Source organism: Oncorhynchus clarkii, chromosome 11 (assembly GCF_045791955.1).
Source record: "Oncorhynchus clarkii lewisi isolate Uvic-CL-2024 chromosome 11, UVic_Ocla_1.0, whole genome shotgun sequence".
In the NCBI taxonomy this organism is placed as follows: Eukaryota; Metazoa; Chordata; class Actinopteri; order Salmoniformes; family Salmonidae; genus Oncorhynchus; species Oncorhynchus clarkii.
The window spans coordinates 12,664,497-12,725,444 of NC_092157.1; the positions used below are offsets into that span (position 1 = coordinate 12,664,497).

Sequence of the window (60,948 nt, forward strand, 5' to 3'; positions counted from 1 at the left end):
CTTAGCCAAACGTGATGAACAAAACGGAGCTATTTCGTCTACACAAATAATCTTTTTGGAAAAAATTAACATTTGCTATCTAACTAAGAGTCTCGTCATTGAAAACATCCGAAGTTCTTCAAAGGTAAATGATTTTTGCCTGCTGAATGCTAGGCTTAATGCTATGCTAGGCTATCAATACTCTTACACAAATGCTTGAGTAGCTTTGGTTGAAAAGCATATTTTGAAAATCTGAGATGACAGTGTTGTTAATAACAAAAGGCTAAGCTTGTGTTTGAATATATTTATTTCATTTAATTTGCGATTTTCATGAATAGGAAATGTTGCGTTATGGTAATGAGCTTGAGGCTATGATTACGCTCCCGGATACGGGATTGCTCGACGCTAGAGGTTAAGGGAGTCTGTTGTCCTCTAGCCACCAAGCTCATCATCTCTGTTAGGTTATGACAACCACATAATTATGCATACTACTGAAATTATGTACAGACTGGTTTAATGTTATATATGCCTACTATATACTGGCTGGTTTAATGTTATATATGCCTACTTTATATACAGACTGGTTTAATGTTATATATGCCTACTATATACAGGCTGGTTTAATGTTATATATGCCTACTATATACAGGCTGGTTTAATGTTATATATGCCTACTATATACAGACTGGTTTAATGTTATATATGCCTACTATATACAGACTGGTTTAATGTTATATATGCCTACTATATACAGACTGGTTTAATGTTATATATGCCTACTATTGTCATGGATTCCCCAGGTACTGCTGATCATTCCGTTCACCAGCTCCGGTGGTCTACGTCACCGGCCTTCTGTCGTCACTGAACTGGATCATTACCACCAACCCTGGACTGTCTTGTCTCATTATGCACATCTGGTTCTCATTTCCCCCTGATTAGTATCGTCTTGTGTATTTATTAGAGGTTTACACCTCACCCTTTGTTTGGGTTACAGCCAGGTTACAGCCCTGTGTTTGTTTTGGCTTCGTCCCTGTCATGTTCATGACGTACTCTATTTTTGGTAGAGAAATTTAAAAAACTATTCCGCATTCCTGCGCCTGTCTCCTGTCATTATACAACGTGACAGAATAATCAACCCATCTAATGGAGACAGCGGGAAAGGCCGAGCTGGCGACCATCGTAGGGACAGTCCAGCATCACGAGGACTGTCTCTCCAGACTCGGCAACACCATGGACAGCGTACTGGCAACCATCCTGCGTTTGGAGGGGAATGTGCAGTCCCTCCAGTCTCCAGCACCTGTTCCGGTTCCAGCTCCCACACCACCACTACCTTCCTCCGTCCCTTCTCAGCCAGGCCGCGGGATACCCTGTCCCTCCCGGAGCGCTTTGACGGCATGCCAGCGAGGTGCAAGGGATTCCTTCTGCAATGCGACCTGTACCTCGCTCACTACGTTGAGGCTGTATCCGGGAGACAGAGTTGCCACCGTCATTTTGGCACTGACCGGACGGGCCCTGGACTGGGGTGCCTCGGTTTGGGAGGCCTGAGTTTGAGTCCTACGAGAGCTTCACCCTCCTCTGCCGCTCGGTGTTTGATCATCCTGTGGAGGGCCAAGAGGGGGGTGAGGGCCTACTCCGACTACGCCAGGGGTCTAGGACCGCCTCAGAGTTCTGGACCATCGTGGCCTCCACCAGATGGAACGAGGCGGCTCTGGTTACATGTTTCACAGCGGACTGCAGGAGGAGGTACAGATGGAGTTAACCTGCCGTGATGACATCCTGTCACTCGACCAGCTCATCAGCATGGCAATCTGGTTGGACAACCTCCTATGGTCCCGATCAATACCTGCGCGGAATCCTGAGCCCATAGCAACACCTGCTCCGTGGCCAGAGTCGATGGAGGTGGGCTCTGCACGTTTGCCCGAGGCAGCGTGTTGGAGAAGGAGGAATCTGGGCCTCTGCTCCTATTGTAGAGAAAATAGTCATTTCTCCCAGACCTGCCCTCTATTCATTAATAGGCGGAGAGGGGACAAGCCAGGGACATCCCCTGCTCCAACCCAGGGAGGATTCAAGATCTCCTCTCCTTTTCTGTCAACTCAACCAGTGTGTTTTCCCATTAAATTCCCTGAATACATTACCATTCCTTTGGTTCCCCTACAGTCACCCATTCTGGTTCGAGTCCAGGATAATCGTCCAATAGGGACAGGGATTGTACATCACATCACTGTTCCCGTTTCTCTGCTGACTCCTGACACTAATTTAAAACAGATCACCGTTTTGATTATAGACACCCGCACGCACCCCATTGTTTTAGGTCTCCATGGTTGAGTTGCCATAACCCTGTTATTTCCTGGTCTGAGGGGAGACTGCTGGGTTGGTCGCAGGAGTGTCAGGGGAGGTGTCTCCCACTACAGTGGAAAGTCCGGGCCACATCCCTCAAGTGGATTTACACCGGGTTTTCTCTAAGACCCAAGCTACATGCCTGCCTCCTCTTCGCCCCTGGGACTGGGCCATTGACCTGTTGTCTGATGCAGCCCTCCCGAGAGGACACGTCTACCCCCTCTCCTATGCGGAGACAGAGGCCATGGAGACCTACGTACAGGAGAGCCTCCAGCAGGGTTTTATTCACCCTTCTACATCACCAGCCTCCTCAAGCTTCTTTTTTGTTAAGAAGAAATATGGGGGACTGCGCCCCTGCATTGATTATCAAACACTGAATAAAGCCGCTGTTATGTTCAGCTATCCTTTATCTCTCATCCCAACCATCATCAATCAAATACACCGGGCGCAGTACTTCACAAAACTGGACTTGAGGAGCGCCTACAATCTGGTGCGCATTAGTGCTGTCGACAAATGGAATACAGCCTGTTCCACGACCACGGGGCATTATGAGTATCTCGTAATGCCCTTTGGCCTGTCTAATGCTCCTTCCGTCTTCCAGGCCTTTATTAAGAAAGTGTTTCGGGGCATGCTGGGACAGGGCGTTGTGGTTTATATAGACTACATTTTGGTCTATTTGGCTGACCGCGCCCAGCATGTCTCGTTGGTCAGGTCTGTTCTGGGAAGGCTGTTGGGGCATCATCATATGTTAAACAAGAAAAAAATGCATTTCCAGTGGTCCGTGTCCTTTTTGGGCTACCTCATATCCACAGAGAGAGTGGAGAGAACAACGCGTCAGAGCAGTCAGGTCATGGCTCATCCCCAACCCCGTGAAAGCTATCCAGCAATTCCTGGGGTTCACCAACCATTTCCGGAGGTTCATCTGGGGCTTCATCATGGTGGTTGCGCCTCTTACCTCCCTGCTGAGAGGAGGTCCCCAGCGGCTTCGTTGGACGGCAGAGGTGGAGAGGACGTTTGAGATGCTGAAGGTACTCTTCACCACTGCTCCTGTGCTGGCATATCCCGACCCCTCACTCCCCTTCATCGTCGAGGTGGATGCTTCCTGAAGTAGGAGTCGGGGAAGTGCTGTCCCTGCGCCTTCTAATCCAAGGAACCGGGAACTCTTGGCGGTCAAGAAGGCTCTGAAGGCGTAGAGACACTGGTTTGAGGGGTCCAAACATCCTTTCCTGGTGTGGACGAACCACCGCAACCTGGAGTACATTAGGGCAGTGAAGAGGCTTAAACCCAAGACAAGCCAGACGCGCTCTATTCTTCCCCAGGTTCCAATTCATATTTCCTATTGGCCAGGCTCGAAAAACGTGAATGTGGATGCCCTGTCTCACCTCTATGACGCAATGGAGAAGCAGGGAGGGGAGACCCCCATCATCCCTCCGTTCCGTATCATTGTGCCAGTGGTATGGGACGTGAACACGTATGGAACCGTACGGAACCCTGCACAATGCCCGGAGAACCGCGCCTACATACCCACGGGTGTGCGGACCGCCTCCGTACCTGGGCGCACTTCCCTTATGGAAAGCTCCTTCCGTTGCCGGTTCCACAATGAACCTGGTACGCACAGAATTCCCTTCGCCATTCCTCAGCTAACCTCATTCCTTTCTAGTGGGTGTTGGGGTATCAGCCGGCCCTGGCACCTTGGCATCCGAGCCAGACCGAGGCCCCTGCGGTGGATGAGTGGTTTCAGCACGCTGAAGAGATCTGGAACGCTGTGCACACTTGTCTGCAGCGGCCCGGCAGCCACCGCAGTAGGGTGTCTGTATTCTCTCCAGGTGACCAGGTCTGACTCTACATCCGGGACCTGCTCCTCCGCCTGCCCTGCCGGAAGCTGAGCCCGTGGTTTGTGGGGCCATTTAAAGTCCTGAGGAGGGTTAATGAGGTAACATAACATTTGCAACTCCCTGCTGATTACATCATTAACCCAACTTTTCATGCGTCTCTCCTCACGCTGAGTCTGGACCCCACCTCCTCCGGACATCGAGGGAGGTCCGGCATACTTTTATTTATTTTTTATTTTACCTTTATTTAACCAGGCAAGTCAGTTAAGAACAAATTCTTATTTTCAATGACGGCCTAGGAACAGTGAGTTAACTGCCTGTTCAGGGGCAGAACGACAGATTTGTACCTTGTCAGCTCGGGGATTTGAACTTGCAACCTTCTGGCTACCAGCCCAATGCTCTAACCACTAGGCTACCCTGCCGCCCCACCCATACTTGGTCAGTGAAGTCCTTGATTCGAGGCATCGGGTGGGGTGTCTCCAGTACCTCATCGACTGGGAGGGGTACGGCCCAGAGGAGCGGTTCTGGGTTCCTGCAATGGCAATCCTGGTCGCTTCGCTGACCAGAGATTTTCAACGTCGGCTCATGGACCGACCCGCACCTCGTCCCGGTGTCGTCCCACTGCTGGTACAGTGCGTTGGGGGTACTGTCATGGATTCCCCAGGAACTGCTGCTCATTCAGCTTACCAGCTCCTGAGGTCTATGTCACCTGCCTTCAAGGCGTCACTGCCTTCTAGGCTGGTTTAATGTTATATATGCCTACTATATACAGACTGGTTTAATGTTATATATGCCTACTATATACAGACTGGTTTAATGTTATATATGCCTACTATATACAGACTGGTTTAATGTTATATATGCCTACTATATACAGACTGGTTTAATGTTATATATGCCTACTATATACAGGCCAACACTGGAATGTCAATCAACCCTGCTGCCAGTGAACCAAGTCAGGCAAATGCCTGTGAATCTTAAGTGTGGCACAGACAGCTCCAGTGAACATGATGAATGGCCCTGTGCTGAGCTGCGTTCCACTGCTGTCACAGTTTGCCAGTTGGATGGCTGACCTGATGGATTAATAGGAACAGACAAAGTCTGGATTGTGGCTGTTAGCTACACTACAGCACAGCACAAATGTTGGTTAGGAGTTATAAAATATTCTACTCACATGTTCATCTCTTCAGGGGTACTGAATGGAGGGTAAACACAGAATTGATTACACCATGCACTACTTACTACCTACTGTCAATGCTGGTGAGCATCAATGCATTTTTTTTAAGGGTATCAATCAGGTATTAAGAAGATCTTTCTATGTTTTCAAGGAGGAAGATAAAAAAAGATGGACACTGTCCTTATGCGACCACCAGTAGACAACTTTCTACGATGAGATTGTTTGCTCTGCTGTGCTTCTCTCGTGATCAGCTGCTGTGTTCACATACAGTAGTGCGTCTCTTCAGAAATATGTACAACCCTTCCCTTCACATAAAGTCTACACATAATGGCTTGTTCCCATCTTTTGGCCACTGTGCTTCTAAGTTTGTTCAAAGCTCTGAAAAGACATCTGTGAAATTCAACACTGCTCCAGCCTTTACACTTTCTTACCAGCTGTACTACCCTCATGAAAAAGTAATACTGAATTACTACACGAAGCCTATTGGTGCAGTAGTGACTATGTAGAGAGTTGTAGGGACTGTGTAGTGAATATGTAGTTTATGCCCTACTCAAGACACACAAGTAGAGTTGTGTAGTGCTCAGCAGGAAAACAGTAGTGTTTCCATTAGTAATCAGGTAGAGATTTTTACTACTTGATGTTGATAGTAAATAAGTAGGCACAACACTACAGTCAGACAACACTACAGTCAGACAACACTACAGCCACTCAACACTACAGCCACTCAACACTACAGCCACTCAACACTACAGCCAGATAACACCAGAAGAAGTTGGTCGTTGTTAGCTAGCTACTGTTTTTGACCATCAGGAATGTAATCATGGTGATCTTCCATCCATCATCAGGTGTTTCATAGCCCTTATGATGGCACCATCTATACGTTTAACTTTCCTTAATGTTTCATGAATATAAGTACTTTCATATTGTTCAGCCATGTAACCTCGGCAAAAAAAGAAACGTCCCTTTTTCAGGACTGTCTTTCAAAGATCATTTGTAAAAATCCAAACAACTTCACAGATCTTCATTGTAAAGGGTGTAAACACTGTTTCCCATGCTTGTTCCATGAACCATAAACAATTAATGACCATGCACCTGTGGAACGGTCGTTAAGACACTAACATCTTACAGACTGTAGGCAATTAAGGTCACAGTTATGAAAACTTAGGACACTAAAGAGGCCGTTCTACTGCCTCTGAAAAACACCAAAAGAAAGAAGCCCGGGGTCCCTGCTCATCCGCGTGAACGTACCTTAGGCATGCTGCAAGGAGGCATGAGGAATGCAGATGTGGCCTAGGCAATTCATTGCTATGTCCGTACTGTGAGACGCCTAAGACAGCGCTACAGGGAGACAGAACGGACAGCTGATCGTCCTCGCAGTGGCAGACCACGTGTAACAACACCTGCACAGGATCGGTACATCCAAACATCACACCTGCGGGACAGGTACAGGATGGCAACAACAACTGCCCGAGTTACACCAGGAACGCACAATCCCTCCATCAGTGCTCAGACTGTCCGCAATAGGCTGAGAGAGGCTGGACTGAAGGCTTGTAGGCCTGTTGTAAGGCAGGTCCTCACCAGACATCACCGGCAACAACATTGCCTATTGGCACAAACCCACCGTCGCTGGACCAGACAGGACAGGCAATAAGTGCTCTTCACTGACGAGTCGCGATTTTGTCTCACCAGGGGTGATGGTCGGTTTCGCGTTTATTTTCGAAGGAATGAGCGTTACACCAAGGCCTGTACTCTGGAGTGGGATCGATTTGGAGTTGGAGGGTCCATCATGGTCTGGGGCAGTGTGTCACAGCATCATCGGACTGACCTTGTTGTCATTGCAGGCAATCTCAACGCTGTGCGTTACAGGGAAGACATCCTCCTCCCTCATGTGGTACCCTTCCTACAGGCTCATCCTAACATGACCCTCCAGCATGACAATGCCACCAGCCATACTACTCATTCTGTGCGTAATTTCCTGCAAGACAGGAATGTCAGTGTTCTGCCATGGCCAGCGAAGAACCTCGATCTCAATCCCATTGAGAACGTCTGGGACCTGTTGGATCGGAGGATGAGGGCTAGGGCCATTCCCCCCAGAAATGTCTATGAACTTGCCTTTGGTGGAAGAGTGGGCTAACATCTTACAGCAAGAACTGGCAAATCTGGTGCAGTCCATGAGGAGGAGATGCACTGCGGTATGCATAATTATGTGGTTGTCATAACCTAACAGAGATGATGAGCTTGGTGGCTAGAGGACAACAGACTCCCTTAACCTCTAGCGTCGAGCAATCCCGTATCCGGGAGCGTAATCATAGCCTCCTCAAGCTTCTTTTTTGTTAAGAAGAAATATGGGGGACTGCGCCCCTGCATTGATTATCAAACACTGAATAAAGCCGCTGTTATGTTCAGCTATCCTTTATCTCTCATCCCAACCATCATCAATCAAATACACCGGGCGCAGTACTTCACAAAACTGGACTTGAGGAGCGCCTACAATCTGGTGCGCATTAGTGCTGTCGACAAATGGAATACAGCCTGTTCCACGACCACGGGGCATTATGAGTATCTCGTAATGCCCTTTGGCCTGTCTAATGCTCCTTCCGTCTTCCAGGCCTTTATTAAGAAAGTGTTTCGGGGCATGCTGGGACAGGGCGTTGTGGTTTATATAGACTACATTTTGGTCTATTTGGCTGACCGCGCCCAGCATGTCTCGTTGGTCAGGTCTGTTCTGGGAAGGCTGTTGGGGCATCATCATATGTTAAACAAGAAAAAAATGTATTTCCAGTGGTCCGTGTCCTTTTTGGGCTACCTCATATCCACAGAGAGAGTGGAGAGAACAACGCGTCAGAGCAGTCAGGTCATGGCTCATCCCCAACCCCGTGAAAGCTATCCAGCAATTCCTGGGGTTCACCAACCATTTCCGGAGGTTCATCTGGGGCTTCATCATGGTGGTTGCACCTCTTACCTCCCTGCTGAGAGGAGGTCCCCAGCGGCTTCGTTGGACGGCAGAGGTGGAGAGGACGTTTGAGATGCTGAAGGTACTCTTCACCACTGCTCCTGTGCTGGCATATCCCGACCCCTCACTCCCCTTCATCGTCGAGGTGGATGCTTCCTGAAGTAGGAGTCGGGGAAGTGCTGTCCCTGCGCCTTCTAATCCAAGGAACCGGGAACTCTTGGCGGTCAAGAAGGCTCTGAAGGCGTAGAGACACTGGTTTGAGGGGTCCAAACATCCTTTCCTGGTGTGGACGAACCACCGCAACCTGGAGTACATTAGGGCAGTGAAGAGGCTTAAACCCAAGACAAGCCAGACGCGCTCTATTCTTCCCCAGGTTCCAATTCATATTTCCTATTGGCCAGGCTCGAAAAACGTGAATGTGGATGCCCTGTCTCACCTCTATGACGCAATGGAGAAGCAGGGAGGGGAGACCCCCATCATCCCTCCGTTCCGTATCATTGTGCCAGTGGTATGGGACGTGAACACGTATGGAACCGTACGGAACCCTGCACAATGCCCGGAGAACCGCGCCTACATACCCACGGGTGTGCGGACCGCCTCCGTACCTGGGCGCACATGGCGCCAGTGTTGGGTAATCCTGGGATAGGCCATACTATCATCTGCCTGATTGATAAGTACTGGTGGCCCACGTCAGGTGTCTCTTCCTGCTCCATCGGTGCCTAGTCTAAGACACCCAGACACTTCCCTTATGGAAAGCTCCTTCCGTTGCCGGTTCCACAATGAACCTGGTACGCACAGAATTCCCTTCGCCATTCCTCAGCTAACCTCATTCCTTTCTAGTGGGTGTTGGGGTATCAGCCGGCCCTGGCACCTTGGCATCCGAGCCAGACCGAGGCCCCTGCGGTGGATGAGTGGTTTCAGCACGCTGAAGAGATCTGGAACGCTGTGCACACTTGTCTGCAGCGGCCCGGCAGCCACCGCAGTAGGGTGTCTGTATTCTCTCCAGGTGACCAGGTCTGACTCTACATCCGGGACCTGCTCCTCCGCCTGCCCTGCCGGAAGCTGAGCCCGTGGTTTGTGGGGCCATTTAAAGTCCTGAGGAGGGTTAATGAGGTAACATAACATTTGCAACTCCCTGCTGATTACATCATTAACCCAACTTTTCATGCGTCTCTCCTCACGCTGAGTCTGGACCCCACCTCCTCCTCTGGACATCGAGGGAGGTCCGGCATACTTTTATTTATTTTTTACCTTTATTTAACCAGGCAAGTCAGTTAAGAACAAATTCTTATTTTCAATGACGGCCTAGGAACAGTGAGTTAACTGCCTGTTCAGGGGCAGAACGACAGATTTGTACCTTGTCAGCTCGGGGATTTGAACTTGCAACCTTCTGGCTACCAGCCCAATGCTCTAACCACTAGGCTACCCTGCCGCCCCACCCATACTTGGTCAGTGAAGTCCTTGATTCGAGGCATCGGGTGGGGTGTCTCCAGTACCTCATCGACTGGGAGGGGTACGGCCCAGAGGAGCGGTTCTGGGTTCCTGCAATGGCAATCCTGGTCGCTTCGCTGACCAGAGATTTTCAACGTCGGCTCATGGACCGACCCGCACCTCGTCCCGGTGTCGTCCCACTGCTGGTACAGTGCGTTGGGGGTACTGTCATGGATTCCCCAGGAACTGCTGCTCATTCAGCTTACCAGCTCCTGAGGTCTATGTCACCTGCCTTCTAGGTGTCACTGCCTTCTAGGCTGGTTTAATGTTATATATGCCTACTATATACAGACTGGTTTAATGTAATATATGCCTACTATATACAGACTGGTTTAATGTTATATATGCCTACTATATACAGACTGGTTTAATGTTATATATGCCTACTATATACAGGCCAACACTGGAATGTCAATCAACCCTGCTGCCAGTGAACCAAGTCAGGCAAATGCCTGTGAATCTTAAGTGTGGCACAGACAGCTCCAGTGAACATGATGAATGGCCCTGTGCTGAGCTGCGTTCCACTGCTGTCACAGTTTGCCAGTTGGATGGCTGACCTGATGAACTAATAGGAACAGACAAAGTCTGGATTGTGGCTGTTAGCTACACTACAGCACAGCACAAATGTTGGTTAGGAGTTATAAAATATTCTACTCACATGTTCATCTCTTCAGGGGTACTGAATGGAGGGTAAACACAGAATTGATTACACCATGCACTACTTACTACCTACTGTCAACGCTGGTGAGCATCAATGCATTTTTTTTAAGGGTATCAATCAGGTATTAAGAGGATCTTTCTATGTTTTCAAGGAGGAAGATAAAAAAAGATGGACACTGTCCTTATGCGACCACCAGTAGACAACTTTCTACGATGAGATTGTTTGCTCTGCTGTGCTTCTCTCGTGATCAGCTGCTGTGTTCACATACAGTAGTGCGTCTCTTCAGAAATATGTACAACCCTTCCCTTCACATAAAGTCTACACATAATGGCTTGTTCCCATCTTTTGGCCACTGTGCTTCTAAGTTTGTTCAAAGCTCTGAAAAGACATCTGTGAAATTCAACACTGCTCCAGCCTTTACACTTTCTTACCAGCTGTACTACCCTCATGAAAAAGTAATACTGAATTACTACACGAAGCCTATTGGTGCAGTAGTGACTATGTAGAGAGTTGTAGGGACTGTGTAGTGAATATGTAGTTTATGCCCTACTCAAGACACACAAGTAGAGTTGTGTAGTGCTCAGCAGGAAAACAGTAGTGTTTCCATTAGTAATCAGGTAGAGATTTTTACTACTTGATGTTGATAGTAAATAAGCAGGCACAACACTACAGTCAGACAACACTACAGTCAGACAACACTACAGCCACTCAACACTACAGCCAGACAACACTACAGCCACTCAACACTACAGCCAGATAACACCAGAAGAAGTTGGTCGTTGTTAGCTAGCTACTGTTTTTGACCATCAGGAATGTAATCATGGTGATCTTCCATCCATCATCAGGTGTTTCATAGCCCTTATGATGGCACCATCTATACGTTTAACTTTCCTTAATGTTTCATGAATATAAGTACTTTCAGATTGTTCAGCCATGTAACCTCGGCAAAAAAAGAAACGTGTCCCTTTTTCAGGACTGTCTTTCAAAGATCATTTGTAAAAATCCAAACAACTTCACAGATCTTCATTGTAAAGGGTCTAAACACTGTTTCCCATGCTTGTTCCATGAACCATAAACAATTAATGACCATGCACCTGTGGAACGGTTGTTAAGACACTAACATCTTACAGACTGTAGGCAATTAAGGTCACAGTTATGAAAACTTAGGACACTAAAGAGGCCGTTCTACTGCCTCTGAAAAACACCAAAAGAAAGAAGCCCGGGGTCCCTGCTCATCCGCGTGAACGTACCTTAGGCATGCTGCAAGGAGGCATGAGGAATGCAGATGTGGCCTAGGCAATTCATTGCTATGTCCGTACTGTGAGACGCCTAAGACAGCGCTACAGGGAGACAGAACGGACAGCTGATCGTCCTCGCAGTGGCAGACCATGTGTAACAACACCTGCACAGGATCGGTACATCCAAACATCACACCTGCGGGACAGGTACAGGATGGCAACAACAACTGCCCGAGTTACACCAGGAACGCACAATCCCTCCATCAGTGCTCAGACTGTCCGCAATAGGCTGAGAGAGGCTGGACTGAAGGCTTGTAGGCCTGTTGTAAGGCAGGTCCTCACCAGACATCACCGGCAACAACATTGCCTATTGGCACAAACCCACCGTCGCTGGACCAGACAGGACAGGCAATAAGTGCTCTTCACTGACGAGTCGCGATTTTGTCTCACCAGGGGTGATGGTCGGATTCGCGTTTATTTTCGAAGGAATGAGCGTTACACCAAGGCCTGTACTCTGGAGTGGGATCGATTTGGAGTTGGAGGGTCCATCATGGTCTGGGGCAGTGTGTCACAGCATCATCGGACTGACCTTGTTGTCATTGCAGGCAATCTCAACGCTGTGCGTTACAGGGAAGACATCCTCCTCCCTCATGTGGTACCCTTCCTACAGGCTCATCCTAACATGACCCTCCAGCATGACAATGCCACCAGCCATACTACTCATTCTGTGCGTAATTTCCTGCAAGACAGGAATGTCAGTGTTCTGCCATGGCCAGCGAAGAACCTCGATCTCAATCCCATTGAGAACGTCTGGGACCTGTTGGATCGGAGGATGAGGGCTAGGGCCATTCCCCCCAGAAATGTCTATGAACTTGCCTTTGGTGGAAGAGTGGGCTAACATCTTACAGCAAGAACTGGCAAATCTGGTGCAGTCCATGAGGAGGAGATGCACTGCGGTACTTAATGCAACTAGTGGCCACACCAGATACTGACTGTTACTTTTGATTTTGACCCCCCCTTTGTTCAGGGACACATTATTCAATTTCTGTTAGTCACATGTGGGTGGCAGGGTAGCCTAGTGGTTAGAGGGTTGGACTAGTAACCGGAAGGTTGCAAGTTCAAACCCCTGAGCTGACAAATCTGTCGTTCTGCCCCTGCACAGGCAGTTAACCCACTGTTCCTTGAAAATAAGAATTTGTTCTTAACTGACTTGCCTAGTTAAATAAAGGTAAAATAAATAAAAATACCTGTGTAACTTGTTCAGTTTATGTCTCAGTTGTTGAATCTTGTTATGTTCATACAAATATTTAAACGTTAAGTTTGCTGAAAATAAACGCAGTAGATAGTGAGAGGAAGTTTATTTTTTTGCTGAGTATATAAGACAAAACAGTCTTGGGTTAACAGCCTAGCTGTTTTCTAACCTCATTGAAATGTAGCTATGTAGCCTTTGTTTTCCTCATGCTAGCTAATACTGTAAGTATCTGTGTTTGTATGCAAATATACAGTACAGTAGGTTCATATTGGTATACTTACCCATTCTACTTAGCTCTTTTGACCTGTAGTCAAGGAGGCCCTCGACGTATGAAGATTGGAGGATTAACGTTGTTAATCAAATATTTTTCAGCACCCAAAGAATATTCTGCAGTTACACACAACAGCTGAAATAGAGGGAAAAGGCAGTTAAGTGCATTTCACACTGCAGCAAAACGTAATCCCCTATGGAGAGGAGTGCATCACTGAGGAACTGCTGATTCATGGCCATTGGTTTGTAAGAGAACAACCTGAATGTTTGCAGACATATCTGCACCTCATCAGATATGTTGTTATGTGCCCAAGTCAATAGGCTTTTCATAACTTTCCCACGCTATATTTGTTCGTTATAATGTTGTCAACATGTTGTGTTGGTAACAATCATAATACAAACATAATTACCTGTGTGTTCTACAGTATATACAAACCTCCCTCCCTCCACTCTCTACCCTCTATCTTCTAAACTAAAGAGCGACTGAACGCATCGATTCCTCATCTGTTTCTCTGTTGCTCATTAAAGATGCACTTTGCAGAAATCGCTCCGCCATTTTCTGGTTGCTATAATTCTAATAGTTTGCCTAATTTCATGTTATGTGACAAAACAAGCAAGTATAGAGTAGATAATCATTGTACCATATAAACCTATGTGAAACATATTTTCCATAACCAAAAATATTGTATTTTCAGCTGTTCGAAGCTGGTGTACAAAACTGAAAATAAAAGACGGGGAAGCATAGAAATAGCGCATATGCTGTAGAATAGATCTAATGGTTCTTAGACTTGCTTTCAATGAGAATAACAGATCTATATCTTACATTCCTATGTGACTTTGGTCAGGTTGCTGAAAAAGTTGCAAATTGCAGATTTAAGAAAAACGAGATTTCAGTCTTGGGGGTGTGATTCAAATTGGGAGTTATTGATGTTTGTCCCCCATGAGACGGCATAGTTAAAAGATAGTATTAATTCCTCAAAATTGTCAGAATGAATCTAAGATAAAGTCATTTTGATGTTTTTGCAGAGGTTTTAGTTGTGCAATTTTACATATTGTTAAGGTATTTGGTGCAGTATTTCTCAAGTAAAAAAATATGTTGGACCGAATCAAATCAAATTCGAACAGTGAAATGTTTACAGTTGAAGTCAAAAGTTTACATACACTTAGGTTGGAGTCATTAAAACTCATTAAACCACTCCACAAATAACTTGTTAACAAACTATAGTTTTGGCAAGTCGGTTAGGACATCTACTTTGTGCATGACACAAGGCATTTTTCCAACAATTGTTTACAGACAGATTATTTCACTTACAATTCCAGTGGGTCAAAAGTTTACATACACTAAGTTGACTGTGCCTTTAAACAGCTTATAAAATTCCAGAAGATGATGTCATGGCTTTAGAAGCTTCTGATAGGCTTACTGACATAATTTGAGTCAATTGGAAGTGTAACTGTGGATGTATTTCAAGGCCTACTTCCAAACTCAGTGCCTCTTTGCTTGACATCATGGGAAAATCAAAATAAATCAGCCAAGACCTCAGAAAGAAAATTGTAGACCTCCACAAGTCTGGTTCATCCTTGGGAGCAATTTCCAAATGCCTAAAGGTACCATGTTCATCTGTACAAACAATATTACGCAAGTATAAACACCATGGGACCACACAGCCATCATACCGCTCAGGAAGGAGACGCGTTCTGTCTCCTAGAGATGAACGTACTTTGGTGCGAAAAGTGCAAATCAATCCCAGAACAACAGCAAAGGACCTTGTGAAGATCCTGGAGGAAACTGGTAAAAATAACTATATCCACAGTTAAACGGGTCCTATATCGACATAACCTGAAAGGCCACTCAGCAAGGAAGAAGCCACTGCTCCAAAACCGCCATAAAAAAAAGCCAGACTACGATTTGAAACTGCACATGGGGACAAAGATCATCCTTTTTTTATCCTCTGGTCTGATGAAACAAAAATAGAACTGTTTGGCCATAATGACCATCATTATGTTTGGAGGAAAAAGGGGGAGGCTTGCAAGCCGAAGAACACCATCCCAACCGTGAAGCACGGGGGTGGCAGCATCATGTTGTGGGTGTGCTTTGCTGCAGGAGGGACTGATGCACTTCACAAAATAGATGACGTCATGAGATAGGAAAATTATGTGGATATATTGAAGCAACATCTCAAGACTTCAGTCAGGAAGTCGCACATGGGTACTCCAAATGAACAATGACCCCAAGCATACTTCCAAAGTTGAGGCAAAATGGCTTAAGGACAAGAAAGTCAAGGTATTGGAGTGGCCATCACAAAGCCCTGACCTCAATCCTATAGAACGTTTGTGGGCAGAACTGAAAAAGTGTGTGCGAGCAAGGTCTACAAATCTGATTCAGTTACACCAACTCTGTCAGGAGGAATGGGCCAAAATTCACCCAACTTATTGAGGGAAGCTTGTGGAAGGCTACCCGAGACATTTGGCACAAGTTAAACAATTTAAAGGCAATGCTACCAAATACTAATTGAGTGTACATAAACTTCTTACCCACTGGAAATGTGATGAAAGAAATAAAAGCTGAAATAAATAATTCTCTCTACTATTATTCTGACATTTCACATTCTTAAAATAAAGTGGTGATCCTAACTGAATAATGATGAGTGAGAAGGTCACAGAGGAACAAATATCATGCACCCCAAAAAAATGCACATTAATTTAGAAGTGTTCAGAAACAAGTGACTCCAAAATGGAATGATACATTATTGTCCATTTAGTTCCTATTGGGCAAAACATAATCTGAAACACAACCAAAACAAACTGCAAATGCATCCAACAAGTTTGTAGAGTTACTAGCTTGATGTAGTCATTGCGTGCTAGGAATATGTGACCAAATACTAAACTTTTGACTACTCTAATAGACAATAAGTAAATTTGTCCAAATACTTAAGAAAGAAAAACGTATTCAAATGCATGGACTACATACATAAAGTGCTTTAATTTCTTGATCTCAAATCCAAAATGCTGGAGTATAGAGCCAAATTCATACACTTTAGCTTCAGAGGGGAGCACATCTGGTCACTGATATAACTAATTACTAAAACTAATGACCTAAACCTCTTTCAACCACTGACCCCTTTGACTTTTTGTAATGTTTATGTCATGATCAGTATTGAACAGTGATATTTGATTTCCTGTGTCTGCATAGTGACAAAAGTCCACTTTGTTACACCTGAGCCCCATTATCCGCCGTCATTTGGGAGGACTCAGTCTGGACTGTCATTTGGAGGACTGGCATCACGTAGGAATGACATCACCTGTCAGGAGACAAGGCCAGAACCCAAGACCAGAGAGGAGTTCTTAGAATGTGAGTAAAGGACACACTGTGCATATGCATACACATAGACGCACGCACGCACGCACGCACGCACGCACGCACGCACGCACGCACGCACACACACACACACACACACACACACCTAGATGCACAAATACATTTCACTAGTTGTTTATTTATCCTCAGATTCCTGCCAGCTCACATTGGATCCCAACACAGCATAGAAAGAGCTGTGTCTGTCTGAGGGGAACAGAAAGGTGACATGGAGTAATAAGTTCCAGTCCTATCCTGACCATCCAGACAGATTTACCAACTGCCACCAGGTGTTGTGTAGAGAGGGTCTGTCTGGAGTCTGCTACTGGGAGGTAGAGTGGAGTGGGAAATGGGTTAATATAGCTGTCTCATATAAAGGCATCCGTAGGAGGGGACCTGATGAGTGGTTTAGAAAAAGTCCTCAGGCCTGGTGTTTGAGGTGTGGTATCTCTAGATCCTTCTTCTATCACAATCGTAAACAGACTGTCATAACTGTCCCCTGCTCCAGCAGACTAGGAGTGTACCTGGACCACAGGACAGGAACTCTGTCTTTCTACAGTGTCTCTGACACAATGACCCTCCTCCACAGAGTCCAGACCACATTCAATCAGCCCCTCTATCCTGTTTTTATATCTTTCATGGATTTGTGAAAATACTGACACCGACACAGTGATTCACTTTGATAAGAATACAGACAGGCTGTACATGACATGTTCAAGTAAGATTTTAAAATCACTGATCCATATTTAACATGATCCCTTCACAGAACAGCGCAAACTGGCTCTAACCAGAGTTGAAAGAGGAGTGGGAGGCCCCAGTGCACAACTGAACAAAAGGACAAGTATATTAGTTTGAGAAACAGACAGCTGAGAAACAGGCAGCTTCATTATATAGTACCCACAAAACACAAGTCTCAACGGCAACAGTAAAGAGGCGACTCCAGGATGCTGGCCTTCTAGGCAGATGGGTGGGAGGCTTCAGGGGGTGTAGCCGTGGGGCTAGCGGAGAGGTCCAGGGCAATTTCAAAGCCCCCAGGAAGACTTCCGGGGCAGGAAAAGCTGACTACAGGCAATGAGTGTGGCAGAATGGTTTCGAGCCCACAATGGCACCAGTAGACCAGTCAATCGAGGGATTGTGTCGCTGGAGCCAAGATAATCCCAATACCACGGGAACCTGCGGAGACTCAATAAAAATTGTCCTTAAGACCCACCAGAGTACTCATTCCTACAAATGAGCTAGGTCTCCTGAAGGGACAGGTAGACACATAACGACTGGCAGCACCGCAAAACAGACAACTCTGGGTGTTAAGTCTGCGTACGCATTTGGCTGTAGACCGCCTAGCCCTACCGAGCTGCATCGGCTCGGGAAGAGGTAAATCAACAGTCTTCGGAGGCTCTTGGAGGAACTTGGGTAAGCTCAAATTTTCTCGGGGACTTCCGGAGTTCATCAGATGCAGGGTGGGATCATTGAGTGAGCGATTGGGACATCTTCTCCCTCCTACATTCCCGTAGACGTCCATTGATCCGGATGGTTAAGGCAATGAGTGATTCGAGATCCGTCGGTAGTTCCTGGGCTGCAAGCGCGTTCTTTACTTCCTCCGATAATCATCGCAAGAGCGTGTTGAACAGCGCTTCCAGGTTCCAGGCACCCTACGCTGCTAGTGTGCGGAACTCCACCGCATAGTCTGCCACACTGAGGGAATCCTGCCGAAGCTGGATTAACTTCCGGGCAGCCTCTCTCCCGGACACCGGAGCCTCAAACTTCATTCACCTCCACCACGAAACCCTCCAGACTGAGGCATACGGCTGATTATTGTTCTCAAACAGCCACAGCCCAGGCGAGGGCCCTCCCGGACATCAGCGTGATGAAGTACGCTATCTTAGAGCGGTCCGAGGGGAAGGAGGAGGGCTGCAGCTCCATGACGAGGGAACACTGAGCGAGAAACGCCCGACTCAAAGCGCTCCAGGGGAGGTAAGTGGGGTTCCCAGGAAACCGGGGTGACGACTCTGCTACCAGCCTGGTTACTGAGGGGCTGGGAGGTTACCGTCGTGGTAGGCTGCCTAGTACACAGCCCACAGATTTGCTCCCGCAATGTTTCCAATGCTAGTTTGTGACGTTAGGCCACGTCCTGGAACCCTTCCATCAGACCACGAAGCAACTCCTCGTGCTTACCAATGGTGGCTCCTTGGGAGGAGATGGCATTGCGGAGCTGGTCCAATTCTGCTGGGTCAAGCATGGCGAGTTAATGTATGACCCAGGTGCAGACAGTGTTAAAGAAATACAAGTTTATACTTTAAACGGGGGCAGGCAAAAGACGGGTCAAGGCTGGCAGAGGTCAATAATTCAGAGATGGTATTATTATTTAGGCACCAGAACAGCAGGCGGGCTCAGGGTCAGGTCAGACAGAGGTGTGTAAATCAGATTAGAGGCAAAGGTACAGGACGGCAGGAGGGCTCAGGGTCAGGGCAGGCAGGAAAGGTAAAACATTGGAAACTAGAAAACAGGGACAATAGCAAAGACAGGAGCAAGGGAAACCACTGGTAGATTTGACAAAGAAAATGAACTTGCAAAGCAACTCCTTGTTTCTTCAAGTAGAAAACACAGGTGTAAGTACTCGGGGGATAATGGGGAAGATGGGCAACACCTGTAGGGGGGTGGAGACAAGCACAAGGACAGGTGGGACAGATCAGGGCGTGACAAATGGCACATACATTAAAAAGCTAAGCCCCACTACCCCATTTGACATATAGCAACAAAAGTCTCTACTGTGTTTGTGAAAAGCTAAGAATTTCGTCAAAAGATGACAGAGAAAATGTACATTTTGTAAAGACCAAAGTAAATGTTCCCACACCACACCCAACTAAACCCAAACTACTTAACTTCTCTGTTATCCATCAAATTGATACTGATTGTGGAGCTGAAGGAAGGTTTACTCTGAAACATGTTGATATTTTCAAAAACATGGAAATAGGATGCAATTCTGTTAACAGTTATTTAAATGTATGCTAATATTTTCGGACCAATGCCTCATGGGTCCAATATTAAATATTTGAATTCTGAGTTAGAAGCCATTGTTGCTGCTTGCACATATATTTCAGTTCAGATTTGTGTTGAATGTTTAGTCCACCAGATGGCAAACTATACCTAGTTTACAATAATATAGTATGGCAGGCAGAGCACTCCAGTTACAATGTTTTTGTGTCAATCAAGGATTTAAACCTAATCTCATCTCTCATAATTTAAAGGTAATGATATACATTTACATTGGATTATCAGTTAGGGACATGCATACAACATGCAGAGTAGAGTGCTACTATAATTTGAGGACAGTAAGATACAGCAGATACTGTAGCCTAATTTAAAAAAGATTAGTGGTTTAAACTCATACAAGTATTTGGGAGTATGGCTAGATGGTACACTGTCCTTCTCTCAGCACATATCAAAACTGCAGGCTAAAGTTAAATCTAGACTTGGTTTCCTCTATCGTAATTGCTTCTCTTTCAAACCCAGCTGCCAAATGAACCCTGATTCAGATGACCCTCCTACCCATGCTAGATTACGGAGACGTAATTTATAGATCGACAGGTAAGGGGGCTCTCGAGCGTCTAGATGTTTTTTTACCATTCGGCCATACGGTTTGCCACCAATACTCCTTATAGGATACATCACGGCACTCAATATTCTGCAAACTGCTTATCTCTGTAATACTAGTTGCAAAACCCACTGTTTGATGCTAATTTATAAACCCCTCTTAGGCCTCACCCCCCCCCCCCCCCCCTATCTGAGATATCTACTGCAGCCCTCATCCTCCACATACAACACCCGCTCACACATCCCTGGGTCGCTAGTCTTTTCAGTTCGCTGCAGCTAACGACTGGAACGAGCTACAACAAACCCTCAAACTGGACAGTTTTATTTTAATCTCTTCATTCGAAGACTCAATCATGGACACTCTTACTGACAGTTGTGGCTGCTTTGCGTGATATATTGTTGTCTCTACCTTCTTGTCCTTTGTGCTGCTGTCCAATAATTGCCCAATAATGTTTATACCCTGTTTTGTGCTGCTACCCTGTTTTGTGCTGCTGCCATGCTGTGTTGCTATCATGTTGTTGTCATGTTGTGTTGCTACCATGCTGTGTTGTCATGTGTTGCTGCCTTGCTATGTTGTTGTCTTAGGTGTCTCTTTATGTAGTGTCTCTTGTCGTGATGTGTGTTTTATCCTATGTTTATTGGCGAATGTGTTTTTAATCCCAGCAGGAGGCCTTTTGCCTTTTGCTAGGCCGTCATTGTAAATAAGAATGTGTTCTTAACTGACTTTTGGTAGGCCGTCATTGTAAATAAGAATGTGTTCTTAACTGACTTTTGGTAGGCCGTCATTGTAAATAAGAATGTGTTCTTAACTGACTTTTGGTAGGCCGTCATTGTAAATAAGAATGTGTTCTTAACTGACTTTTGGTAGGCCGTCATTGTAAATAAGAATGTGTTCTTAACTGACTTTTGGTAGGCCGTCATTGTAAATAAGAATGTGTTCTTAACTGACTTTTGGTAGGCCGTCATTGTAAATAAGAATGTGTTCTTAACTGACTTTTGGTAGGCCGTCATTGTAAATAAGAATGTGTTCTTAACTGACTTGCTTAATTAAATTAAATAAAAAAACGGATTAGTATTTATAAGTGATTCTTGGAAAAATATATATAATGGTAGCTGTTCTTTTTATGAACTTGAAGGTACTTTTATTGACACCTGTGAAGATAATAGAGTGTGTTTTCAAATGGATGTTTAGAAGAGACAAATATCCACTTGTCAATGTTATGAAATGGCTCTCCAATGTACAGATGGCTGAAAAACTGAAAAGATGTCTACTGATTTGCAAGCACCCACTGACACTTAATGAGTTAAATCTTTATACGACATCCTTCTGAACTTACTAACTGCATGGCTTGGTCTCTTGGTCTCCTATGTGAATAAGTCCCATTAATTAAATGTGAGGTACAACGCTGGAGATGAGAAGCAGGTACAGGGAGTGAACATTTAATTAACCACGGACATGGAACAGGACAGGACAGCATCTGGACAGGAACACACAACGACATGTATGTTGACACAGGGATCTAACCAAAGAAACAGACAGACATAGGAGGGGCAACAAACAAATTAAAGTTGTCCAGGTGAGTCCAAAGATGCCCTGCTATGCATGATGGTGACCAGTGATGAAGTGCAGGGGCACATAATGATGGTGACAGGTGTGTGCAATGAAGGCAGTCTGGCGCCCTCGAGTGCCAGAGAGGGAGAGCAGAAGTAGGCGTGACATTAAACTAATCAAACCAGCATTTCAGAAATGCACCATGGTGAAAAATATTAATAATTTTAATTGAACGGTGCATTCCATGTTAGGACGATATGATTGTATCTGAAGTGAAATAGTGAAATAATGAGTGAAAGGGCTAGGTGAGGGGCTAGGTAGGGGCTAGGTGAGGGGCTAGGTGGGGGCTAGGTGAGGGGCTAGGTGAGGGGCTAGGTGGGGGGATAGGTGAGGGGCTAGGTAGGGGCTAGGTGAGGGGCTAGGTGAGGGGCTAGGTGGAGGCTAGGTGAGGGGCTAGGTGATCAATGCGTAAAAAGCTTGTTGGATATTATACCCTCATGATGGCAAACGAGAATCCTTGTGACAGTCACTTTGTTGTCGATGGGAATTTCAAGCAGACAACATTTCTCCAACTAATGGCTTTAAGGACCCCTCCACACCCAACATACCCAAAGTATTTGCACGGAGGTCCCAACCTACCGACGTGGGCGAGGACACCCACTCTCCTTTCTCACACAGGATTCCGCAACCGGATCCACATGCCAGGCACCACAGGGTCCTGCGTGAGGCGGGGGGACGAGACTGAAAGAATGTATCAGCGGGACTTTGCAGAGATGTCGGGGCAGTTGCATTATATGCCCAGCACGGCACAGAGAAGGTTTACTGCTGTAATAGATGTTGGGGTCAGATTGTGGCTTTCTTTGAGTTTGGAGGGACAATGTGCGTGGAGAGCCGTCAACTGGGAGATGACGTCCCAGGTGGACAACATCGCTCATTGCAGAACTTGATCCAGGAGAATGGTGGTGGGGTCTGTTAATAAATCATTCTACATTTCGTCAGCCTCTATCGACCCATCAAACCTTTGCATCAGTTGCAAATCTCTGCCATTTGACCACTGTGTTCCTAAATGTACTATGTTTGTTCAAAGCTGTGAAATGAATACATTCCTGTGATATTCACCACCTCTCCAGCCTGGGATTTGCAGGTACTTTCTTACCAGTTTAAATAAAGGGAATAGGCCGTTACTGTATGTGCATTGCCCAGTGTAGCAAAATGTAATCCCCTATGGAGAGGGGTGCATCACTGAGGAACGTCTGATTCATTGCAATTGGTTTGTAAGAGAAGAGTTTGAATGTTTTCAGACATATCTGCACGTCATTAGATATGTGGTTATGTTCCCAAGTCAATAGGCTTTTAATAACTTTCCCACACAATATTTGTACGTTAAATTGTTGCCAAAGACTCGATCGTAATTCAACAAATAAATGCAAAAAAGAAGTCTCCCTCCCTTCTCCAACCTCTATCTTCTAATCTAATCTGTATCTCTGTTGCTCATTATGAAAAACAATATTTCAGTCTTGGGGTTGTGGTTCGATGTAGGTGATGTACTGATGTTTGTCCCTCATGCGACACCATAGGAACGAAACTTCCTCAAAATTGTCAGAATTAATCTAAGACAACTTTAAAAAATCTGTCATTAATTGACATTTTTGCAGAGAAGGTTTGTGCAAATGTACATCTAGCTAAGATGTTTGGTGCAGTATTTCTCACATAAAAAAATATGCTATGTGTTGTCTTATGTAAGCAGTCAGATCCACTGTGGCTGATGGGCAGGTCTGTCTCACTGTCTGTGTTCTGCGGTAGGATTGGATGGCGCTCCATCACAGCAGCTGTGTATATATTCTGTGTTAGTGGGCAAGTAAGCATTGTCTTAATCAAAACCCAACCCACAAGTTAATAATGACAAACAGTTTTGGACAAAATTGACATTATTAACAAAATTATCCTAGTACACTTTTTGACACTAGAATAAATGTTTCGGACAAATATCGATGACGCATAGGCCGTTTTCAGAGAAGTTGTTTATTGCCTTCAGTTGCACTTTAAATGTAACAGCACACTTGACACGATGAGCTGAGTAAGGCACTCTACTAATCTTGGCCTTTTGCATACTCATTATGTTCTCAGGACTCCGGTTCACATACTCCAGAGTCTCCCACTGTTCATCCATCCTGTGCTATGTACTTGGAGGTGTGGTATGTGTCCATTGGGGAGTGTTGTATCGAATCAAATAAAATACAATTTTAGTCGTGCAACAGGTTTAGACTAACAGTGAAATGCAACAATGGTGTGGGAGTGGGAGAAGGCGTGACACCAACAATGCAGAGTGAAAGAAAATAGAGAAATAATAGAAAAGTAATAACACGTAATAATTAAAGTAATAGTAAATACACAATGAGTACCGATGACTTGGCTATATACACGGGGTACCAGTACTGAGTTGATGGGCAGGGGTACTAGGTAATTGAGGTTGATATGTACACTACTGTTCAAAAGTTGGGGGTCACTTAGAAATGTCCTTGTTTTTGAAACAAAAACAAATATTTTGTCCATTAAAATAACATCAAATTGATCATAAATACAGTGTCGACATTGTTAATGTTGTAAATGACTTTTGTAGCTGGAAATGGCAGATTTTTAATGGAACATGAACAATGTGTACAATGTATTTCTGATCAATTTTATGTTATTTTAATGGACAAAAAATTTGCTTTTCTTTCAATAACAAGAACATTTCTAAGTGACCCCAAACTTTGGAACGGTAGTGTACATGTAACTAGGAATAAAGTGACTAGGCAACAGGATAGATAGCATCGGCGTAAGTAATGAGTCACAAAAAGGGTCAATGCAGATAGTTAAATAGTTAACCAATAGCTACCTAGACTAACTATTTAGCAGTCGTATGGTTTGGGGGTGGAAGCTGTTAAGGGTCCTTTTGGTTTCAGACTTGGTGCATTGGTACCGCTTGCTGTGTGGTAGCAGAGAGGACAGTCTGTGACTTGGATGTATCCAGTGCATGGCACACATGCCATAAATGGAACTTCTACAAGCACCTCTGTCCAACCACAATGCTCTTCCTGCAATACACACACAAACAGGAAATGTATCCACATGTACCCACTCAATGTAGGCCTACATTCCATGAGACTTTGTAAAGAACATGAACCTGGATGAACATGAACCTGTTCATCCACTTGTCCTTCAGACAAGGAGGTGCCTGAACATGGTATTGTGTTGTTTGATGCAAAAAAAAAAAAAAAAAAAAAAATGCATTATTAATCCCATACCATTATTACAGAGAATCAGACAAATTATGCTATGCTCTACCTATTGGTTGGCTAATTTGAGCCCGTCTCAAAATACAACACGGCCCCTTTAAGACATAAAAAAGCTCATTACCTTACTCACTTTTCAAAAATGGCTAGAAATGTTCATGCTCAAGGACAGAAATACATAAAATGTTTAAAAAGGCGCACGTAGCCTGCATATCAATGCATAGACACAAACGATCTAGGTCAAATAGAGGAGAGGCATTGTGCTGTGAGCTGTTGCTTTATCTATTTTTTGAAACCAGGTTTGCTGTTTATTTGAGCAATATGTGATGGAAGGAAGTTCATGCAATAAGGGCTCTATATAACACTGTACGCCTGTGTTCATTCCCACATTCCTGACTACAATAAGCTATAACTGGGCTAATAACTCATTACCTAGCAAAGAATATGAAAACATTTGAACAAGGGGCTACATTCAACTCTCTCTTTGATCTCAAAACAAGCACTTAATAATCATGACCACTAAGTCTTGCATAGTTATATTTGTTTTGGTATGTTGCATTGAAAGTGTCTAATATGGTGTTGATTCGGTCACAATTCCCACAGCAAAGGGAAACGTTGATAGTGTTAACTAACAGGGAAATGTCTAGAAAGTTGAGTGAAATTCAATGTCATGCTTCTCTGAGCAGGCTGATATTTCTTCTGCGTGGCAGTGCTTGGGCTTAGAGGGAACTTTGGTGATGGAGTCAAAAAAGTGCAAAAAGGGTCCATGTCTGGGTAGCTATTTAGTTAACTATTTAACAGTCTTATGGCTAGGGGGTAGAAGCTGTTCAGCTGTTCAGGGTACTGAGGCGATGTTGAAGCGACTTGGTGCGTCGGTACCACTTTCCGTAGCTGGAGTCTTTGACACATTTTTTGTTGTTGTCCAAGACTCCAGTGCATGTGTGCATGGAAAACATACCATTAATTGAACTTTTACAAGCACCTCTGTCCAATCACAACCCTCATCCTGAAAAAACACACACAACCAGGAAATGTACCGACTCAGAAGGACAAACAATTCTAGAGAAACTACAGTGAGAAACTACTATATTCTGCACCAAAATGGCAGCAGCCATGGATTCAATCAGTTGTTCAATATGTCTGGATCTACTGAAGGATCCAGTGACTCTTCCCTGTGGACACAGTTACTGTATGGGCTGTATTATTAAAGACTGCCGGGATCAGGATGATCAGAAGGGGTGACATGATCAGCTGTCCCCAGTGTGGACATTCACCCAATGGCCTGTTCTGAACAGAAACATTATGTTTGCTGAATTGGTGGAGAATCAGAAAAAGACAGGACTACAAGTTGCTACTCCTGCTCACTATTATGCTGGACCTGGAGATGTGGCGTGTGATGTCTACACCGAGAGAAAACTCAAAGCTGTCAAGTCCTGTCTGGTGTGTCTGGCCTCTTAATGTGAGACTCACCCCCAGCCTCACTATGAATCGCCTGCCTTTAAGAAGCACAAGCTGGTCAAAGTCTCCACACAACTAGAGGAGAAGATCTGCTCTCGTCATGACAAACTACTGGAGATGTACTGCCGTACTGATCAGCAGTTTATCTGTCTGCTGTGTGTGGTGTGTGAACATAAAGGTCACGATAGTCTCAGCTGAATCAGAAAAGACTGAGAGACAGGTAAGGACAATCTGTAATTGCTGCTTACTTCGAAAATACCATTCATTGCTGAATATTAGTGACTACTGTACAACATAGCTTGGAAGTCAGCCAACACCCAATCATCTAGCTGTGCTAATATACACACTCATGTGATGTAACATTTACTGAGACCTGAAGAGTTGCATTGGTTCCTTCAGTTATTGCCTAGGCTTTAGGTTTGCAGGCTGATGCACTTTTCTGGCATGCAGGAGACCCTGGATCGAACCTGATCAGTCACATTCATACAGACGCACACAGGCACATGCATACCGTTTCCTCCATAATGTGTAGACTCTGACCTATCATAAAGTTTCATCTGTTTTAACTTAGATAGAATCACTTGCACAAATGAACCATGGATTGACATTTATATTTCATATAAAACACCCTAGTTCTCCTAAATGTGGACCATAGACTCCGAGACAAACCCAGAACGGAATGGCCCATAGGTGACACTACAATAAGCTGTCCCGTTTGTATTCGAGCAATGCAAGTCTATGCTTTGTTTGTAAAAAAAAAATGAATTTCGTCAAAAGATGGCAAAATGTACATTTTGTCAAAACAAAAGAAAATTCTCCCACCCCCATCCCAACTAAACCCAAACTACTCAACTTCTCTTTGATTTATCAAATTGACACTGATTGTGGGGCTTAAGGACACTACAAGGAAGGTTTATACTCAAAACATTATATTTTCAAAAACATGGAAACAAGATGCAATTCTGTTGTTAACCTAAACTGTTAGCATTTATGCTAATTCATGCTATTATTTTTGTGTTATGAAATGGCTTTCCAATCTACAAATGGCTGGAAATCTGAAAAGACTACAACTACAGTAGATTCAGGGCCGGGCCTGGCTGTTCTGCCGCCCTAGGTGAAACAAAACCAATAGAACTGACAGAATGTCTCAACTGCCATTATGTCTTGGTCAAATATGCAATGGTTGTGCAATGTATAACGATGACAACACTCAATAACAAATGACAACTTTTCTGCCAGTTGTCCTGTCTGCTTATGCACTTCCCAAAGTGGGCAACAAAAAAAGTTTGATAGTTGGGATGAAAAATTATCTGGAATAGAGTCTAGTTGGTCCTTTTTAAAGTGATTCAATGGTTTTGTTGGAGTACATAGATGCGTAATGACGTTGGCAAATGAGTACAATTAATCAGGAGTGCAAACGACTTTCAAAAAGTAAACATTTCATTCCGGTGTGAATTAAGTGAGATGGCCATGAATCATGACAAAATTACCACCTTGTGACACCCCTTGAGCAAATTAGGGTTAAATGCCTTGCTCAAGGGCACATCGACATATTTTTCATCTTGGGTACCGGCACAACGCTCAAACCATGATATGCTCCATCAAAGTACTGAGGGGTAAAACGGACAACTATAAATACTTTAGTGTCATCTAGTGGTAGATCTGGGATACACATTAAATTCATCAATACACTGTACTGTAAAAACTAACAAACTGTTACAAAATTCAAAAATCATTGGACTTGCAGTAAACAACATAGATGGTTTGTGTCCTCACTTGTCTGGGGATAATTATCAAATATGTAAATATTTGAATAAATTCAATCATGTCATTGATGTCTAGATTTGTCTTCCTAAATCCAATCACATTCTTACTCTCTCCTCTTTCCCCTACTGAATAGATGATTGTGACAGACATGTGCATGAATGAGCCTCAAGATGGCGAGGGTGGGCCAGAATGAATTGAATTGCTCACCAGGAATAGAAGAAAAATGCATGTCCTGGTTTAAGGGAGTCTGTTGTCCTCTAGCCACCAAGCTCTCTGTTAGGCCATGACATCATCATCATTACATCCACTACTGGACATCAAAATGCTTTTCTTTGCCCACATATGTAAAATACCTAGGTACCCTTCTGTAAGATCCATGAAGAGCAAATAAGGAAAGGAAATTATCTCATCTAAATAAACAAGTACTGTACATAGACTATCAATTTGTCTTTCACAATCTATATCACAAACACACACACACACACACAGACACACACTCACGCACACACACTCTCTCATGCACATGATGCACTCCATACACACATCCTTAAATCCAGCTCACCTTGTTCTCTCTCTTTCCTCTTTCTCACGCCACGGTTTAATGTTATATACAATGGGGCAAAAAAGTATTTAGTCCGCCACCAATTGTGCAAGTTCTCCCACTTAAAAATAAGCATCAAAAGGAAGAAGCAGTAGGAGCAGTTCTGTAATATAGGTTGTAATATTTGTTTGGTATCGTTTTTTTTTTAAATAAGATTTGATTCCTAATTATTGTTCAGTGTTTTACATTTTGTTTAGCTCATTAGTTGAATTTAGTTTTAGTCCCCATTGTGGATGATACTGTTTAAGATGTTCCATGTGTTTGAATTATTGGGTTAATTTTGAGCAACAATTAACAGAATGAGTGAAACTTAAATAAAGATTTTTTCTAATGGTATAATATGAATATGAGAATATGAATATGTCTTCTCTCTCCTCTCGCTCTCTGTCTGTCTGTCTCTGTCTCTCAAAATAAAATCCCAAAAGTATTTGGGCTACGAAGTACAGCCATTTTTATGCCTTTTGTTGGTGTTGGATGGATGGGAACAGGGTGGACTTGAATTTCTTTATTTGTATAGAATTTAAGTAAGTTATATTAGATCAGTGTCTAACATAAACTATGAGACAGGTATACTTTTAGCCAACCTTGACCAAAAATTACCTTATTTTGATAGATTTTACACCCGTTGTTACTCTAAAAATACATGATGAAAATACATTTTGAGGGCTTTAAAAAAAATCCAGGGACAGAATGCCCAGACCCCCCTAAAAGAGGCTTAGGCCCCATATCCATGAATCTCTAGTGACATCCCTGATGCCTGCTATATACAGGCTGGTTTAATGTTATATATGCCTGCTAAATACAGGCTGGTTTAATGTTATATATGCCTACTATATACAGACTAGTTTAATGTTATATATGCCTACTATATACAGACTGGTTTAATGTTATATATGCCTACTATATACAGACGGGTTTAATGTTATATATGCCTACTATATATAGACTGGTTTAATGTTATATATGCCTACTATATACAGGCTGGTTTAATGTTATATAAGCCTACTATATACAGGCTGGTTTAATGTTATATATGCCTACTATATACAGGCTAGTTTAATGTTATATATGCCTACTATATACAGGCTAGTTTAATGTTATATATGCCTACTATATACAGACTGGTTTAATGTTATATATGCCTACTATATACAGACTGGTTTAATGGTATATATGCCTACTATATACAGGCTAGTTTAATGTTATATATGCCTACTATATACAGACTGGTTTAATGTTATATATGCCTACTATATACAGACGGGTTTAATGTTATATATGCCTACTATATACAGGCTGGTTTAATGTTATATAAGCCTACTATATACAGGCTGGTTTAATGTTATATAAGCCTACTATATACAGGCTGGTTTAATGTTATATATGCGTACTAAATACAGACTGGTTTAATGTTAGATATGCCTACTATATACAGGCCAACACTGGAATTTCAATCAACCCTGCTGCCAGTGAACCAAGTCAGGCAAATGCCTGTGAATCTTAAGTGTGGCACAGACAGCTCCAGTGAACATGATGAATGGCCCTGTGCTGCGCTGCATTTCACTGCTGTCACAGTTTGCCAGTTGGATGGCTGACCTGATGGACTAATAGGAACAGACAAAGTCTGGATTGTGGCTGTGTGTTTTCAAGGAGGAAGATTTTAAAAAAGATAGACACTGTCCTTATGTGAACACCAATAGACTTGCTACGATGAGATTGTTTGCTCTGCTGTGATTCTCTCCTGATCAGCTGCTGTGTTCACGTACAGTAGTGCATCTCTTCAGAAATATTTACAACCCTTCCCTTCACATTAAAAGTCCACACGGAATGGCTTGTTCCCATCTCTTGGCCACTGTGCTTCTAAGTTTGTTCAAAGCTGTGAAAATACATGCCTGTGATATTCACCATTACTCCAGCCGTGACACTTTCTGACCAGCTAGACTACTGTGGTGGAATTATTGTAATCTAAAGGAGAGACTTTTAGATTTCTTAAAAACAATCAAACCTTTATTATTTAATAACTGCAGTAATGGAGGTGGTCAGTAATCAACCCCTGGAGGTGACCCCTGAGAACTCAACCAGCTGGTTTGAGCCACAGCATTTTATAGCAAAGTACATCCTCCTTCAGTCTACATAACAAACAACAGATGTATGGAATAGGTCACAAGGTTAAGATTTGTATGAAAGATACTTATAATTCACAGCAGACAGTATCTGCTGTAAAAACAGTTTTCATTGTGTAGCGACCAGTGTCTGGCCCCCCAACTACATACTGGAGCCATCTCCTCCTCGTACAACAGTACAGAAACATTTACTCATGCTCTGGACATCACAAAGACATCGTAAATCTCCTGTCAGTGTTATCTCCCAAAGGCCCACTTTCAGTTCACACAGACACAATAAAAAGTTATCTAAACTCTCTATTCTGTTCCAAAAAACAACCATTTTATGCAATAAAAGTATTATAACATAATTTTATAATTTCCACCATTCCTCCCCCCCATGAAAAAGTACGACTGAATTACTACACAAAACCTATTGGTGCAGTAGTGACTATGTAGAGACTTGTAGGGACTGTGTAGTGAATATGTAGTTTATGCCCTACTCAAGACACACAAGTAGAGTTGTGTAGTGCTCAGCAGGAAAACAGTAGTGTTTCCATTAGTAATCAGGTAGAGATTTTTACTACTTGATGTTGGTAGTAAATAAGTAGCCACAACACTACAGTCAGACTACACTGGTTTTTGAATCCACAGAAGAAGACAAAGCAGGAACGGGGTGGCAGGAAGCCTAGTGGTTAGAGCGTTGGACTAGTAACTGAAAGGTTGCAAGATTGAATACCCGAGCTGACAAGATAAATATCTGTCATTCTGCCCCTGAACAAGGCAGTTAACCCACTGTTCCTAGGCTGTCATTGAAAATAAGAGTTTGTTCTTAACTGACTTGCCTAGCTAAATAAAGGTAAACAATAAAAAGGAAGTAGTTGGTTGTTAGCTAGCTACTGTTTCTGACAATCCCTAATGTGATCTGCCATCCATCATCATCCTGTCTTTCATAACACTTATGCTGGCATCATCTGTAAGTTTAACGTTCCTTCATGTTGCATACATACTATCATGTCGTTGTTTCGACGTTTATATAACTCTTTACCAGATCAAGAAGATTGCAAGCCAAAACGGTCTTGTGTTTAGCCTAGCTGTTTGCTAGCCCCATTGAAATGTACCTTTGTAGTCTTTGTTTTGGTATGCTAACTAATACTGTAGGCCATTGTTGGAAAGATTTAACATTTTATAAACAATGTTTTTCAGCACCTAAAGAATATTCCGCAATTTCACACAACAGCTGAACTAGATGGAATAGGCAGTTAAGTGCATTGCCAAGTGCAGCTAAATGTAATCCTCTATGGAGAGGAGTGCATCACTGAGGAACTGCTGATTCATGGCTTTGTAAAAGAAGAGCTTGAATATTTGCACCTCATCAGATATGTGGTTATGTGCCCAAGTCAATAGGCTTTTCATAACTTTCCCACGCTATATTTGTACGTTATAATGTTGTCAAACTGTTGTGTTGGCAACAATCAGAATTCAACAAATAATTCCCTCTCTGTGCTACAGTATATACAAGCCTCCCTCCCTTCTCCACCCTCTATCTATCTAACCTAACTTAAAGAGTTAGGTCTGTCGCTCATTAAAGATGCACTCTGCCATTTCCTGGTTAATATATTTATAATAGTTTGCCTAATTTCCGGTTGTGAGACAAAACAAGCATTTATAGTTTAGAGAATCATTATACCATCTAAACCGTTGTGAAAATATTTTCCATAACCAAAAATATTATATTTTCAGCTGTTTGAATCTGGTGTACAAAACCGAAAGTAAACAATGCAAAAAACAAACTTAATACCGGGAAACATAGAAATAGCGCACATAGAATAGATCTACCGCTTCTTAGACTTGCTTTCAATGCGAATAACAGATCTATATCTGTAATTTTAACGTTCCTTTATGTTGCATACATACTATCATGTCGTTGTTTCGACGTTTATATAACTCTTTACCAGATCAAGAAGATTGCAAGCCAAGGATTACGCCCGTAGGATTACGGGCAACATCCGCACTGAGATAAAGGCTAGAGCTACCGCTTTCAAGGAGCGGGACTCTAACCCGGAAGCTTCTAAGAAATCCCGCTATGCCCTCTGACTAACCATCAAACAGGCAAATCTTCAATACAGGACGAAGATCAAATCGTAATACACCGGCTCTGACGCTCGTCAGATGTGGCAGGGCTTGCAAACCATTACAGACTACAACAGTAAGCACAGCCAAGAGCTGCCCAATGACACAAGCCTACCAGATGTGCTAAACTACTTCTATGCTCGCTTCGAGGCAAATAACACTGAAATATGCATGAGAGCACCAGCTGTTCCGGAAAACAGTGTGATCACAGTCTCCGCAGCCGATGTGAGTAAGACCTTTAACCTATTAGTGATCCCTTCGCGCGCCAATCCCTTTAGTGGGATCGATTTGACAACATCCAGTGAAATTACAGAGCGCCAAATTCAAACTACAGAAATATTAATATTCAAGATTCACAAAAATATAAGTGTAATACATCAAAATAAAGTTGAACTTCTTGTTAATCCAGCCGCAGTGTCAGATTTCCAAAAGGCTTTACGTCGAAAGCAGACCATGAGATTATCTGAGGACAGCGCCCCGCATACAAACACATGAAAATCGTTTTCAATCAGGCAGGTGGCGACAGAAAAGTCAGAAATAGTGATATAGGGCCCTCCCAGGTGGCGCAGTGGTTAAGGGCGCTGCACTGCAGCGCCAGCTGTGCCATCAGAGACTCTGGGTTTGCGCCCAGGCTCTGTTGTAACCGGCCGCGACCGGGAGGTTCGTGGTGACACACAATTGGCCTAGCGTCGTCCGGGTTAGGGAGGGTTTGGCCGGTAGGGATATCCTTGTCTCATCGCGCACCAGCAACTCCTGTGGCGGGCCGGGCGCAGTGCGCGCTAACCAAGGTTGCCAGGTGCACTGTGTTTCCTCCGACACATTGGTGCGGCTGGCTTCCGGGTTGGATACGCGCTGTATTAAGAAGCAGTGAGGCTTGGTGGGGTTGTGTATCGGAGGACGCATGACTTTCAACCTTCGTCTCTCCCGAGCCCGTACGGGAGTTGTAGCAATGAGATAAGATAGTAGCTACTAAAACAATTGGATACCACGAATTTGGGGAGAAAAAGGGGTAAAATTAAAAATTAAAATAAATAAATAAAATAAAAAATAGTGATATAATTCATGCCTTCATGCCTTACCTTATGCCTCTTCTGATGGCACTCAGAAACATCACTCAGAAACATCACAAATGGTTGTTTTTTAAAATAAATTTATTTTTATCCCCAAAATGTCAATTTATTTGTCGCGTTTGATTCATAAATACACCGGTTCCAACTCGCCCAACATGACGACAAAGTATCTAATAAGTTACCTGTAAACTTGGTCCAAACATTTCGAACAACGTTCCTAATCCAACCTCTGGTATCCTAAAACGTAAAAAATCAATACAATTTAAGAAGGGATAAAAACTATGTGAAGCGCGTTCCAGTTCACGCGCACCAAACAATAGTCCAACAGGAGTCCACTTGGAGTGACACTTACAATGAACAGCCCTACTTTTTCATTTCTCAAAAGAAAAACATCAACCAATTTCTAAAGACTGTTGACATCTAGTGGAATTGATAATCAACAGTAGCAGCAGCATATGTGATAAGTAATGTTCCCTATAATTATTTTATTATTTTTATCTGCTGAGCGCAAACTTGAATGTTGTGAAAATTCTGTGCAACTTCCGCCACGCATTTACTGTGAATACTGAGTCTGTACATGCTTTAATTGACTGTTTTAACAGTGGCCAAGTAAGCTACTGTAGCTATTTGATCGTAATATAGGCCTACCAGAGTGACCTACCATCGAAAACAATGGAGAAAATGCATCCCATAACATTTTAACATTTAAATAGCGGTTCTATCATTCAGCCTACAGTAGCAGCCAAAGTGTGGTGTTCAATGTAGGCCTACATTCCATGAGACGTTTGAAAAGAACATACAGGCCTTTGCATTAACCTGTTTATCCACTTGTCCATCAGACAAGGAGGTGACTGAACATTTTGTTGCGTTGTTTGATGCAAGAAAACACTTTACAAAATAAAATACATTATTATTCCCATACAGTTTGATTGGGTTCAAATCCGGGCTCTGGCTGGGCCACTCAAGGACATTCAGAGACGTATCCCGAAGCCACTCCTGCGTTGTATTGGCCATGTGCTTAGGGTAGTTGTCCTGTTGGAAGGTGAACCTTCGCTACAGTCTGAAGTCCTGAGCAGATTTTCATCAAGGATCTCTCCGTATTTTGCTCTGTTCAACTTTCCCTTGATCCTGACTAGTCTCCCAGTCCCTGCCGCTGAAAAACATCCCCACAGCATGATTCTGCCACCACCATGCTTCCCCGTAGGGATGGTGCCAGTGTCATGACTGTCCACAAGAATCCAAATAGGTCAGATCAGGTTTGCAATGAATAACTTCAATCAGACCTAACTCCACCTAGAGGGGAAAGGAAAGAACAGCTTGGGGTTAACAACTCCAACCTTGTTGTAAATCAAGGGAGAAGATTCAGGCCTGTGCTCTCAAGAGTCACCAAAGGAATGTTCTTAGTTTTGCTGAAACTCTAGCATGTTCAAAAGCGCATACTGGAACAATATTTCTAACGTGAAACGTGGGGAATGGTCAGAGGCGATCTATAGAGCACTAATGGAATTTTGTGTTTTATTTTGTGATGTCATTAAAAATGTTAAAGGAAAAACTTTAACTTGGAAAGTATACCCACTACATAGTATATGAAGTTTCCATACTGTGCGTTGTGCATGTATTATTTTGTTTTTGCTAAGAGAGGGATGTGATTTGAGAAACTATAAGAGATAATTGTTTTACCTAACTTTGCACAATGAGCAGACACCACTCCAAAGTAAGGTCAGAGAGCATGTCAGTCTGCTGGAACCGCCCCTTTCGAGCAAAATGTATTAATGATGGGCTAAGAAAAAACACGAGACCAGAAAAATGTGAAGCTGCAGCTGCACCATAAAGTGGTTTGAACTTTGAATCTCAACACAAGGTGGAGACGATAAACTCACCTCCGTGACAATCACTGGTACGGCTGATTAGCTGTCCTATGTAAAGTATCTTTGAAAGTGAAATTAAGTAGGACCATCATGTTACTCTACTCTAACCATCGATACAGCTGGCTAGCCTATCTTCAAAGAAGCCTCTTCAAGAGTGAATGGAAGGAAAGTGAACTCTATAGTTCTGTTTAGGACTACACAACAAGTCACTGGATACAGGACAACTACAGAGAAGGACAACAGTAGAAGACTTGTTGGAACCATTTTGGACAATCAGAGCCGTATAAGCGTGCTGTGAAAAGGCCCAACCCCCTTTCCAAGGCTGCCCTGTTCACAGAGAGATCCCCGGTGAACCCAGGCATTTCACCTAAATACATTCATGATTTCTATATGGTTACTGTAGGTGAGAGTAGTTTCTGAATGTACCAATGTTAAGTGTTTCTGTCCCTCTCTCTCTCCCTCTCCATCTTTTCTTTAACAGGCAGCCATGTTCTAGTTGCTAGGGACCTGTTTTCAGCATATTAAATCTCCAGTCAATAACCAGTGTAAGTGTGTATGTTTATCCTGTGTTCCCATTTAACTAGCTAGTAAATACTTAATGAAAACAAATAAGTGTAGTACTGAATCACAAGTAAGGCTGTGTTTTTTTCAGATGCAAGGAGGTTATGACTGTTCAGAATGGTGATATGATACGAGGTTATGATTAATAAGTTGACTGTTTATAGATGTGATATGTAAAGACCTTTTAGAGTTTAATTAGGGAGATGGTAACTCTTTAAATAATCTCTCTCGTGGTGCCCCAGATCCTAATGAGTTAATTGTTACATGATTCATTTAATTGGGTAACAATTAAACACAGTTAGTTAATTAGATAAATAACAGCTTTCAGATTAATGTTAAAGTTAAGTCACAACACTAGGTTTCCTCCAGACATGACCAGTGGGAACCCACCTGTTTTGAGCCCCACATCCTAGGCAAAAAAATAACAAAATATTTAAATATTTTAGATTTTTTGGGCTTGCCTGTTTTGTATGTTAGTTTGGCATTAATGCGTGTCACATATCAGTTTGCAAACAATGTAAATATATATATATATATATATGTATATATATATATATATCATTCAGTTAATAAAGCTGCATATACACATGGTCTCTTCTTTGTTTTCTTGAGTAAGGCAGCTCCAAAATGCAGGTGTTTCAGCCTAGCTCAGTGCTCTCTGTGGTAGTGGGGCGAGCCAGCAGAAAACATGGAGCACAGTGCCGTGATTGGCTCAGTGTTCTGTCACTCATGGGGACAGTTTGTCATCGCCAAGTTTAAGTGCTTAGTAAAGGTAGACATCCCAAATGCCATAGTGTTATATTACAAGTGCCCTTCTAAGAAGGCTCGAGGTCATTGGCCAAAGATAAAATGACGTCAAATCACGTTATATCTAGAGTAGCTTTGATTGGACTGATCAAGTCAAAATCTTACTTTCAAAGTCTTAGCTAGCAGTCATCACCATGAATCAAGTTGACAATCTACTTCCAAATCCTTTTTTAATTATTGTCATATGAAGATAAATAATGAAGATAAATTATAGATAAAACGTATCGGTGCTCATCGGCCATTGGACATAAAGATTACACAACAAATTTCAAATCGCAAATTCAACAATTAGTTATTTGGAAGGAATCAGGGGATAATTGCAAGTGTTGCAAAGAAACCACTAACGTTAGCCTGCTGTTCAATGGAGTGACTGTGTTTTCTTTTTTTTGAGTTCCCACCATAAATCCAAAGAATACGAGACTACAAGATTACAAAGTTTGATGACAAAATTTGCCCACAAATGACCCCTGCGTCACCTTCACAAAGTGAGTCCAACAATGTCTTGTATGCTGCTACATAAATTATGTAATGTGCAAGGGAGTGTAACGATTTTCCGTATGAGAAGGAGAGTCGGACCAAAATGCGGCGTGTAGATTACGATCCATGTTTATTGTGACTATAGCAACACGAATCTAAATACAAACAGTGCAAAATAATAAACGTAATGAAAACCGAAACAGCCTAAACTGGTGCAAACTAACACTAAGGACAGGAACAATCACCCACAAACACACAGTGAAACCCAGGCTACCTAAATATGGTTCCCAATCAGAGACAATGACGAACACCTGCCTCTGACTGAGAACCATATCAGGCTGAACATAGAAATAGACAAACCAGACATGAAACATAGAATACCCACTCAGATCACACCCTGACCAATCAAAACATAGAAAATACAAAGTAAACTATGGTCAGGGCGTGACAGTACCCCCCCCCCCCCCCAAGGTGCGGACTCCGGCCGCAAAACCTGAACCTATAGGGGAGGGTCTGGGTGGGCATCTGTCCGCGGTGGCGGCTCTGGCGCTGGACGTGGACCCCACTCCATGACAGTTTTAATCCCCCTCCTAAACTTCCCTAAATAGGTTACCCACCACAATGATAACATGGGACAGAGGGACAGCTCGGGACAGAGGTAACTCGGGACAGATGGGTAGCTCAGCACTGAGAGGAAGCTCAGCACTGAGAAGAAGCTCAGCACTGAGAGGAAGCCCAGGCAGGTAGTAGAAACTACCAGAACCTGGCTGGCTGGCGGTTTCAGCAGATCCTGGTCGACTAGCAGATCTGGAAGAATCTGGTCGACTGGCGGATCTGGGAGAATCTGGTCGACTGGCGGATCTGGGAGAATCTGGTCGACTGGCGGATCTGGGAGAATCTGGTCGACTGGCGGATCTGGAAGAGTCTGGTCGACTGGCAGATCTGGAAGAGTCTGGTCGACTGGCAGATCTGGAAGAGTCTGGACGACTGGCAGATCTGGAAGAGTCTGGACGACTGGCAGATCTGGAAGAGTCTGGACGACTGGCAGATCTGGAAGAGTCTGGTCGACTGGCAGCTCTGGAAGAGTCTGGTCGACTGGCAGCTCTGGAAGAGTCTGGTCGACTGGCAGCTCTGGAAGAGTCTGGTCGACTGGCAGCTCTGGAAGAGTCTGGTCGACTGGCAGATCTGGAAGAGTCTGGACGACTGGCAGATCTGGAAGAGTCTGGTCGACTGGCAGCTCTGGAAGAGTCTGGTCGACTGGCAGCTCTGGAAGAGTCTGGTCGACTGGCAGCTCTGGAAGAGTCTGGTCGACTGGCAGCTCTGGAAGAGTCTGGTCGACTGGCAGCTCTGGCTGCTCCATGCTGACTGGCTGCTCCATGATGACTGGTAGCTCTGGCTGCTCCATGCTGACTGGCTGCTCCATGCTGACTGGCAGCTCTGGCTGCTCCATGCTGACTGGCTGCTCCATGCTGACTGGCAGCTCTGGCTGCTCCATGCTGACTGGCTGCTCTGGCTGCTCCATGCTGACTGGCTGCTCCATGCTGACTGGCTGCTCCATGCTGACTGGCGGCCCTGGCTGCTCCATGCTGACTGGCGGCCCTGGCTGCTCCATGCTGACTGGCGGCCCTGGCTGCTCCATGCTGACTGGCGGCCCTGGCTGCTCCATGCTAACTGGCAGCTCTGGCGGCTCCTTGCAGACTGGCAGCTCTGGCGGCTCCTTGCAGACTGGCAGCTTTGGCGGCATCCTGCAGACAGGCAGCTCTGGCGGCTCCTTGCAGACTGGCAGCTCCATGCAGACTGGCAGCTCTATGCAGACTGGCAGCTCCATGCAGACTGGCAGCTCCTTGCAGACTGGCAGCTCCTTGCAGACTGGCAGCTCCATGCTAACTGGCAGCTCTAAGCTAACTGGCAGCTCTATGCTAACTGGCAGCTCTATGCTAACTGGCAGTTCTGAACAGGCGGGAGACTCCGGCAGCGCTGTAGAGGCGGAAAGCTCTGACAGCGCTAAACAGGCGGGAGACTCCGACAGCGCTGGAGAGGAGGAAGGCTCCGACAGCGCTGGAGAGGAGGAAGGCTCCGACAGCGCTGGAGAGGAGGAAGGCTCCGACAGCGCTGGACAGGCGAGGCGCACTGTAGGCCTGATGCGTGGTGCTGGCACTGGTGGTACTGGGCCGAGGACACGCACAGGAAGCCTGGTGCGGGGAGCTGCTACCGGAGGGCTGGGGTGTGGAGGTGGTACTGGAAAAACCGGACCGTGCAGGCGCACTGGAGCTCTTGAGCACCGAGCCTGCCCAACCTTACCTGGTTGAATGCTCACGGTCGCCCTGCCAGTGCAGCGAGGTGGAATAGCCCGCACTGGACTATGCAGGCGAACCGGAGACACCGAGCGCAAGGCTGGTGCCATGTAAGCCGGCCCAAGGAGACGCACTGGGGACCAGCTGCGTAGAGCCGGCTTCATGGCATTAGGCTCGACGCTCAATCTAGCCCGGCAGACACGCGGAGCTGGAATATACCGCACCGGGCTATGCACCCGCACTGGAGACACCGTGCGCACCACTGCATAACACGGTGCCTGTCCGGTCTCTCTAGCCCCCCGGTAAGCACAGGGAGTCTGCTCAGGTCTCCTACCTGGCATAGCCATACTCCCTGTTAGCCCCCCCCCAAGAAATTTTTGGGGCTGCCTCTCAGGCTTCCATCCGCGTCGCCGTGCTGCCTTCTCATACCAGCGCCTCTCTGCTTTCACCGCCTCCATTCTACGGTAACCTTCCTCGCACTGCTCCAGCGAATCCCAGGCGGGCTCCGGCACTCTCCCTGGGTCGGCCGCCCACCTGTCGATCTCCTCCCAAGTAGTATACTCCATACTGTACTCCTCCTTGGGCTGTTCCTGTTGTTTCTTCTCCCGCTGCACCTTAGTGCGGCTACACTCCCCTGGTTTAGCCCAGGGTCCTCTCCCGTCGAGGATTTCCTCCCATGTCCAGAAATCCTTATTGCGCTTCTCCTCGCGCTGCTCCTGCCTGTTGACACGCTGCTTGGTCCTTTTGTGGTGGGTGATTCTGTAACGATTTTCCGTATGAGAAGGAGAGTCGGACCAAAATGCGGCGTGTAGATTACGATCCATGTTTATTGTGACTATAGCAACACGAATCTAAATACAAACAGTGCAAAATAATAAACGTAATGAAAACCGAAACAGCCTAAACTGGTGCAAACTAACACTAAGGACAGGAACAATCACCCACAAACACACAGTGAAACCCAGGCTACCTAAATATGGTTCCCAATCAGAGACAATGACGAACACCTGCCTCTGACTGAGAACCATATCAGGCTGAACATAGAAATAGACAAACCAGACATGAAACATAGAATACCCACTCAGATCACACCCTGACCAATCAAAACATAGAAAATACAAAGTAAACTATGGTCAGGGCGTGACAGGGAGATATGTATACTGTAGCTAAGAAAGTAATAATAAGTGTATGGTGTGTAGTAAGCTGTTAGTAGCCCATGTGCATCATCCTAATAATTTGGTCTATTTTCACCAACACGGTATTGTAAACACATTGTTCGTGGCCCGGTGTGTGCTTGTTTGCAACTTTTGTTGTACAGCTTTGACAGTGCTACCGATAGTAGTGGTGGCGCTTGGCTTGCACGTGCAAATTCAGCACGCACAAACTCTATAATAGAATTGTATCATTTGACGTGTTAAATTAAAGTTGATTTAACGCTTCAAATAGTGTTATATGACGTGTATCTTTCTTTATATGCAAAGACCCAAACAGCGTTCAATGTGCCTCACCCTAATAATTTGGTCTATTATAAAGTATTCTTGATATAATTACATGTTAGGGAGCTTTAATACTCCCTTCTAAGTCATTGCCTGTAATCTAGCTTGATTCATCCTGGCCGTTTTAATAGTCCAAATTCATCCTTTAGTCTACAGATCATATTCTTTGTAGTTTAATTAGTTAAAACCTGCATTTCAAGAACAGATCCAGCCTAAATTACTAGAAATTAGCATTTTAAAGCTGATATTATTTTATTAATTTTTATCCCCCCTCGCAGGGATTTTTCAGTGCAAAAAATGTGTCCCCTTTTTGGGCCCTCACCAGTTTGGATCCCTGCTTATGGATTAATAGTAGTAGCTAACTGTGTTGTGAGATCCTAACTAGAACAATAAGAAACTATTACTGCATATAGTCAATGGGATAGTTGTCAATAGCTTTGCATTGGAAGTGCCTGGGAGATCCCAATGACTTTTTATCCATTTTGGATTGTCTTCGGATTTTCGCCTGCCATATCAATTCTGTTATACTCACAGACATTATTTTAACAGTTTGGAAGAAGATCTTTACTGAGCTGATCCGCTCCAGTGAGAGAAGGTACTCTGAGGTGAAGGAGCAGATCAGAGCACAGGAGAAGGCTGAAGTGAGTCGAGCTGAAGTACTCCTGAAGCAACTGGAGCAGGAGATGTCTGAGCTGATGAGGAGAGAAGCTGAGCTGGAGCAGCTCTCACACACAGATGACATCACATTCCTCCAGGTGACATCACTGGATCTTTGTCCACAGCATCAGGTGTTTCTGATGAAAGTTAAATGTTTTTCTTCCTCAACAATAATATTTCCATGTTTTCTGATCTGTTACTGTAGAGTTTCCAGTCTCTCTGTGTCTCTCCTGCACATCTCATTTGAGGATGTTAAGAAATCAGTCTCTGGGCTGAAAAGTCAAGTTGAAAAGATCTGCTCTGGGGAAATTGCCAAAATCTCTGTAAAAGGTTGGTAACATACACTATTTGGACCATGAAGCTCAAATGTGTCCATTTGGCTCTATACTCCAGCGTTTTGACTTTGAGGTGCAATGTTTTATGGTGTGACAGTTCAGATTTTCACCATTTATTTTGGGATATATTCATACATACCTCTTTTAGAAATGAAAGCACTTTATGTATATAGTTTTTTTATTTATTTATTTTGTTTATTTCACCTTTATTTAACCAGGTAGGCAAGTTGAGAACAAGTTCTCATTTACAATTGCGACCTGGCCAAGATAAAGCAAAGCAGTTCGACACATACAACGACACAGAGTTACACATGAGGTAAAACAAACATACAAATCAAATCAAATCAAATCAAATTTATTTATATAGCCCTTCGTACATCAGCTGATATCTCAAAGTGCTGTACAGAAACCCAGCCTAAAACCCCAAACAGCAAGCAATGCAGGTGTAGAAGCACGGTGGCTAGGAAAAACTCCCTAGAAAGGCCAAAACCTAGGAAGAAACCTAGAGAGGAACCAGGCTATGTGGGGTGGCCAGTCCTCTTCTGGCTGTGCCGGGTGGAGATTATAACAAAACATGGTCAAGATGTTCAAATGTTCATAAATGACCAGCATGGTCGAATTATAATAAGGCAGAATAGTTGAAACTGGAGCAGCAGCACAGTCAGGTGGACTGGGGACAGCAAGGAGTCATCATGTCAGGTATTCCTGGGGCATGGTCCTATGGCTCAGGTCAGTTGAAACTGGAGCAGCAGCACAGCCAGGTGGAATGGGGACAGCAAGGAGTCATCATGTCAGGTAGTCCTGGGGCATGGTCCTAGGGCTCAGGTCCTCCGAGAGAGAGAAAGAGAGAAGGAGAGAATTAGAGAACGCACACTTAGATTCACACAGGACACCGAATAGGACAGGAGAAGTACTCCAGATATAACAAACTGACCCTAGCCCCCCGACACATAAACTACTGCAGCATAAATACTGGAGGCTGAGACAGGAGGGGTCAGGAGACACTGTGGCCCCATCCGAGGACACCCCCGGACAGGGCCAAACAGGAAGGATATAACCCCACCCACTTTGCCAAAGCACAGCCCCCACAACACTAGAGGGATATCTTCAACCACCAACTTACCATCCTGAGACAAGGCTGAGTATAGCCCACAAAGACCTCCGCCACGGCACAACCCAAGGGGGGGGGGGGGGGGCGCCAACCCAGACTGGATGACCACATCAGTGACTCAACCCACTCAGGTGACGCACCCCCTCCAGGGACGGCATGAGAGAGCCCCAGTAAGGCCAGTGACTCAGCCCCTGTAATAGGGTTAGAGGCAGAGAATCCCAGTGGAAAGAGGGGAACCGGCCAGGCAGAGACAGCAAGGGCGGTTCGTTGCTCCAGAGCCTTTCCGTTCACCCTCCCACTCCTGGGCCAGACTACACTCAATCATATGACCCACTGAAGAGATGAGTCTTCAGTAGAGACTTAAAGGTTGAGACCGAGTTTGCGTCTCTGACATGGGTAGGCAGACCGTTCCATAAAAATGGAGCTCTATAGGAGAAAGCCCTGCCTCCAGCTGTTTGCTTAAAAATTCTAGGGACAATTAGGAGGCCTGCGTCTTGTGACCGTAGCGTACGTGTAGGTATGTACGGCAGGACCAAATCAGAGAGATAGGTAGGAGCAAGCCCATGTAATGCTTTGTAGGTTAGCAGTAAAACCTTGAAATCAGCCCTTGCTTTGACAGGAAGCCAGTGTAGAGAGGCTAGCACTGGAGTAATATGATCAAATTTTTTGGTTCTAGTCAGGATTCTAGCAGCCGTATTTAGCACTAACTGAAGTTTATTTAGTGCTTTATCCGGGTAGCCGGAAAGTAGAGCATTGTAGTAGTCTAACCTGGAAGTGACAAAAGCATGGATTAATTTTTCTGCATCATTTTTGGACAGAAAGTTTCTGATTTTTGCAATGTTACGTAGATGGAAAAAAGCTGTCCTTGAAATGGTCTTGATATGTTCTTCAAAAGAGAGATCAGGGTCCAGAGTAACGCCGAGGTCCTTCACAGTTTTATTTGAGACGACTGTACAACCATTAAGATTAAGTGTCAGATTCAACAGAAGATCTCTTTGTTTCTTGGGACCTAGAACAAGCATCTCTGTTTTGTCCGAGTTTAAAAGTAGAAAGTTTGCAGCCATCCACTTCCTTATGTCTGAAACACATTCTTCTAGCAAGGGCAATTTTGGGGCTTCACCATGTTTAATTGAAATGTACAGCTGTGTGTCATCCGCATAGCAGTGAAAGTTAACATTATGTTTTCGAATGACATCCCCAAGAGGTAAAATATATAGTGAAAACAATAGTGGTCCTAAAACGGAACCTTGAGGAACACCGAAATTTACAGTTGATTTGTCAGAGGACAAACCATTCACAGAGACAAACTGATATCTTTCCGACAGATAAGATCTAAACCAGGCCAGAACTTGTCCGTGTAGACCAATTTGGGTTTCCAATCTCTCCAAAAGAATGTGGTGATCGATGGTATCAAAAGCAGCACTAAGGTCTAGGAGCACGAGGACAGATGCAGAGCCTCGGTCCGATGCCATTAAAATGTCATTTACCACCTTCACAAGTGCCGTCTCAGTGCTATGATGGGGTCTAAAACCAGACTGAAGCATTTCGTATACATTGTTTGTCTTCAGGAAGGCAGTGAGTTGTTGCGCAACAGCCTTTTCTAAAATTTTTGAGAGGAATGGAAGATTCGATATAGGCCGATAGTTTTTTATATTTTCTGGGTCAAGGTTTGGCTTTTTCAAGAGAGGCTTTATTACTGCCACTTTTAGTGAGTTTGGTACACATCCGGTGGATAGAGAGCCGTTTATTATGTTCAACATAGGAGGGCCAAGCACAGGAAGCAGCTCTTTCAGTAGTTTAGTTGGAATAGGGTCCAGTATGCAGCTTGAAGGTTTAGAGGCCATGATTATTTTCATCATTGTGTCAAGAGATATAGTACTAAAACACTTGAGCGTCTCTCTTGATCCTAGGTCCTGGCAGAGTTGTGCAGACTCAGGACAACTGAGCTTTGAAGGAATACACAGATTTAAGGAGGAGTCCGTAATTTGCTTTCTAATAATCAAAATCTTTTCCTCAAAGAAGTTCATGAATTTATCACTGCTAAAGTGAAAGTCATCCTCTCTTGGGGAATGCTGCTTTTTAGTTAGCTTTGCGACAGTATCAAAAAGGAATTTCGGATTGTTCTTATTTTCCTCAATTAAGTTAGAAAAATAGGATGATCGAGCAGCAGTAAGGGCTCTTCGGTACTGCACAGTACTGTCTTTCCAAGCTAGTCGGAAGACTTCCAGTTTGGTGTGGCGCCATTTCCGTTCCAATTTTCTGGAAGCTTGCTTCAGAGCTCGGGTATTTTCTGTGTACCAGGGAGCTAGTTTCTTATGAGAAATGTTTTTAGTTTTTAGGGGTGCAACTGCATCAAGGGTATTGCGCAAGGTTAAGTTGAGTTCCTCAGTTAGGTGGTTAACTGATTTTTGTCCTCTGGCGTCCTTGGGTAGACAGAGGGAATCTGGAAGGACATCAAGGAATCTTTGTGTTGTCTGTGAATTTATAGCACGACTTTTGATGATCCTTGGTTGGGGTCTGAGCAGATTATTTGTTGCAATTGCAAACGTAATAAAATGGTGGTCCGATAGTCCAGGATTATGAGGAAAAACATTAAGATCCGCAACATTTATTCCATGGGACAAAACTAGGTCCAGCGTATGACTGTGACAGTGAGTGGGTCCAGAGACATGTTGGACAAAACCCACTGAGTCGATGATGGCTCCGAAAGCCTTTTGGAGTGGGTCTGTGGACTTTTCCATGTGAATATTAAAGTCACCAAAGATTAGAATATTATCCGCTATGACTACAAGGTCCGATAGGAATTCAGGGAACTCAGTGAGGAACACTGTATATGGCCCAGGAGGCCTGTAAACAGTAGCTATAAAAAGTGATTGAGTAGGCTGCATAGATTTCATGACTAGAAGCTCAAAAGACGAAAACGTCATTTTTTTTTTTGTAAATTGAAATTTGCTATCGTAAATGTTAGCAACACCTCCGCCTTTGCGGGATGCACGGGGGATATGGTCACTAGTGTAGCCAGGAGGTGAGGCCTCATTTAACACAGTAAATTCATCAGGCTTAAGCCATGTTTCAGTCAGGCCAATCACATCAAGATTATGATCAGTGATTAGTTCATTGACTATAATTGCCTTTGAAGTAAGGGATCTAACATTAAGTAGCCCTATTTTGAGATGTGAGGTATCATGATCTCTTTCAATAATGACAGGAATGGAGGTGGTCTTTATCCTAGTGAGATTGCTAAAGCGAACACCGCCATGTTTAGTTTTGCCCAACCCAGGTCGAGGCACAGACACGGTCTCAATGGTGATAGCTGAGCTGACTACACTGACTGTGCTAGTGGCAGACTCCACTATGCTGGCAGGCTGGCTAACAGCCTGCTGCCTGGCCTGCACCCTATTTCATTGTGGAGCTAGAGGAGTTAGAGCCCTGTCTATGTTGGTAGATAAAATGAGAGCACCCCTCCAGCTAGGATGGAGTCCGTCACTCCTCAGCAGGTCAGGCTTGGTCCTGTTTGTGGGTGAGTCCCAGAAAGAGGGCCAATTATCTACAAATTCTATCTTTTGGGAGGGGCAGAAAACAGTTTTCAACCAGCGATTGAGTTGTGAGACTCTGCTGTAGAGCTCATCACTCCCCCTAACTGGGAGGGGGCCAGAGACAATTACTCAATGCCGACACATCTTTCTAGCTGATTTACACGCAGAAGCTATGTTGCGCTTGGTGATCTCTGACTGTTTCATCCTAACATCGTTGGTGCCGACGTGGATAACAATATCTCTATACTCTCTACACTCGCCAGTTTTAGCTTTAGCCAGCACCATCTTCAGATTAGCCTTAACGTCGGTAGCCCTGCCCCCCGGTAAACAGTGTATGATCGCTGGATGATTCGTTTTAAGTCTAATACTGCGGGTAATGGAGTCGCCAATGACTAGAGTTTTCAATTTGTCAGAGCTAATGGTGGGAAGCTTCGGCGTCTCAGACCCCGTAACGGGAGGAGGAGAGACCAGAGAAGACTCGGCCTCTGACTCCGACCCGCTGCTTAATGGGGAAAACCGGTTGAAAGTTTCTGTCGGCTGAATGAGCGACACCGGTTGAGCGTTCCTACAGCATTTCCTTCCAGAAACCGTGAGAAAGTTGTCCGGCTGCGGGGACTGTGCCAGGGGATTTATACTACTATCTGTACTTACTGGTGGCACAGACGCGGTTTCATCCTTTCCTACACTGAAATTACCCTTGCCTAGCGATTGCGTCTGAAGCTGGGCTTGTAGCACAGCTATCCTCGCCGTAAGGCGAGTACAGCGACTGCAATTAGAAGGCATCATGTTAATGTTACTACTTAGCTTCGGCTGTTGGAGGTCCTGACGAACCGTGTCCAGATAAAGCGTCCGGAGTGAAAAAGTTGAGTAGGAAAAAACAAAAATATAAACGGTAATTAAAAAGTAAAAACCGTAAATTTGTCAGGTAGCAAAACAGGTATTGACATACAGTCAATAATCCAGTAGAAACAAGTCTATATACGATGTGAGCAAATGAGGTGAGATAAGGGAGGTAAAGGCAAAAAAAGGCCATTGTGGCAAAGTAAATACAATATAGCAAGTAAAACACTGGAATGGCAGATTTGCAGTGGAAGAATGTGCAAAGTAGAAATAAAAATAATGGGGTGCAAAGGAGCAAAATAAATAAATAAAATAAATACAGTAGGGAAAGAGGTAGTTGTTTGGGCTAAATTATAGGTGGGCTATGTACAGGTGCAGTAATCTGTGAGCTGCTCTGACAGCTGGTGCTTAAAGCTAGTGAGGGAGATAAGTGTTTCCAGTTTCAGAGATTTTTGTAGTTCGTTCCAGTCATTGGCAGCAGAGAATTGGAAGGAGAGGCGGCCAAAGAAAGAATTGGTTCTGGGGGTGACCAGAGAGATATACCTGCTGGAGCGTGTGCTACAGGTGGGTGATGCTATGGTGACCAGCGAGTTGAGATAAGGGGGGACTTACCTAGCAGGGTCTTGTAGATGACATGGAGCCAGTGGGTTTGGCGACAAGTATGAAGCGAGGGCCAGCCAACGAGAGCGTACAGGTCGCAATGGTGGGTAGTATATGGGGCTTTGGTGACAAAACGGATGGCACTGTGATAGACTGCATCCAATTAGTTGAGTAGGGTATTGGAGGCTATTTTGTAAATTACATCGCCGAAGTCGAGGATTGGTAGGATTGTCAGTTTTACAAGGGTATGTTTGGATGCATGAGTGAAGGATGCTTTGTTGCGAAATAGGAAGCCAATTCTAGATTTAACTTTGGATTGGAGATGTTTGATGTGGGTCTGGAAGGAGAGTTTACAGTCTAACCAGACATCTAGGTATTTGTAGTTGTCCACGTATTCTAAGTCAGAGCCGTCCAGAGTAGAGATGTTGGACAGGCGGGCAGGTGCAGACAGCGATCGGTTGAAGAGCATGCATTTAGTTTTACTTGTATTTAAGAGCAATTGGAGGCCACGGAAGGAGAGTTGTATGGCATTGAAGCTTGCCTGGAGGGTTGTTAACACAGTGTCCTAAGAAGGGCCAGAAGTATACAGAATGGTGTCATCTGCGTAGAGGTGGATCAGAGACTCACCAGCAGCAAGAGGGACATCATTGATGTATACAGAGAAGAGAGTCGGTCCAAGAATTGAACCCTGTGGCACCCCCATAGAGACTGCCAGAGGTCCGGACAACAGACCCTCCAATTTGACACACGGAACTCTATCAGAGAAGTAGTTGGTGAACCAGGCGAGGCAATCATTTGAGAAACCAAGGCTGTCGAGTCTGCCGATGAGGATGTGGTGATTGACAGAGTCAAAAGCCTTGGCCAGATCAATGAATACAGCTGCACAGTAATGTTTCTTATCGATGACAGTTAAGATATCGTTTAGGACCTTGAGCGTGGCTGAGGTGCACCCATGACCAGCTCTGAAACCAGATTGCATAGCAGAGAGGGTATGGTGAGATTCGAAATGGTCGGTAATCTGTTTGTTGACTTGGCTTTCGAAGACCTTAGAAACGCAGGGTAGGATAGATATAGGTCTGTAGCAATGTGAGTCAAGAGTGTCCCCCCCTTTGAAGAGGGGGATGACCGCAGCTGCTTTCCAATCTTTGGGAATCTCAGACGACACGAAAGAGAGGTTGAACAGGCTAGTAATAGGGGTGGCAACAATTTTGGCAGATAATGTTAGAAAGAAAGGGTCCAGATTGTCTAGCCCGGCTGATTTGTAGGGGTTCAGATTTTGCAGCTCTTTCAGAACATCAGCTGACTGGATTTGGGAGAAGGAGAAATGGAGAAGGCTTGGGCGAGTTGCTGTGGGGGGTGCAGTGCTGTTGACCGGGGTAGAGGTAGCCAGGTGGAAAGCATGGCCAGCCGTAGAAAAATGCTTATGGTGACAGTGTTTCCTATCTTCAGTGCAGTGGGCAGCTGGGAGGAGGTGTTCTTATTCTCCATGGACTTTACAGTGTCCCAGAACTTTTTTGAGTTAGTGTTGCAGGAAGCAAATTTCTGCTTGAAAAAGATAGCCTTGGCTTTTCTAACTGCCTGTGTATAATGGTTTCTAGCTTCCCTGAATATAGTAGTCGCCCATTTGAAAAAGTTTTTTTTCCATAAGTATTTGGACAAATTCACACATCAAGCTTGTGACTCGACAAACTTGTTGGATGTATTTGCAGTTTGTTTTGTTTGTGTTTCAGATTATGTTACGCCCAATATAAATTAATGGTAAATAATGTATTGTGTCAATTTGGAGTCACTTATTGTAAATACGAACAGAATAGGTTTCTGTTTTCACTTCTACATTAATGTGGATGCTACCATGATTATGGATAATCATGAATGAATAGTGAATAATGATGAGTGAGAAGGTTACAAAGGAACAAAGATCATGCTCCCACAAAAAATGCACATTAATTTAGAAGTGTTCAGAAACAAGCGTCTCAAAAATAGAACGAGACATTATTGTCCATTGAGTTCCTATTGGGCATAACATAATCTGAAATAAAACCAAAACAAACTGCAAATGCATCCAAAACATTTGTAGAATCACAAGCTTGATGTAGACTTTGCGAGCTAAAAATATACAACCAAATACAACATATTTAACTATTTGGATACACTATAAGTGAATTTGTCCAAATACTTGTAAAAATATATATGTATTCAATTGGGGGGACTAGATACATGAAGGGCTTTCATTTCTAAACGGTAAAACAGATATGTATGAAAATACCCTCAAATGAAAGGTGGCATTATATACTGTCACCTTATACGAAACAGTTCTCAAATCCAAAATGCTGGAGTATAGAGACAAATGTATATATTTTAGCTTCAGTTCACTTTCTATCTGGTCATTGACATAATTTATTACTAAAACAAATGATCTGAACCTCTTTCAACCACTGACCCCTTTGGTTTTCTGTTATGTTTATGTCATGAACACTATTGAACAGTGATTTTTGGTTTCCTGTGTCTCCATAGTAACAAAGTCAACATTGTTCAACCTTCTGAGCCCCATTATCTTCCGTCGTTTGGGAGGACTCAGTCTGGACTGTCAGTTGGACTGGCATCACTTAGGAATGACATCACCTGTCAGGAGACAAGGCCAGAACCCAAGACCAGAGAGGAGTTCTTAGAATGTGAGTAAAGAACACACTGTGCATCTGCATGTACACGGACAAACACACACACACACACACACACACACACACACACACACACACCTGGATGCACAAATACATTTCACCAGTTGTTGTTTTTTCTTCATCTTCAGATTCCTGCCAGCTCACATTGGATCCCAACACAGCACATAAATACAGTGGGGCAAAAAAGTATTTAGTCAGCCACCCATTGTGCAAGTTCTCCCACTTAAAATGATGAGAGAGGCCTGTAAATTTTCATCATAGGTACACTTCAACTATGACAGACAAAATGAGAAAAAAAATCCAGAAAATCACATTGTAGGATTTTTAATGAATTTATTTGCAAATTATGGTGGAAAAAAAGTATTTGGTCAATAACAAAAGTTTATCTCAATACTTTGTTATATACCCTTTGTTGGCAATGACAGAGGTCAAACGTTTCTGTAAGTCTTCACAAGGTTTTCACACACTGTTGCTGGTATTTTGGCCCATTCCTCCATTCATATCTCCTCTAGAGCAGTGATGTTTTTGGGCTGTTGCTGGGCAACATGGACTTTCAACTCCCTCCAAAGATTTTCTATGGGGTTGAGATCTGGAGACTGGCTAGGCCACTCCAGGAGCTTGAAATGCTTCTTACGAAGCCACTCTTTCGTTGCCCGGATCCCGTTTGGGATCATTGTCATGCTGAAAGACCCAGCCACGATTCATCTTCAATGCCCTTGCTGATGGAAGCTGATGGTTTTCACTCAAAATCTCACGATACATGGCCCCATTCATTCTTTCCTTTACACGGATCAGTCGTCTTGGTCCCTTTGCAGAAAAACAGCCCCAAAGCATGATGTTTCCACCCCCATGCTTCACAGTAGGTATGGTGTTCTTTGTATGCAACTCAGCATTCTTTGTCCTCCAAACACGACGAGTTGAGTTTTTACCAAAAAGTTATATTTTGGTTTCATCTGACCATATGACATTCTCCCAATCTTCTTCTGGATCATCCAAATGCTCTCCAGCAAACTTCAGACGGGCCTAGACATGTACTGGCTTAAGCAGGGGGACACGTCTGGCACTGCATGATTTGAGGCCCTGGCGGCGTAGTGTGTTACTGATGGTAGGCTTTGTTACTTTGGTCCCAGCTCTCTGCAGGTCATTCACTAGGTCCCCCCGTGTGGTTCTGGGATTTTTGCTCACCGTTCTTGTGATCATTTTGACCCCACGGGGTGAGATCTTGCGTGGAGCCCCAGATCGAGGGAGATTATCAGTGGTCTTGTATGTCTTCCATTTCCTAAAATTTCCCCCACAGTTGATTTCTTCAAACCAAGCTGCTTACCTATTGCAGATTCAGTCTTCCCAGCCTGGTGCAGGTCTACAATTTTGTTTCTGGTGTCCTTTGACAGCTCTTTGGTCTTGGCCATAGTGTAGTTTTGAGTGTGACTGTTTGAGGTTGTGGACAGGTGTCTTTTATACTGATAACAAGTTCAAACAGGTGCCATTAATACAGGTTATGAGTGGAGGACAGAGGAGCCTCTTAAAGAAGAAGTTACAGGTCTATGAGAGCCAGAAATCGTGCTTGTTTGTAGGTGACCAAATACTTATTTTCCACCATAATTTGCAAATAAATTCATTAAAAATCCTACAATGTGATTTTCTGGATTATTTTGTCTGTCATAGTTGAAGTGTACCTATGATGAAAACTACAGGCCTCTCTCATCGTTTTAAGTGGAAGAACTTGCACAATTGGTGGCTGACTAAATACTTTTTTGCCCCACTGTATGTGTATCTTACCCCCTCCCTTCCATTGGGTAACAAGTTGTCATATCGGGTTAGTCCACTAGGGAATGTTCATTGCATTATGTTAGTAATCAATTCAACGTGTACCGTGTGTGTGTTTATGTATTTCTGTGTGATTAATTTCTGTATTGCTGAGTCATCATTTAGACTAGCGTTGTGCAGATATCTAAGAATTTTGCGACGTTTATTAATAAATTATAAATTGTAATAAATGTAAATAATAATAATAACAAATAATAAATTGCAGCTGCCTGGATAATGTCTTCCATAGCCCCCTTCGCTTTGTCACAGGTGACAATTTTAATACTCACCACTGCCTCCTGTATCAAAAGGTTGGCTGGACCTCTTTAAAGTCATGTATATCACATCATTACACTCTTTTTGTTTACAGAACTCTGCTCCATAAGCTTCCAATTTACCTAACTTTACTGTTAAGATTTAAAATTACAAGTTATCAAACCCGTTCACAGGGTTGGTTAACTCTGGAGATTTCTTTAGTAACTACAGATTTAGGTAAATCAGCTTTTAACTTCCTTGCACCGTAAGTTTGAAATAATTTCCAAAATACATTACGATTGGAAGCTTTGGTGTCCCAAAGGGCAATTAGACAGTTAACAGAGGATTTTTATAATGAAGGATGTGTTTGTTTTAATTGAATGTGTTTTGCATCTTAATGTGTATTTAATGTGTATAGTGTGTATATTTATGTCAATTCATGTGGTTTTTTTTGTATTGTGCAGGGCTCATTTGCAAAAGAGACTCTAGTCTCAATATGACATTCCCTTTTGAAATTAAGGTAAATTATGTTGATTATGCCTAGAACCGGCCCTGGTTGTATGTGACCAAGTCAATAGGCTTTTCAAAACTTTGCCATGTTGTAATGTTGCCACAGTGTTGTGTCAACAATAATAATTCAACAAAAAAATTGCTTGTGAAGTACAGTATGGAGAATAGGGTTTTTACCATGTCTCCAGTGTTTGGAAGCCTCCCTCCTTTCTCCACCCTCTATCTTCTAACTAACCTGCTTGATAGGATCGGCTGATTAACTACACATGATGTTCTCACAGCACCTTGCTCACAGCGATCCCCTTGAACACACTGTCAGTCTATGATCATGGATTACCATTGATGCAGTACCAAGTGAAATGGAAGCCCAGTTCACATACTCCAATGTCTCCCCCTGATCTTCCACCATACCGCCTACTGAATTTGTTCTCCTGATTCGTCACTTCAGTGTTCCTCAATAAATGTTGTAATAGCTATGTACTTGGAGGTGTGGTTTGTGTCTAGTGAATTGTCTATTGAGGAGTATACTTCCTCAATGACCTCTGTCCAGTCACAACCACTATTTCCTGGTCTCTATCCAACGCCACACCCTGTATAAATACAGAGTACACACACAAAACCAGGAAATGTACCGACTCAGAAGCACAAACCATTCTAGAGAAAATACAGTCTGCACCAAAGTGTGTGCACCAAAATGGCAGCAGCCATGTATTCAATCAGTTGTTCAATATGTCTGAATCTACTGAAGGATCCAGTCACTATTCCCTGTGAACACAGTTACTGTATGGGCTGTATTAAAGACTGCTGGGATCAGGATGATCAGAAGGGTGTCCTGATCAGCTGTCCCCAGTGCAGACAGACTTTCACCCAAAGGCCTGTTCTTAACAGAAACACTATGTTTGCTGAATTGGTGGAGAATCTGAAAAAGACAGGACTCCCATCTACTCCCTCTGCTGACTATTATGCTGGACCTGGAGATGTGGCATGTGATGTCTGCACTGAGAGAAAACTCAAAGCTGTTAAGTCCTGTCTGGTGTGTCTGGCCTCTTAATGTGAGTCTCACCTCCAGCCTCACTATGAATCTCCTGCCTTTAAGAAGCACAAGCTGGTCAAAGCCTCCACACAACTAGAGGAGAAGATCTGCTCTCGTCATGACAAACTACTGGAGATGTACTGCCGTACTGATCAGCAGTTTATCTGTCTGCTGTGTGTGGTGTGTGAACATAAAGGTCACGATAGTCTCAGCTGAATCAGAAAGGACTGAGAGACAGGTAAGGACAATCTGTAATTGCTGCTCTTTCAGAGTATCACTGTGAAAATACCATTCACAACTGAATATGAGTGATTACTGTGACAAATACAATTTGATTTGATTTGATAGCTTGGAAGTCAGCCAACACCAAATCATCTAGCTGTGCTAATATTTACACTTGTGATGTAATATTTACTGAGACCTTAAGAGTTGCATTACCTCCTTCAGTTAATGCCTAGGCTTTAGGTTTGCAGGCTAATGCACTTTTCTGGCATGCAGGAGACCCTGGATCGAACCCGATCAGTCACATTCATACAGACGCACACAGGCACATGCATACCGTTTCCTCCATAATGTGTAGACTCTGACCTATCATAAAGTTTCATCTGTTTTAACTTAGATAGAATCACTTGAACAAAGGAGCCATGGATTGACATGTTTTTAACTGCAGAGCCAGCTGGGGGAGGAACAGCAGAAATCCAAACAGAGAATCCAGAGGAGAGAGAACGAGATACAGGAGGTGAGACACTCAAGGTGAGTGTCGACCATTTATCAATGGTGGAAAAAGTACCCACTTCTCATACTTGAGTAAAAGTAAAGATACCTTAATTGAAAATGACTCAAATAAAAGTGACAGTCACCCAGAAAAATATAATTTTAGTAAAAGTCTAAAAGTATTTGGTTTTAAATATACTTAAGTATCAAAAGTAAAATATAAATAATATAAATAACTTATATTAGGCAAACCAGATGGCACCATTTTCACCATCACCTGTCGATTTTTTCTCTCTTTCTGTTTGTCTTAACAGAACTCTGCACAAGCAGCAGTGGAGGACAGTGAGAAGATCTTTACTGAGCTGATCCGCTCCATTGAGAGAAGGTACTCTGAGGTGAAGGAGCAGATCAGAGCTCAGGAGAAGGTTGAAGTGAGTCGAGCTGAAAGACTCCTGAAGCATCTGGAGCAGGAGATGACTGAGCTGAGGAGGAGAGAAGCTGAGCTGGAGCAACTCTCACACACAGATGACAACATCACATTCCTCCAGGTGACATCACTTTTTTATTTTATTTTTTATTTTACCCCCTTTTTCTCCCCAATTTCGTGGTATCCAATTGTTGTAGTAGCTACTATCTTGTCTTATCGCTACAACTCCCTTACGGGCTCGGGAGAGACGAAGGTTGAAAGTCATGTGTCCTCCGATACACCACCCAACCAGCCACACTGCTTCTTAACATCCACCCGGAAGCCAGCCGCACCAATGTGTCGGAGGATACACCGTGCACCTGGCAACCTTGGTTAGCGCGCCCTGCGCCCGGCCCGCCACAGGAGTCGCTGGTGCGCGATAAGACAAGGACATCCCTACCGACCAAGCCCTCCCTAACCCGGACGACGCTAGGCCAATTGTGCGTCGCCCCACGGACCTCCCGGTTGCGGCCGGTTACGACAGAGCCTGGGCGCGAACCCAGGGACTCTGATGGCACAGCTGGCGCTGCAGTACTGCGCCACCCGGGAGAAACTTCAGTATTTGGTCCTATATTCCGAGCACACAATGACTACATCAGGCTTGTGACTCGACAAACTTGTTGGCTGCATTAGCAGTTTGTTTTGGTTGTGTTTCAGATTATGTTACGCCCAAAATAAATGAATGGTGAATAATTTATTGCGTCATTTTGGAGTCACTTATTGTAAATAAAGAATACTTGATGTTTCTGTTTTCACTTCTACATTCATGTGGATGCTACCATGATTATGGATAATCATGAATGAATAGTGAATAATGATGAGTGAGAAGGTTACAGAGGAACAAATATCATGCACCCCAAAAAATGCACATTCATTTAGAAGTGTTCAGAAACAAGTGACTCCAACATAGAACGATACATTAATGTCCATTCGGTTCCTATTTGGCAAAACATAATCTGAAACACAACCAAAACGCTTGCAGTCACAAGCTTTAATCTTAGGGATAGGCGTCCCGCTTCCGGTGAAACTGGAGGGCGTGCAATTCAAATAAATAATCATAAATATTATGGATATTAAACATTTAGGTACAGATAAGTGTCTTATATCGTTTGAAAGCTTAAGTTCTTGTTAATCTAACTGCACTATCCGTTTTACAGTAGCTATTACAGCGAAAACATGCCATGCTATTGTTTGATGACGGCACCCCACATCAAAATACTTTTCTACTCACTCCTCAGATACCCTAAAATGTAATAAAACTATAATATTTCTGATGGGAAAGAAGTATGTTCAATAGGAAACTGATTTTAGCAGGTGCGCCTTGCAAACTCGAATTTCCAAGACTGGGTCCCTGTAATAAAACTGAATTTCTTATTAGTTTTTTAAGTTACAAGCCTAAAACCTTGAACATAGACTGCTGCCACCCAGTGGAAGACATAGGAATTGCTAATTTTCCAAATGTTTTACTTGCCTTTGTAAGAGGATGGTCTATCTAAAAACAAAATATTTCAGATGGTTTTCCTTTGGATTTTCTCCTACCATATATATTGTGTTATATTCTCCTACATTATTTTAACATTTCTACGTACGTCAATGTGTTTTCTTTCCAATGGTACCAATTATATGCATATCCTGGCTTCAGGGTCTGAGCAACAGGCAGTTTACTTTGGACATGTCATTCAGGCGGAAATTGATAAAAAAGGGGCCTAGCCCTAAGAAGTTTGTACTCATTGCATACTAAAAATATGGGACCAAATACAAAACTTTTGAAGACTTGAATACACTATAAGTGAATTTGTCCCAAAAATATATGTATTCAATTGGGGGGACTAGATGCCATTTAGAAAAACTATCATACACGGGAGGATAAACTGTATGTGAAACTGAGCGCTTCAAATAGACGTGTGTCACAAAACAAACAATACCTCACAATGATAGGGTGCAAAGAACTGAACCAAATAGGTGTGGTAATGACATACAGGTGTGTGAACAGGTGATCAGAATTCAGGTGATTGGGATCTGGAGAGTGAGCTGTGTTCAGGGGATCTATGTGTTTGAGAGTGTGAGCTGGAAAGTGGGCTGGAAAGTGAGCTGCGTTCAGGGGATCTACGTGTTTGAGAGTGTGAGTTGGAAGCAGACAGCTGGAGTATGTAGCTGGAGTATAGAGACAAATTTATACATAGCTTTACTGTCCAAATAAATAAAGTCGGAGTCCATCTGGTGATTGATATAACTAATTACTTAAACAAATGACCTAAACCTCTTTCAATCACTGACCCCTTTGACTTTCTGCTATGTTTATGTCATGATCAGTATTGTGATATTTGATTTCATGTGTCTCCATAGTGACAAAAGTCCACATTGTTACACCTTCTGAGCCCCATTATCCTCCGTCATTAGGGAGGACTCAGTCTGGACTGTCAGTTGGAGGACTAGCATCACGTAGGAATGACGTCACCTGTCAGGAGACAAGGCCTGAACCCAAGACCAGAGAGGAGTTCTTAGAATGTGAGTAAAGGACACACTGTGCATCTGCATGTACACAGACAAACACACACACACCTGGATGCACACATATATTTCACCAGTTGTTTATTATTTCTCTTTAGATTCCTGTCAGCTCACATTGGACCCCACCACAGCACATACACATTTGTGTCTGTCTGAGGGTAACAGAAAGGTGACATGTATTAACAAGGTCCAGTCCTATCATGACCATCCAGACAGATTTACCACCAGGTAAAGAGAGGGTGTAGAGAGGGTCTGTCTGGATCCTGCTACTGGGAGGTAGAGTAGAGTGGAGTGGGGGGAGGGTTAACATAGCTGTCTCATATAAAGGGACAGGCAGGAGAGGTTTTGATGAGTGGTTTATCATCAGTAATCAGGCCAAGTGTTTGATGTGTAGTGTCTTTGGCTGCTCCTTCTATCACAATAGTAAACAGACTGACATATCTGCCCCCTGCTCCAGAAGAGTAGGAGTGTACCTGGACCACAGGACAGGAACTCTGTCTTTCTACAGTGTCTCTGACACAATGACCCTCCTACACAGAGAGTCCAGACCACATTCACTCAGCCCCTCTATCCTGGGTTTTTTGTCTGTAGTGGATATGTAAAGATACTGACACCAATACAATAATGAACTTTGTTTAGAATACCAATTTTTTTTTATTTGACCTTTATTTATCTAGGCAAGTCAGTTAAGAACAAATTCTTATTTACAATAACAGCCTAGGAACAGTGGGTTAACTGCCTTGTTCGGGGGCAGAATTACAGATTTTTACCTTGTCAGTTTGGGGATTCGATCTCGCAACCTTTTGGTCACTGGCCGCTCTAACCACTAGGCTACCTGCCGCTATATATATAACATCTTCAAGTAAGATTTTAAAATACTTGCAGCACATAGTTAGAAAATATTACCAAGTTTAAATAAAGGTGCACATGAATGTTCCTTACTGTCTAGTCCTTTCTTTAAACATTATGTCATATAAAACACCCTAGTTCTCCTAAATGTGGACCATAGACTCTGAGACTAGTCACGCAAGACATAGTGGTAAATTTACATTTTGATTCTGGTTTTGTTACTAAACATACATTACAATATATTACTGTTGTATATTTAACTAATATAGATTTTCTTTCTCACAATTCTATATTTAAACAAGCAACAATGAATCTGAGCTGTAGAATTAAGGCTCCTAGACACATAGTGGCTGGTAACCTTATGGTTTGGGTTACAGTCTCCTTACATAGGGCCAATATCTCAAGCCCAGATTGTCAAAAAGTTATACAAATATGCATACAAGCAGAACACCAATAGAGTAATTTTAGGGCTAAACCCTGATCTGAGTGGCCCATAGGTGGCGCTATAATAAGCACTTAAATTCAAAAGCTCAGCCCAGCCACATCATTTGACATATAGCAACTCAAGTCTATACTGTGTTTGTAAAAAGCTAAGAATTTTGTCAAAAGATGAGAGAAAATGTCAATTTCGTAAAAACAAAAGTAAATGTTCCCACCCCAAACCTAACTAAACCCAAACTACTCAACTTCTTGTTATCCATCCAACTGATACTGACTGTGGGGCTTAAGGGCACTGCAAGTTAGGTTTATTCTGAAACATGTTGTTATTTTCAAAAACATGGAAACAGGATGCAATTATGGGGTGGCAGGTAGCCTGGCGGGTAGGAGCGTTGGGCCAGTAACCGAAAGGTTTCTAGATTGAATCCCAGAGTTGACAAGGTAAAAAATCTGTCGTTCTGCCCCTGAGCAAGGGAGTAAACCAACTGTTCCCCGTTGCAGAAGTTGTGGACAACGATTAAGGCTGCCCTCCGCACCTCTTTGATTCAGAGCGGTTGGGTTAAATGCGAAAGACACATTTCAATTGAATGCATTCAGTTGTACAACTGACTAGGTATCCTCCTGTCTGTTGTGAACCTAAACTGTTAGCATATTTTGGGCCGATACCTCATGGTGCAATAATAAGTTATTAGAAATGTAATATATGTAGAACTCCCAGTGATTTTGTCATTCAAATTCAAATTATGTGGTGGCTAAGAGCCTTTGTTGTTGCTTGCAGCTACATTTCAGTTCAGATTTGTGTTGAATGTTTAGTCCACCAGATGGCAAACTATACCTAGTTTGCAACAATATAGTAAGGCAGGCAGAGCACTCCAGTTACAATGTTTTTGAAGTGCAGATCTAGGATTTAAACCTAATCCCAATCTCATCCCTCATCATTTTAAAGGTAATGATATACATTTACATTGGATTATCAGTTAGGGACATGCATACAACATGCAGAGTGGAGTGCTGC

The 60,948-nt window shown here is 43.7% G+C and overlaps 3 pseudogenes; all 3 read left to right on the forward strand.

Annotated features, from left to right (window-relative positions):
• Nucleotides 1-8,726: 8,726 nt before the first annotated feature.
• LOC139420530 (stonustoxin subunit beta-like) lies at nt 8,727-17,235 on the forward strand (annotated as a pseudogene).
• Nucleotides 17,236-26,061: 8,826 nt separating this feature from the next.
• On the forward strand, nt 26,062-42,680 carry LOC139420531 (tripartite motif-containing protein 29-like; annotated as a pseudogene).
• Nucleotides 42,681-54,616: 11,936 nt separating this feature from the next.
• On the forward strand, nt 54,617-59,271 carry LOC139420532 (E3 ubiquitin/ISG15 ligase TRIM25-like; annotated as a pseudogene).
• The last annotated feature ends 1,677 nt before the right edge of the window (nt 59,272-60,948 follow it).